Raw genomic sequence first — 72,089 nt, forward strand, 5'->3', positions numbered from 1 at the left:
AGTAGATTGAATGATTTGGATCTTTTGAATATTCATAGACATTTAACGCCAAGCAAGGATTGATGATTGAAAAATTAGCTCAAAACATACAAAATACAATTATTCCTAAGAAACTTTTTGTGTATTAATTTATATTTACAACATTTAAATTTTTTATACTTTATATATTTTAAAAGCTCAAAAAATTCAAATTTCAATTTTGGGTCATTTAGGTGATTCATATCGTGGGTTATATTCACTTATTTTATGATTCACATATAAATGCCGGTTTATATATATAATTTTTTTAATTCACATTAGTTTAAAATTGTGTATTAGAAAAGTTATTAATCCTAATAAATTTATGCTTAGTATTTTTAATTAAAAATATTATTTCTTAAAAAAATTTATTATCCCCCCCCCAGACCAAATTCCTGCGTACGCGCCTGGCCTATAGCCATTTGCTAAACAACGATCAAATTTTTATTAAAATTTTTTCCGATATTCTTTGTATCATCCCTCAAAGAAGAACTACTTAGTTGGCCTTAGAAAAAACATGTCCCATGCTGGATTCGAACCAAAAATTATCATATTGTGATACGCGCACTATACCGACTATGCAACAGACTTTATTCGAAAACATCATCTTTTTTGTATGTAAGGATCAACGTTATCTAATATTTTAATAAAACATCAATAACGTTCAACTTTATACATTATTACTCCATTTGTCATTCGTAAACAATAAGATAATATTCTAAATTCTAATATCATATTGCTAAACAATAATGGTAATTAAGAAGATGATTAATTATATTATATAAATAAACGACACATTACATTTCAAGATAATACATATTTTATCATAATTTTATTATCATCATAACTTACGTTATATTCTACAAATTTAAAAAATTCTTTTCAGCAAGTTTTGGTGTTTTTTAATTAACTATAAAAATTAGATAAAATTTTTGGCCTAAGAAAGGCTTAAACCATCTAACCTCAGAATAATTTTGTAATTTAATATAAATTTTGCAAAACTCTTTGGAATTTAACATTAAAATTACATTTAATTATATTAAATATTTAAAAGTTAATTATTTAAAAATCCTTTTTATCTAAAGATGTGAATACTATCAAAGGTTATATTTGGACATCATTCTATTCATTTTAAAATGAAAATAAATAAGTTTTAAATGCTAAAGTAATTAGTTAGTCCTGGTCTCCATAAGGCGTAGTATCATGAATATTTATATTAAGATACAAGGTAAATACAAAAATACTATAAATTTTGTTATGGCTCGACTAATCCTGGTCTTTCGTTGTTTTTTGATAATCTCTGAATATTGTATAAATTGATCTCACTCAGTATTATTTTTTTCTCTTTTAGCTTTCACCTTTTCTGGTGGTAAGCGTCTTTAATATCTCTCTCCACTTTATATTATTCATACTATCTCGTTTATCTAATTTATACTTCTTCATATTGGCTCTAACTTTATGGCCCCATTGAAGTTTTGGCCTTCCTCTTTTACGTTTACCCATCACTTCCAAACTCTCAACCTTATTTCCTATGTAGTTCGTAGGCCTTCTCATTGTATGCCCATACCACCTAAATCTGTTTACCATTATCTTAGTCTTAATGGGCACTACCTTTAAATTTCCTAGTATTCTTGTACTTCGCACCTTATCCTTTCTTGTTACCCCAGCAATCATCCTCAGCATTCTCATCTCCATAGTTTGTAGACTTCTCTCGTCTGATTCTTTGGTTGGCCATGTTTCCGAACTATATAGTATTGGTTGTACTATGGAACTGTAAATTTTTCCCTTCAATTTGTGTGGGATTCTTTTGTCAAAGAGCTCTCCAGATAAAGATCTCCACTTTAACCATCCTTGATTAATTTTACTCTTTATCTCTTTCTCTATTGTGCCGTTTGTTTGTATAGTGGAGCCCAAATATTTGCAGCTTCCAATTGCCGATATCTACCATTCATTTATATCAATGCTCTCTGTCTCATCTCCTATCACCATATAGGGGAAATGTGCCATAAATGGCCATATGTGAAGACTGGCCACCATCCTTTAACTTTTTGTCTATTGAACCAATTTCTCTCAAAAGTAGTCATGTGTATATTTATGATATGTACCTTACCTAAGTTCACTTATTGAATAGAGCAATTCAATAAAAAAAATTTCAAATAAGTTTTTAGTACCTCTTTCTGGAAAAATCACGTTACACATTTTTTTGTTTGGTTAAAAAATTACTAATTTAGATTACTGATATTTTATATAAATATTATCCTTAGGCATTTAGCATTATTCACACAAAAAATTAGACTTTAAAAGCTTTATTTAATAGACATATAAGGTGCTTAATAATAATAGAAAGGTAAGTATTTACTGGCCATGTTTTGATTGGCCACAATTCGTATATTCACATATTCTTAAAAATTAAAAGCTCTTGCAAAACAACATTTGGTGAAATAAAATGATGAACAAGCTTAAGAATGTTTAGTAAAATGATAATTAAGATATTAATTTATAATATCATTAAATAGATGTGGTAATAAATTGAGATTTTAATACTAATTAAATTAATGTATAATTAATTTTTTATATAACTAAAAAATGTAGAAATATCAATATAAGTCTTTTACAAGTATATTGTATTATTTCATATTTATAATAAAATTCTTAAATAGTATATTATGGTCAGTTAACACATAGTATATGGCCAGTCAATACATACTATGTATTGACTGGCCAGAAAAACAACTTTCACATAATCTCATTTAGCTCATAAAGTATTATACATAGAGCTTTGATTCAAATTTTATTTTAAAGATTAATATTTAGGCTACACATTGATATAAAATTTGTTTGGTTAAATATAAATTTTAATACCTTTTTTTCAAAAAAGCAAAACATGGCCATTCATGGCACATTTCCTTTACTCCGTCTTTTCTCTATTTACTTTTAGTCCGTGCTTTTCTAAGATATTTATCCAGCTCACTAATCTTTCTTTCATTTCATCCTTTGATTCGGCAAGTATCACAATATCATCTGCAAATATCATATTCCACGGGACTGTTTGTGGTATAAACTGTGCTAATACATCTATTACTGTAATGAAGAGAAATGGGCTGAGAGCCGACCCTTAATAAACTCCCTCGGCTATTGTGAAGCCTGTTGAAGTACCAGTTGTGCTACGGACCATTGTTGTATGGCCTATATACATATCCTGTATCATTCTTATATATTTTTCGGGAACCTTTTTGTGGCGTAGCGCCCACCAGATATGTTTTCTTGGGATTCTATCGAAGGCCTTTTCTAGATTGAGAAAGACCATGTATAGCTTTTTGTTCTTTTCCCTGTATTTTTCACTCATTTGCCTAATTGCGTGAATAGCATCAGTTGTTGATCTTCCAGTTCCAGGCATAATACCAAACCGAGTCTCTCCTATTTCGATTATGTCTCTTAACCTTTTTTCTATTATTTTTTCGTATAGGACAGTGTGACATTCGTTTTATGCCCCCAGTATGAAACAAAGAAATATATAGTTTTTTTAAATTTATTTGAGAGACCGAGGTAAAACGATCCATAATTTGTATTTACCATAAAAATTTTAAACAAAAGCAAAATCGAATAAATTGTGTTATCCATAGCAATCCCTTCACCTACAAAATAAATAATGAATAAAGAGCTATTGTTTTATCCAATAAAATATTAACAATTTTGTAATTTATCACTTTCAATTATTTAATTAATCAATAAATTAGGGGAGGCGGGAGGATTTTTAAAAATCAGCACATTTTGAATTTTAGGCACATGGTTTATTTTATTTTAATTATTCTCAATCTTTGCGACTAATTAATATTTTTATTGCATATAACCCAAACTATTTATTTTAAAAATGAGGTTTATGCTGTACATGCTTTTGGAAAGTTGTAGATTTTTTTTTTATAAAATATTAACAGCTACTCCATATAAACAAAAAGTGGTGGACCCAAATATCTTCCTCCATCATTATAATTTCATGCTATTTACAAGTTTGTTTTTATTTTATCACGTTTTATTAGTATTATTAGTTTTATAGACCTTGAATCTAATATGACTTTAAAAACTTTTAGGTAAATATTATGAGTTGTAATATTGTTAAATTACTCGATTTAGCCTATTTTTAAAAATGTATAACTCAATATATTATCCAAAATCAATTACTCAAGCTTAGAGATTTTATTCACAAAAAGTAGAAAGGTCGGGCATTTATTGACAAAATTTGGAGACTTCTATAATAATAATTTTTTGGCTAAAATTTTTCCTCTGCTAAGACCAGGATCTCACATCTCTAATCAAGCTTAGAAAGATAAACACTTCCCATATTTTGGAAAATCGAAGAAGATGTCACAATGCAGCACCTTTAAACATCAACTCCATTCTGAATAAAAATGTTCAGCATTTGATATACCCTTTGCCTAAGATTCAAATTATTTTTTAACTTTCCACAGTAATTCATATGGTACATCTTTTATACCACCTTTTTTTACAATGATCTAATTAATATTAAAAATTATACAAATTATATATGTATATTTTATTAAAAATTTTATGTTTTTGGAAGAAAATAAAAATTTTAAAAAAGAATTTGCCTACTAAAAGGTCATTTATATAATTTATAGGTAAAAACCGTTTTTTGAAAATATATCTAACTAGAAACATTTTTTGAAATATAAGTAATTCGTATTAACATTGTACCTCGTCAACCGTTTTCCCTAATTACTAGACAGTAGTTGAGCTCTTTAGTCTCAAATACTATATATAAAATTGTTATTTAGTTTAGAGATCTGCAAAAGTAGATCCGGCCTGTACCCGGCCCGAGTCCAGCCCGAACGGGCTTGGGTAGATCTCGGGCCTAATTTTTAAATAAAATTGGGTTCTGGCCGGGTCGGGCCTAATATTTTTTTTAAAAATTTGGGCCGAGTCTGGTTGGACTTTGGAAATTTTAATATATTTAGATTTATCAATTTTATAATGAATTTTGTATGTAAAATAAAAATATTTGATTTTAGTTATAGAACTCGACGCCATTTAACATATGTCTTTTATTTTGAGTAATTATTAAAATTAATTTCTATATATGATAAAATCGGGTCGGGCTGGTAAATTTTTTTTAAAAAAATTTCGGGTTCGGGTCGGGCCGGCAAAAAAATTTTTTTTTAAAAATTGGGTTCGGTCCTGGCTGGCAAAACTTTTTTAAAAAAAAGTTGGGGCTGGGCCAGGCTTGAAAAATTAGGCCCGATGCAGATCACTAATTTAACATACTATTACACATAAGAATGGTATTAATTCATATATGAATTATTGAAATTATTAGTTATCCAGCAAATAAAACGTAGTCAATTTAATCTCTATGATTATTCGAATTTGGTTCCTAATATAAAGTTAAGCATGTGCGTATCCGGAAATTTCTTTTATTTGAGAATTTTAGGGCCTGCAGCCCTATGACTGTATATTACATTTTTAAATAATTTTGGTTTTAGATCTTCTTATATTTAATTTTTTTAAATTATTGTTTATTTATAATGACACATTGTATTCATTTTTGGGGGGAAAGGGGATAAGGAGAGTGTAGGGGAATAATTTTTAAAAACTATAATAATATTTACAAAAACTTACAAATTTATTAGAGTGGGAATTAACTCCTGCCCACCTTGGTTACGCCGAAGTTTCGCTAATAAATTATTAATATCTGATTTCAAAAAGATGTAATTATTTTTTATTAAAGTAAACTACATTAGGAAATAGACTCTTTGTTTTCTTCAAGTTTTTTTCTATTAATTATTTAAAAACTTAATTTTTCTTTATTTATCTTAGAATTTTAGAGAATTCCGGTTAATAAATAATTTATATTTTGCTTTGTTTTTTTTATTTTTTAATTTTTTAAAAAGGGAGCTTTTTGAAATTAAAATAACGTCATAAATTAACAAACAAAAAAATTTTATAAGCGTTATTTAAAAAAAATCTTAATTTTACTAGTACAATGACTTGAAAATATTTCATGAAGAGAGTATTCTGAAAATCATTGCTATTGCAAGATTTTCTTATTTTTAATCTAATCTTACTAAATTGGTGTTAAATTTCGATTGTCGAAATTCGTTCTGAGAAAATAATATATACATTAGGGATGAAATTTTGATGTCTCGTTTTATTTTGGAGTTACTCGGCAAATTAATTTTATTTATATTTTCCAAACTTGGGGTGCTAGGCATAATCCATCATGGTTAACTAGGAGAATATTTTATTTTAGAAGGATTCATATAATTTATTTTAAAATTATGGCCAATATTCATTGAAATAAAATTATCTTTCTATTTGTAAATAAAACCTAAAATTAAGATCTATATAAATGTATTACCATAGATGGCATCATCGAATATTTGAGTTCTAGAGAGTGTCTTTTATTTTATCAAAAACAACCAAAAAATTTAAGAAATAAAAGAGAGCTCTAAGAGTTAATGTTTTATAATACCTAACTTTTCTCCCCTCTTATTGTTTGATTTACTTCCAATTATTGGTCTTTATTTCTATAAGATGGGAATCCTATCGTTAAAATGAACATAAGTTTTAAACATGGTAAATTTAATGTTATCTGAAAATTTTTATTAATATATTATCATGAATGCTCCTTTTACGGGCTATTAATTAACTAGTTAAGGTAGGGAAGACAAGGTTAAATTAAAAAATATTAGTATATGATAACATGTCATAATTTACAGGCCCTAAAAGACTCGAGTCTGGTGTGGTACTGCCTCTGCTTCCGTGGTTGTAGTTGTTATGCCATTGAATATTGAAAGGTTTTATTGTTAGTTTTTAATAGTAAAACGTTATTATTTTTCTTACAAATTAAAATTTTAGCTAAAGCATATTTTTTTGCCTTTTCAAAATATTTTGATAAGACACCACAATAAAAAAAAATTTGAATAAATTAAATTAATATTTAGGAAGCTATGATTATATTTCGTTTTCGTCCAATTTTCCAATTTATTTTTTAATAACAATTCAAAAACATCGTATAACATAAAAATATTAACAATTTGTCAATATATTCAAATATAAAAAAAGTTTCCAAATTACTATTTAATTTAATCAAACCTAATAAAACGAAGAGTAATTTTTTTCAATAAATAAATATATCGAGGAAAAAAACTGTCATAATAAATCACGATTCACGAATATTAAGAATAGTAATATTTTATATCAAAAGTAAATTTATATCTTAGGGATGGATTAAAATATTCCAAACTGTCCGAGCCCAAGTTTCTTTATATTAGAATATTAGAATAATTTTTTTCTGTTTAAAATTAGATGCGCAATAAAATAAATTTAAAAATTTGTCAATATATTTTCGTATAAATTATTTCATAATATTTTTAAACGAATTATAATAATTTGAATTAAATACAAATACTAAATTTTACGCATACGAATGGTAAATTTGAGTCATTTAAACTAGTCAAATGCCAGTAATGCACTATTAGATTCGCATTTATAAATAAGTTTAGTATACATCGGACTCGAATCTTGCCCAAATAAAAATCTTGTTTAGATATATATAATAACAATATTTTCATTAAAACATAGAAGATTATAATTAGAATTTAAGGGAAATTTATCTATCTTATAACTATAATAATTATATTTTACTTTTAGGAGGATAATGACAATGAGAATAAATCGTGATTTTGATTGAATATTTATCTAATTGACCTTAAATAAAATTTGATTAAAAACTTTTTTGCATCTCCCATAGTTATATTCTTAGAAAAGAAAATTTTTATGTCGATGAAAAAATATATTATTAGAATAATTAATAGCCAATCCTTTGATTCATTTTTCCAAATCCCATCTCGCCATTTCTTATAATTCTGGTTGGGTGATGACTCTTGTATATCTTAGACCTCTTTTAAAAGCATATACTTTCTTTAACATTAACTAATCAAACACAGAGCAGTGATATTGTTGAGAAAAGAGGTGCTACCTTATCTGCCCGCCAATATTTGGGCAGTCACATTTGGCATCAATAAAATATTTTAGATACTTTTTACAAATTATCAAATCCTTCACTACAGCCCTTTACACTATATAACAGCATTATTATCAAACTTTTAATATAAAAGTAGAAAATTTAATATTGTTAAGAAAAATATATACTTAAATTCAATTTAAACAATTTATAATAACATTCTAATGGAAAAACACCAATCTAATATTTCTAATAGGCATTTTTAGATTGTGCAGAGATTCTATCCAAAAAGCGATGAAGATAAATTTTTAACTACACAAATTTATGATATTTGTTAATAATTCCTAATTTTTGATGTAATTTTATATGCATGTGAATTACGGTATTTAAAACTATAGTGTATTTTAATTAACTAATTGGGAGAGAACGGGGAGCAGGGAGCTTAATTTCTTTTGAAATACTCTATTAAAATTTCTAATCAAAAAGATTTGCCAGCTATCTCAAGCGGGATCTAATTACATAAGAAATTTTTAGTAAATTAAATTTTTAATTCCTTTCGATTAATTAAATAAAATCAGAGCACATTGGACAAGTAAGGATGTATATAAGATCACATATAGAATCATATAAAAAATTATATTTTAACAATCTTATTAATAAATATTACGGGAAACCCTAAAAAATCTAAAATTTTATTAAGCTTCATTTGATATATTCATATATGATATACTTTCGTATTCCTAATAAAATTAGTCGAATATAAATTCTTCACATTTTTGCAATAAAAACACATTTTTAAGTTTTAAATTTCAATAAATTGATGTTAGTCGCATATCTTCTTCCTTGAGATATATGACAAAGTGAGCTATTTATAGGAATAAATTTCAAAACTTCGAATAATTAATTTTAAAATGATTAGGAATGTACTCATGTTTGGGACATACCGCCACCCCTAACAGTTTATATTTATAAAACAACCAACGTTTTAATTTTTAATAATCTTCTTTAGCTAATAATATATTTTAAAAATATTTTTTCATTTATTGATTCGTAATTTTAACGTTTAAATATTGATTCATAAAAACAGGCGATAAATCTTTTTAACAAAATGTCAATGTGTGCGTAAGTAAGGTAAAAATGAACAGCGATAAAATATTGAAAAATAGTTTAAAACTTTTATATAATTATCATTTTTATTGCTCTTTAACAATCAATTATTTTAATTATCGATTTATTCGAATAATTGTTTATTCTGATCCAACTAATTTAATAATAGACTATTCGTTGGTATTATATAATTCGATTTTTTTGTGTAGGCCGTAGGCTTTTGTATTTTATTTTTGAAATAAAATATCAGAAATTTTTTAAAATAATTATGGGCACTTGGTCGCCAAAAGCATAAACATGGCCATAAGCAAGCAAACGTACATATTCCTAATTTTCTGATATGATTCATAATATGATTTTAAAGGAAATAATAAATCTTACCGTATCTTTATATTATAAAAGTCAAAGAATTTTATCATGTAAAATAATATATACATATTACATTAAAATGAAATTTTGGTTACGAGTGTTATTGTCATAAGGTGAAATAAATAATTCAATTAAAATATGTAAATTAGATTAACTTCGACTCCTCTATGCTATTGTTTATGCGTCTTATATTATCAGCAAATTTATTTTCTTAGAATCTTTGATCAATAAGAATTTTACATAATCTAATTATAGTGCTAAAATTTTGAATAACGACAGAACCACAACTAAAATTTTCTGCAGGGGGTGCGTGGGAGAGGGGTTGGTATTGGAATACGTACTTTTGTAAAAAATTTTCGAACATAAAAAATAGTTCAATTCGGAATCCCTAATTCTTGTCATATTTAAATATTAGCTATGACCTGAAACGTGGTCAAATCCAAAAATATACCACCATAAATATTTGTGCACTTGGTCGTCAAAAGCGTAATCACTACCAAGTAAACACGCACACATATTTTTAATTTTCTGATATGATTCATTTCATAATATGATTTTTATAATATTTATTAATTAAAAATTATATTATACATTACAATTTTCATGTTATTTTATAATAACTCCTATTTTTAATATTGTTTACTAAAATTTTAAATATAAATTCAAAAATAAATGTAATAGGAAAATATTATGATAAGAATAAAAGAAATAACATAACCTACCGTTTCTTTATATAAAAGTCAAATATAAATATCATGTAAAATAATCAATACATATTACATTAAGATGAAATTATGGTACAGAGTGTTATTGTGTATAAGGCGAAATGAATAATTAAATTAAAATATGCAAATTAGAATAATTTAAATATTTTTCTCCTACACAAATAACCGTAACAAATAATAATGCATAACATTTCATTAATAATTTATAAATTATAACAAACTAAAAAAATTATTATAATTTTTAAACTTTATATCGTGACTGTCAAATAAGTTAAATTATAATGTAATTAAACTTTAATTAAATGTTTAAAACTCTGTTGCAATTTCAAAATACTAAAAAGGTAAATGCTCTCACCACACTATACTTAGAGTAGTATTTCCCAATAGCTTTCAGGCTTGGGAGCCCCGGCATGGCTTCTCAAAACATAGCTAAGATAAAAGGTATCATTAATTTTATTTAAATAGATTATTAAGAAAATTTTAAGTGAATATTTGTAGAAAAATTAACAAATTTTTGGCCCTCTTAATTAGTTTAGTTTAATTAAAGGGGATCCAAAAATCGTTTCCGATTTTAAGCTAATGATATATGTAAATATTAAAGTTGAATAAAATTAATTTTAAATTACCTGAAAAGATTTAAAATTTTTAAAAATCGTACTCTCAATAAAACTTGCTGCCGAATAACGTAGAGACAGCATTTTATTTATCTTTTCATAGCTTAGGAATTTTCTCGGGCTCTTAAGAATTCAATATTATGAAAGTTATTTAGGAACACAACAATTTAACGTTAAAATATTTTTTTTATCCCTTTGTTATTATAAAAATATAAAAATAAATAAGCTTTCTTTAAAATATATTTTGAATATAAAAATTGGATCACCTTTAAAGCAATATCATTCTTCTGAAGAATACTATAATAATAAAATGGTATTGTAAAATAATAATTATAACCTTGCCAGGCGCGTACGCAGGAATTTGGTTTGGGGGGGGGATAATAAAATTTTTTAAGAAATATTATTGTTTTTTAAAAATATCAAGCATAAATTTATTAGAACTAATAATTATTTCTAATACACAATTTTAAATTAATGTGAATTATAAAAAAATTATATGTAAAGAATCACTTAAATGACCCAAAATAGAAATTTGAATTTTTTGAGCCTTTACACAAAAAGTTTCTTAGGAATAATTGCATTTTGTATGTTATATATTTACAATGTAAAATCCAATCTTCGTTGTGATTGAGCTAATTTTTCAATTATCTCATCCTTGCTTGTCATCAAAAGCCTATGAATATTCAAAAGATCCAAACCTTTCAATCTACTTTCAGATGTTGTACTTCTTGGTATGTTTTTCAGAGACCTGCAGGCCCGTTCCCCGGGCCGGACAGTATTTTAATTTTTTTAAATATACCCGGGCCGGGCCCGAAATTTTTTTAAAAAAACACCCAAGCCGGGCCTGAATTATTTTAAAAAAACACCCAATCCGGGCTGTATTTTTTAAAACAGCCTATATTTGAAATCGTTATTATTAGCTATAAAAATCAAAAATAATTATAATTTATTTTTTAAAAATCCTGGTCGGTCTGAAATTTTTTTAAAAAAAGCTGAGTCGGGCCTAAAAAAGCCGGGCCGGACCTGAAAATTTTTTTAAAAAAACCCAGGCTGGGCGGTAAAAAATCTTTAAAAAAAATCCGGGCCGTGCCCTGCAAATGGTACTTCTGCAGGCCTCTGTTATTTTTCTTAAAAAGAGAATGTTCTCTCATTAGTTTACTAAGGGAAGAGTTTATAAACCCTTTTAATACATTGGGAATTTAATCTAAAATGTGTTTGAAATAATGCAGAGCATCCATAGCATTTTTTGGGACTATATCAACCATAGTTAATCTTATAAACATAGTTATTCAGCTAGTAAGGCATCATAAGATACTTTAACATCTTCATAATAAAAATTTAACAAATTTTTTTTTTCTATCACCATCTGAAAAAGGTTGGGAAGGCTTTTGTGGAAGTAATATTTGCAGATTAGTAAGTGCTGCATGATGAATTAAAAATTCATTTATTTGGGTTATAAGTATCTGTATTTAAGATATACTCTTCCTGATCCTATATTAATGTTTTAACGATGCCTTGCTACAAGTCGAGGGAGACAAATATTAAACACGTATAGCTTTGCTTTTGACTCAACAATAAAATATGAAATTCTTCATCAACATTAGCCCTAATTTCCTTGAGTTCTGATAAAATGCTCTCCGCTATTCTCATCTTCTTAATCAAGTCAATATCATGTTTTTGAAAAGTAATACTTAAAATAGTTGTATAATTAAGTAATACATTCTAATGAGAAATAAAATTTGGAATAAGCATTGAATCCAATAATTTTCTTGCTTCTGAGGAAATATTTCTTTCAGGCCATTGTGATATTTCAGTAATAGCAAATAATTGGCTCTTCTAACTCCTTAAAAGCTGTTACTGCTTGATGGCAGAGACTCTAACTTGTTGGACAAGGTTGCAATTTCTTTGTTGGACAAGAAGTTTCAGAAATAATTATTATTTGACTAGAAATTTGAAAATGGTAGATAAATATTACGCCACTAAAAATTTGAAAATAATAAGTAAATATTACGCCGGAAAACTTAAAATCGAAATTGATTGATAAAATAACTTACTAGATAAATGTGATAATAAATGTAATTAAATATATATTTAATATGAGATACGAATAAGCTTTAACAAATATAAATTATAAACAATAATATTTTTGAAAAATATATCCTGCATCTGCATTTTTTGGCTTTAGGGGGGGGGGGGGGGGGGGGGGGATTTGTCCCCTTGCCCCCCCCCCGCTGAGTACGCCAATGAACCTTGCTATAGAGTCAACTAAAAATTAAACAGTATTAAGTTCGGCCATAATATATTTATATTTCTTTAATAAATTATTGTAACTTCATGGCTGCAGCATATTTTATAATTTCTCACTTAAACTTTATGATATTTCGAAATTCGTAATTGTGGGATAAATTAATAAATAATTGAATTGAACAATTGTTAGTGTGTCAAAAGTTTGCAACTAGCAAGTATTTTGGCCCGCAATCTCGTTTGCCTATTATTTAATTTAACCTGCCCTCCCATTGTTTTCAATTTTATTAATTTAATTATATGAGTCCTCCTGCTCATGATTCAAATATTATAAATTGTACAATATTATGAAATAATAAATTGGCTTTTAATATATGCCCGTTCTGTCCATCCTAAAATATTTTAACTCACCAGCTCGCCTTTTGCTTAAATTTTTAGCTCCCCTTCTCCAGCCTACACCTGGCTATTGTATACGGAGCTTGAATAGATGACAATGACCTGCCCATTGCAGACATTAGTATGTTCTATATTTTAGAATATAATTTTTGTTATTATTTCTTATAATTCAGTTTTATTTCTTTACAAGAACATAAGTCTAATATTTTAAAGAAAAAATAAAAATATCACATTTAAGAGTTAATCAACAAAATTAACAAAAGACAAAATTTTTATAATACTCACTTTTCTATTTTTTTTATTTTCTAAAAATTTTAAATGCTTTTTGATTAAATAGTAATAAGAAATTTTATTTTCATATAAAAAGTTTATAGAAGAATAAAAATGCTAAAGACAAAATAAAATGAATATAAATTTTAAACGTATATGCTAAACTAACTAAACAAGCGCCGCATTTCAAAAAAAATTAAATCTCAGGACGTTTATGGGAGAGGGGTTATATAATTATTAGCTGAATAATATATTAGACACCAAGCTCGTTATGGTTAAAATCAAACTAAGATCTTAGTAATCCATGCCATGTGAAGCCCTGAATATCTACTTGATTTTACCTAAACAAAGTATAGATAGAGCTTTGATGTTAGTCCTAAGATTAGGTTACTATAAAAAATGAATTAATTTTGTTGGGATAGTAAGTTTCTATATATGATGCCCAGAAACAGGTTTCTATTAATATTTATTAAGAATTTATTTTCTGAATTGAATTTGGCATTAAATTCTGAGCTCCCCATAGGGCGAAACAAATTTATAACTTGAAATTGGGTATACAGCCCTTAGTATATGCTTGATTTTATTATTTATTTATTAAAAAAGGCAAATAACGATTATAAAGATATAGCACATATATATTTTTAAAAGAAAATAAAATTAAAATAATATCATTTAAATTACGTAATAAAAAAAATCAAAGGTGAACCTAGCTATCTTGCAATGCTATATGGAACCTGAATAGGAATCGAATTACTTTGATAAATAACTACAGTAAAGCTTGTTTGAAATAGAAGGCTTTCTTATTCACTTATATGGCTAAATTTTCTCCCTAATAAATTAAGAAATTCTTCACCAAAAATAACAAGAGTACTGAACAAGCGGGATAAAAATTACGTTAGCGATGTCTGAATATTTATTTATTTTCAAGATTTATGCCGAACTAATTTCTGTTGGATAGTGCTGAAAAATCCATGCATGTGTAATCCCAAGCAACTGGAAGAGCAGAAGACCAGGATATTAGGCTGATACTATCAGGTATTCTATTATTGCTTGAGAATAAATTATTAAGGTCCAGAGTATTTGGGATACGACCCCTTTAAGCTTTGGAAATTAAGTTATTTATGTTTGTATGCCGTGAGAGGCGGCCTTTGAAATATCAGTAACGTAAAGGATGGTGTCCTTTGGAATCAGATGGTATAGAACAATAATATATTTGAAAGAAAGCAATATATCACACCAGAGACGAAGCAAAATAGCTATTCGAAGTTCTTCATTAGTGGGAAGAATGGTAAAATTGTAGCTTAGAATAGCTGACAGCCATTCGTAGCCAAATTTATAATTTAGAATATCTTGGACATTATTCTAATGAATTATATAAGAGAAAATCAATGGATGGAGAAACTATGGAAAAGAGTGAATGTGTGTCTGTCCTGGTTAATAATTGCTCACCCAAATGTGTATAGCGCTTCCTAGGTCAAGATCACGATCTCTAGATATTAAACTTGAGCTGTTTAATCTTGAGGAGACAAACGCAGCAAGAGGAAGAGAGATGGGAAAAGGAAACCAATTCCGCCATTTTTACATAGAAGAGATGTCTGGAGCCATAAATTATCTAAAGATTTTATATTGACAATAGTCTCAAGCATTGTGCGGATATGCAGCTCATGCTTGAACAAATCTTTGTAATGAAAGATCAGGGCTGATCTCATAGCATATGGGAACTTGGGTATTTTAAAATAATTATTAAGTAGAAAGACCGCCTGTTGGGCTGATAATTCATCATAGTTATATATTATATGCCCTTATAGAATTTATTAAAATAGTAAAAAGTTGTATTTTTATTAAATTAGGATAAATTTTGTCTAAAAAGTCATTAATTGCAGTGCCAGCATCAATTTGAGGACCACTGTGAGCAAGTTTCTGGGTAGAAGTGTATTTGAAAGGAAGGTTTGGGATATTATTGGTGAGTGAAAATTCCTACTTCGACATGTTAAGAGAAAAATCTGTAATGGCCATAAGACTATTAAGTCAGGAATAGTGTTTATTAAAGAGGTTCACCGGCTATGAAGCCATTCTTTAAATAGGTATTAATAAAGGCTTTACTTGTAGTGTATCTTCACTATAAAGAATAATTTTATGATAGAATTTTAAATAGGTGGGCTTGGAATAGCTATGCAAAGTGAAATTGTTATCTTCTGAATATGTTAAATATTTATTATATTTTATATCATTAATTTTTTTTATATGATGATTTCCCAAATTTTAAATTACTGTTTATTTAATTTAAAATAACATAATTGTTTATTAAACATTATCTGCACCAATTTGACACCCCTGTAGAAGACTCATTTTTAGCGGTTCGGATCCAGGTACAGGTAAAAATTATTAAACGGTTTTTGGTTCAGGTTTGATAAAATACAGGTTAAAACCGATTTAAATTTAGGTTCAGTTTGGATCCCTGGTTATAATCATCGATCTGGTTTCATTTATTAAGTGTAAGACTTATGCATAGATATATCCAAGGGAAAACTCCCCCTCCTAGTAAATTTGAAAGCTTTCATAAATATAATTTTGAAATCAAAATTACCCCCTACACGCCACTCATCGCCCTTCTTTTCCATACAATATTTCATTTTAAACAAATAATTTTATGTAATCTATAATTTTTTTAACCAATGACTATAATTGAAAATTTCCTGATTTAAGGCATCTTAATATTTAAAGTTTAAAATCAAATAGTTTAAAAAAATATAGGCCAAAGACCTCTAATAAACATGCCTAAGCTCCTCAAATATAATTTAAAGGGGAAAACCACCCAACAATGCAATGCCCCCCTATTAAAATTTTGGTTATATATCTATGGACTTATTGATGATAAAGGGCTTTATCGGTAATGTTGTAATTGTTAAACCAAATTACAAAGCCGAAGGATATTCAAATCTACTCAAGAAAAAAGAATTAAATTTCGAATGCAAATGATTTAAAGAAAGATGAATAAAAAAGAATGATTATTCAAATTAAAGAAAGTTCAAGATTTTTTTCAGTTTGTTTGTAAAAAATTATGTAAATGAATATTATAGAAAAGTATATATATTCGAGGATATTTGTATAGTAAAAGATTATGATGTTACGAACTTAATTTTTTTATTTTAATTTTTTATTATTTTAATTTTTTTTTAATTAATTTAGTTTGATTATAATTTTAACTTATTATTTAATAAAGAGTTAGTATCATTTTAGTTCTACCTTTCCTTATTTCCGCAAAATGTTACAATGATGTTGGAGAGTGGAGGCGACAGGGTAATTTCAACAATTCAGTCTAATTAACTCTCCCACTAGCCTCAGCAATATAAATAGCAATACCATATTGGTTCAGTGGTGTCTTGCAGCGATTGATCCAGGCTTTAGAAGATCAAAAGTCAGTCTAATTAACTCTGAAAAGAGATTCTAAATAAAGGGGGAAGGGGATGTATGAGATGACTATCGACACTAAGACAAAGAATGAGAGCAATAAAACAATGGTATCAATATTAATGGTCGTATTTCGGAGAATTAGTCGTTTAGCTAAAAAGAATGCGTCACAAGAGATCGTTATACGTACAAGTGATCGATGTAGCTAAAAGAATTTCGTTATAAATTTTTATTAAAGATATACGGTTGACTGTTATTTAAGTTGATAATATTTAGCAAAATATCAGGTTGTTGATTAACCAAAAAATCTTCATAAAGAGAAACGGCATTTCGTCATTAGAAAATTTATGCCGCAATCGAGCTCAATTAGAGATCGGATTTTTATTTTGGATCAAAAGATACAAGAAATCATTATCGTATAAGAGATCTTAAGGCAAAGTGGATATATTGACAAGAAGACCAGGATGCTATCGACAAATTATAGCCAATTGCTTATCAAAAATTTAGTATAGGATAAAAAATCGAACAAGAAGTCGTGGAAACCATCGTTACTCGCAGACAAATTATCGTCAGAGATTTACCGTCATTAGTTACTAGAAACCGTTAGAAACAAGCAAAGACTAGGATAATGTGGGAGTAAAACGAGATATAATTAAAAGAGCTAGAAGAATGTATCGGGAACCATGCCTATACTCGCAGAATGGTGGGACTAATCTAAGTGGAAGGGTGTTGTAATTGTTAAACCAAATTACAAAGCCGAAGGATATTCAAATCTACTCAAGAAAAAAGAATTAAATTTCGAATGCAAATGATTTAAAGAAAGATGAATAAAAAAGAATGATTATTCAAATTAAAGAAAGTTCAAGATTTTTTTCAGTTTGTTTGTAAAAAATTATGTAATATTATAGAAAAGTATATATATTCGAGGATATTTGTATAGTAAAAGATTATGATGTTACGAACTTAATTTTTTTATTTTAATTTTTTATTATTTTAATTTTTTTTTAATTAATTTAGTTTGATTATAATTTTAACTTATTATTTAATAAAGAGTATCATTTTAGTTCTACCTTTCTTTATTTGACAACGGTTCTAATCTCTCAATCCTTTCAAAAACTCGCAAAATGTTACAGGTAATAGAATATAGAAACGTTGATTGTATATAAAAAGAAATAAGGGAAGATACCAATGAAAGTGTTGTAGTAGGGAAAATGATATAATAGCAGAGACAGATATGATATATAATAAACAAAATAGTGAATTCATTTCTGTAATATAAAGATAATTTTGGATTATTAGTAAATGAAAATTACAGCATAAAGTAGATAAAGAAGAACATAACACTCGATCATTTCCTCGATCAATAAAATAAAATAATTTAGGTATAGTTCATTAAATCATATTTTTACTATCAATACCAACAGTGTTAAGTTATATATTTTTATAAATTGAATATAAAAAAAGCAAATATATATTATACTATATCATAAAATTCTATCAATCAAAATTTATTATACAATATTATTATACATTTTATAAAGTATTGTATTTTGTATATAATATAATAATATCATGTTTCATTCACATTATACTATAATATTATATAATATAATTTAATCTATTAAATACAAAAAAATACAAACTAAACTATCTAATTTAATAAAATAAAATGTAATTCTTATTCGTAAATATAATGTTTAATATTCAATACGCACATTGGATAAATAAATCTATCTCTATCTATCATCCTCTCATCTTTTAATGAATAAAATATTGAATTTGAAATATATATTCTTGCCTTAGCTATTAACCAATCTATTCTAATAATAGAGATCACTATTTTGCAGAGATTGTCAAATTGCGAATTTGATTCAGTAAATTAAATTATATTTGTTTATTATTTTATATATACTTATTCATTAGTATAAATAAATTTATAAAGTATTGAAAATAAAATTTTTGTTTATAAACTAGATATAGATTTAATTATATTTAATATCAACTCTCTTAAGTTTTTGAATATTGTATATTCAAAAAAAATTTAGAATTTCCAAAAAAAATATTAACAAGGATAAAGTTATTCTCTAAATTAAAATGAACAGTCCCCTTCCAATATCAAAATTTTCGAATCATACATTATGGAGAAATAATTTTACCAAGAATATTTATAACTATATACTATATTTTTTAAGATATGCTTTTAAGTTTAAATAATACCCATCTGTAAAAAAAATATTTACTCAGCGACCCCTATAGGGAAATTTAAAGAGGCTGCTTTGTCAATTTTTAGAATATTTTTTTCACAATGACAAATTTTCAAAATGCGTTTTATGCAATTAAAATGCAAATAAAAAATAAGTGAATATATTACAAATTACTAATTCATTTATTACAACCATTTGCTAATCTTTATTAGCTAAATTTTTTTCATTTTATTTATTTCCACATTTATATTTTAATATTAAATAAGATAATTTGATTATAAGTATTTAAAATATACAATATTTATGTTTTAAAAAAAACAATTGTTTATATACAAAAAAACAAACCCAAAATTATAGCGTAAAATGAAAAGAATAAGGAAAAAAGAGTGAGTTAAGAGAAAATCTGTTGAAAGACTGCCATTAAATAATTCGCCTTAAAAATAGCTGTGACCAGACTCTATCTGAGGAAGAAACCTTCATGAGAACTTGCAGATGAGATTCTAAATTCTTGAAGAAGGATCATACAAGCTTACCAAAGGGAGTTATGGTTGTTAATATTATTAAAATAATGATGTGATCTTCTGAAATTTCCGAATATTTGGAAATTTGAAGCTGTTCTTTTTGCTCAAGTACGTTTGGAGTTTGGTAGGATAAATCTATGGATGCATATAAAAATAGTCTCAAACGAGAAATTGGCTTCGTTTGCATAGGATCAGGGTGATTCAGTCAGGCCGCTTTTTATCGAATCCAAAAAGTCCTAATGGGTCAAATATTGCAAGTATTTGGGCGTTTTAAAGCTCGTTGGATTAAAAAATTATTGGTTAGGCCTGAATTCGGCCTTTATAAGATCTGCAATTTAAACTGTATCTTCCTTTGCTGTTTACAGGAGTTATGCAGCTAGAGCAGATGTGAATGTTATAACTTTCAAAAAATTATGCCCGGATCCATTAATTAAAGAATTGAAGAGATAAATTTTATTGTTAAAACATCATCTTATTCGATAAATATATTGCTGCTTTAAAATTTATATTTTCGATATTGTTAAATTAGTAGTAATCAAGCTCAATTATACCAAAAACGACTTATACGTAACTCGATGTTCGATTTTAATCTATTCTTACGAATACAGATAATAAAATTATTCAATTCGAAAATTCAAATCGAATACGAATAAGGTGAATATATTATCCAACGAATAATTTTTTTATAATATAAGATATAATTTGTAAATATTCGAAATTATTAATAAATATTAGAAATTATTTTTAACTATTTAACATGTCCCTTACGGAACTTTTTACTTTTTTCTTATATCTTTAAATCCCTTTAAATTTTAATAATTTATTTTTTCATTTTTGAAAATATTCTTAAAAAATTTAAATTTTGAATCGAATATTGGACGAATCTAATCGAATAATGTTTTTATTATTTGTGCGAATAGGAATAAGGAATGAATGAGTACGAATACGAATAAGACAAATATATTTGATTCGTATTTTTGTAGGTATAGATTCAATCTTGGTAGAAAGAATTATTTTATATTCATATACCATATTTTAAATTTTATTTTATTATTAGGAAGGGAAAACTTCAACAAGTAGCCATAACATTTAAGTCAGTATTCCACCCATATGCGTAGCCTAGGAGGGTGGTGTATTTTGCTTTAAAAATTTGCCCCTTTTCGTAAATAATATATAAACTTATAAAAGTTATCTCCATAGACTACTAACCCCCCCCCTCGCCTACTGAAAATGCATACAATATATCACTATTAACAATAATTTAAAAGAAAAATAGGTATATGTTAATAATTTTTAATTCAAAATTTTCAGGAATAAAATATTTTATGCAATAAGTTGGTATAACGCCCTCTAATAAAATTTATGAGCAGGAAGATCAGGAAAAAGTGCCTTATAGGAAAGTCTTGGATAGACCTATGATTCTATCTTATAAATTACCTAAATTATGTTACAGCAAATTCTTTAGGTAAATTGAATGGGGGTGGATTCTTAATAAATTATAATTATTACAAATATAGAAAAGTATCATTTTATGTTCTTTTATTATAATAATCCTATCTAATATCATTCATATGAATAATTAACTTTCTTTAGGCACTTTTATTCCAGCCCTTCACATTTTTCTCTCATTTACCATGTCCTCCGTTATGTTTAAAATCCATAAGTCTTCTAAATTCTCAGCCTTCTATTTTTTATTTAGGCTCTCGCTTCTATGTATATCTCTAACTTCTAGTCTGAGTATTTTTTTTCACCAGCATATCCTATCTCTCTAATTCTACATGAAAAATTACCGATACAACCTAACCCACGTTAATTTATCTTAACCTTATCGTCAATGCTTCTCTAAAGACTTTCACATGGTCCATTTAGATTTATCCAGCATTCATCTGAGTGTTTATTTCTGCCCGTATGAAATTTCTACAATAAACCTATTCTAATCACTGACTAATATATTTTGCTTGATTGAGTTTAATGCCTTTATCTAAAATGATTATACCCATAATTTACTTTCTTTATCATCATAACATAATGTTTACAAAAATTGTACAAGTTGAACCACATTATTATAATAAAGCATCTATAAAAAAAAATAACTAAATAATAATTAGAATACCTAGCATTGTTAAACGGCTAGCTTTAGGCCGATTTTTAAAAACGGCCAACTCAATATTTTATCCAGAAATGTATTACATAAGCCTGAAGATTTTTCTCATAGATGGCACAAAGGTTTGAATGTTTATTAGTAAAATTTCAAGATTTAGGCAATATTTTTGTTGCTAAAATATTGAGTTAGCCGTTTTTAAATATCGACTCAAATCGAGGCGTTTAACAACATTAAGAATACCCATTGTAGGAGTTCACATTGCAATTTTTATAATAATTTAAAAGAAAACGTATTAAAATTATAAATTAAAAAAAACAAAAAAATATAAAGTTTAAAAATTAATATTAATCATAAAAATTATCTTTCTGCTGAAAACATAATTATTTGTATTTTAAAGCAACTTGATGAATTAAATATTAATTCATCGAATGTAATAAGCCAGGTGAAAGAAATTATTATTCTAATTTTTTTAATTTATCTATGATTGTATAATTTATTAGGGGTTTTAAAGTATCCTGTAAATATTCAGGTCATAGTCTTAAAAGATTATTAGACCAGAGGTGAACTGGTTTTATAGAATTTTGTATTATTTATGAGATTTTGGAGCGATTTATGAAGTGTTATTTTATTTTTTTAATAGAACTCTTAAATCAGATGTTTTCACTCATGAATAAGCCGAAGCAACTAGTCTTTTATCCCAATGCGTAAATATAAATTAGATTATATTGACCATTATAATTTAAGAAATAATAATAACTATAGACCCACTAAATAAGTATCTATAGTCAATAGGTACTAGTATAGTGGATGCTAAAAATTGTATTGATTTTACAATTGATATATTAAAAAATAAATAAAGTGATTATTACTTTGATTTGATTGGCTGAAAAACTTATATAAAAATTTAATCTCACCCCTCAAAAATGATCAAGGATACGTTAGACGCCTTTAAAACTTCACGATTTTTTAAAAGATAACAAATTGCAATCTGATTGTGAAAATGACTCTAATTGGAGTTCTTTAAAAACAATTATTATTAAATTATTGTAGATCGTTTTTTAGATAGATATACCTAAGATGATATAGTCTTCTATCGTGTCTAATACTTGTCCCTCCTTAATCCTGATTATTTTATATCAGATAAGAGGGCCCCATTAGAATGATTATTTGACTTAAATAAAAATGAAATGGCAAAGGGGTGCAAAAGTTAAAAAAATGCATAATTTTAAAAATATCGTAAATATTATGTATAAAAAAAATAACATCTTGCACTTAAAGAATTCTAATGCTGCTCAACAGCCATCATCATTGGTTTTGTGAGACTTCCTTCTCTAAAATAAGTTCTGAGCACTAGAGAATAGTTGAAAGATCGACATAAACAAAATTTAGTGCTTATGAAAAAAATAACACAAAATTTATCATTATTCATTTATGTTAAAATTTAAAATTAAAATCGTCATATTATATTATAGTATATTTTATACATATTCATATTATAGTATTATTTTGTATTGATATTTACATTACAAATTTTTAATAAAAATAGCAAAAAATTTCTCTAAATGCCTAACTATTTGCATTATTTTAAAAAAATATGACTTCCCCCCTCCCTTCACTTAACCCTTCAATACTCCGGTGAAAAAAATGACGTTAGTACTCGGGTGGGGTTTAATAGACCCCAATTTCAAATGTATATATCTCCAGTTATATTCATTATTTTCATTTGATATTTGGATATAGATCTAACCTTAAGCTTGATAAAATATTTTAATATTTTTATTTCTTAAGTCTAGATTAAAGATAATGAAGATAATTATAATTTATGCCAAAATGTTTTAAAAAAAAATTACTTTTTTTAAATTTCAAAAATAAATTAAAAAAATAACTTATCCATCATATAATCTTGATAATTAATACTATGGATCTTTATTCTTCAATATAAAAAAATAAATTACACTAATATTCAAATATAAAAAAAATATAGAACATTGAAATATGCTCAATTTGACATGCAAAACATTTATTACATAAAATATTAATGTGTTCTAAACATAAATTATTTTACATATTTGACAAACATATTTTGTTCTTTTATAAGGAGTATAGTTTTATGCCATATTTTGATGGTTTATTTGGCATGTATTGCCTGAATAGGCATTTACCACGAAATGCTGGAAGCATTCCATCTAGGGTTGTATATGATATTGTATAAGATCTGTAGCAGTTATCAACAAATTCTTGAAAAATATTTCTAATGTAAGTTGCTTTGTCTACCATTTTTCTCTCTTCTCTTGTTAATATGTCATCAAATCTTATTGTATGAAATTTTTTTTAAATTTTAAAATTTTATTTTCATAATATTGATATTGGTATAATTTTTTAAAAAAATGATAAAATACTAAAATATTAAAACAACTATATAAAAATATGTAAAAATATATAAATTAATAAATAAAAATATATATTAATAGTATCGAAGGCTCTACAGAGAGCTTAATTTAATAATAAAAAATGTGTACCTAAAAAACAAGTATAATTGTGTTTAAAAATTTCCAATTGAAGTTTTTGTTTAAGAAATAAGGATTCGCGATTTCGTTTGTTATGCTGAAAAATTTTCGTGATAATGTTTTTAAAAAAATATATGTAGACTGTGAAAAATTGCTGTAGTTGAAATGACTATTGGCTGAAATATAAAGTTATTCAATTTTGAATATTTATTAATTTTTTTTATTTTCCCCACAAGTAAGAGGGTTTGTATTAATGGATGAAGGAAAGGATGATACGCAGGTTGCATCCCAAATAAGGGATTTCCCATTGAACCAGGGGGTGCAGGTTAAGCTGTCGGTTCTGAGGCCGTCCTGTAATGAGAGGTTGGTAGGTTCAAGGATGTTAGATATTTTAGCCTTATTAAAAGCGTTATGTATGATTTTATTAATTGCTTTATGCCGGAGATGGCGACCTTGGCTGTGGGTGCAGTTTAGACCGTGTCTGGCGTTATGTTGAACGGGGCATTGGTGGCAAGAGTGTGAATGTGTCGAGCATATAAATATTAAAAATTAAATAACTTTATATTTCAGCTAATAGTCATTTCAACTAACTGCAATTTTTCACAGTATACATATATTTTTTTAAAAACTTTATCACGAAAATTTTTTAGCATAACAAATGAAAATCGCGAATCCTTATTTCTTAAACAAAAACTTCAATTGGAAATTTTTAAACACAATTATACTTGTTTTTTAGGTACATTTTCATTATTAAATTAAGCTCTTTTTAGAGCCTTCGATACTATTAATATATATTTTTATTTAGTAATTTTACATATTTTTAAATAGTTGTTTTGTATGAATTAGAAATCTGAATTTTTTTGTCATTGTTGCTCTAAATATCTCAATTTCAATCCCAACAGATTTCCATAAATCTGACATATTTTGATGATTTGATTTGAAAATTCCAGCTAAATAAAGAATTCCCAATAATGCCTTGAATTCTATAACATCAACCTCTTTAGTAGAACTTTCATATTGATCAGTGTAGTTTTTACTTATAATTTTAATTTTTTGTATGATAAATAATTTCTTCAATCATTTTTGGTGATATGAACAAATCAAAACATTTTTCTGGAGTCAGCTTCTTTCCCATATTCTTTTACTCCTGGCATATGAAAAATTAAATTTTGCTGACGTGTTCTTACTCTTTGATTTACAATCCTTTTTCCATTAAGTCACCTTATTTTTAGCTAATTTTACAGAGAAATAGATATGATAAATAATTTCATATTTACCCAAATAATATTAAGTTTATTGTCTGTTTCAACTAGCATATCTTCTTCTTCATCTAATTCAGACTGTGTGTTATGATCACTATCATAAATAAAATCTTCTTCCTCACTATCAATTACATATAATCACCTCAAATAAAATGATATTACATCTTAAAAAATTTTTTATTTACTATCAGAATCTGCAAAAATCATATTATATGATAAAAATAATTTGAGAAATGAGCCAGATGGTGAAAATAAGAAAAAAATTCCACTAAAAAAATTGTTTAAGTTTTCTTTTTCATATATATCAGTAGTATATATTTATAATTTTAAAAATTTTTTTAAATAAATTTCTTAAAAAATTTCAAATTCACTTTGGTGGGGTCTCACAAACCTCAATCAGTCACAAAATACTTATATCTTAAAAACTACTCAACCGAATTATATGAAATTTGGAATATAGATTCTAAGATATATTTGATGAAGCTACTGAAGAATCCGGATCATAATATTTAACCATTTTTATGTAATATCATTTCTATGCCTGGGGTTTCATATACCCCACCAAAGTATTGAAGGGTTAAGCAGTTGCTCCTCCCTCCAGCGAAAATTCCAAGGCCCTGCATCTATGAACAAAATCTTCAGAGTTACATAATATTTTTTGGCAAAAATCTTAATCGGGCCTTTTTAAAAATCGACCCAAATCGGGCTTTTTATTAACTATTATATTGTATAAATTTATCTATACATATAATTTCACTCATGATATTGATTTAAATAATTTGAGAATGGTTGAACGTAATTTCTAACATATAATGGATGCTCAGCGTTAGGATTTTCACTGGGTGCAATACCCCTTCAAAAGCCTATGCTTACCCCCCTAAAAAATTCAGCCGTCTTCACCGGCGATATTCCCACATTATTAATTACACCTTTTTAATTATAATGGTATTCTCTTCACAAATTTTAAAAAGAATAACTTAAATTATTTTAGCTCTACTACCAACTATCAAAATATTGTGAATATAAGAATTATTTTTTAAAACATGAATTCAATTAAAAAACCCCTAATTTACAATGAATGCACTATTATAGTATAATGTTTTGAATATGAGTTTGCTGAATGTCTAATTTAAAAACTACATTTAAAAGTATATCAGAAAATTTTATTTGGTAATGTCTATTATTGTATGCAATATTGATTTGGTCTTTGATCAGCAATATTATTGGATAATAAGGTCTCTAATAAAAGTATTAATATTTATAGCATTTTTCCTATTTCATCTAAAAATTTAGTAGATAATTCCCCATACACCCCCTTAAAGGCGCCTACTCTCTCACAGAAAAAAATGCAAACTGTTCCTACCCCCCCCCCTCCTCCACGCTCATATACACACTGTAGTTTATTTGATAAATTGGGTAACTGTCTAAGTTGGAAAAAAATCTTGAGTCCCAACGGTGCCCTCAAGTATGACTGTGAATATGAAAGAAAAATTTTAATATAGTAAAGTATTACAGGAATATCATTTATAAAAAAGTAACATAATTTTGAAATAATTTACTATAAATTCACCTCATATTACACACATACTTTCTATAATATTTTTCAAAGGCTAATTCAATTTACAGTTAGATAGAATTACAAAAATTTGTTTTATACTCTTTAATATTTGAAAATTAATTATGAAAATATTACACTTATTCTCTTCATCTATAAAATTATTTATAAATTTTTTAACTTTTTTAAATATGAATTAACATTTTATTCTATTCTATGTATATAAATTTTATTATATGTTATATTTCATATAATATTAATTATCTCAACTATTTATAAATCGGTTTGATATTGAAATGGCCTAATCATGACGACCTTATTTTGGGGAGATATCAATTTTCCTTCTTCAAGGGCTGTTGACGATTATGAAGATGAAAGTGAAGAGGAAAAGGAGTAAATTATGAGTTTAAATTCCTTATATGATTTATTTAGGATTCAATTTACTGTGGATATGAATTCACATCATCAAAATATCTTTAAGTCAATCCATGCAAAAAGATTTATTTTCGCAATTGGATCAAACGCAATCGGTATTATTTTATGACAATCATATTAGTAATTATTATATATTATTAGCTTTTACTAAAGCATATATCTTACAAAAGTTTAAACATGAAAAAATAGGTTCATTGTCAATGCATGTTAAACATTTCAAGGAAGATAAAAATAATACAGTTTATTATATTATTTGACTAACCTACTAATAATTTTAGAACAATACATTTGTGGGACGAGACTGTTTTTTGTATCATATAAATGAAGGATATTCCACAATAATTTGTCATTTTGACTCAAATTTAAATACTGAATTTCAACAAGATTTTGTTAAATATGTAAAAAAATAATTACCATATATAATATAGGTTGCGTTTTTCAGATGTTTGGATTACTTGGTCAAAATACACCACCTTTGTTTATAATATTAACAAATGTTCATATATCAAACCTAAAAATTGATAAAATACCTATACCAAATCCACCTTGTCTGAGGTTTCTTAAAACAGATGTCAATGAGAAGGATGAAAAGAAATTTAATTGTATTCCTTATTTGGAACAACCTAATATAATATCTGGTATGCCTGCTTCGAGTATTAGCATAATATTATATATGTATTTTATTTAATGATTGAGTTATGACATATTGTCAAATTCACAAACTAACTGGATATCTATACTTGGTTTATTCTGAAACATTTATTACTGACATTGTCACAGTTAATGCATTTCTATCTGTTTTGAATACTCAAGAATTAAAAGATTTCATTGTAAATAAAATGTCAAATTCATTCATATATTACATATTATTTTTAAATAGACTATAAATGGAGAAAATATTAAAACCCAAAAGTATCTAGAAAATATTATACAATCAAAAACAAATACATCTTTGTTTATTTGAATATTATAATTTTATATGTAATATTTGTATGTCAGAATTAATATAATATGTATATTATCAATTTTCTTTCAAGTTAAATGCTAAAAAAATAAAAGCAATACTCATAACTATACCAGAAAAACTTATCAAGTTGATTTATGGTTGTCATGATTAAATCAATTTCAATATTTTAAACATAGACATGGAACAGAACTTGTAAAAATATGGAATACCAAAGAAACTAGAACTTATTTCAGGAATATTTTAGGGGACAGTTCTGGATTCCAATAAATAATGATTTTAATATAGTCTTTTTTATATTAAATATTGGATTGACACTGATATTTTTAGCATTTTGGAAATTAGTGAGGTCATGGTCTTTGTTCTGGACTGGGCTATGGTCTTTTAAAAATCACTCCAGACTATAGCCCTATATACAAATACCAGCCCAAGCTTGACCTTTTTTTTGGTATATTAAAAATATTTCTATTTAATTCTTGTTTTATATAATTTTTTTATTTTATAAACAATTTTATAATAATAAAAGGAACTAAAATACAATTATTTGCTGTAATGTTTAAAAAAATAGAAATGTTAAAAAAAACCTTTCGCACTCTAGTTGTGGGTACTATCTACAATGGGCAGGTTTTAGTCAAAAAGCCTCATTGTTTTGAATTTTTATAGCCAACCTGCTATAATTATTTTTTGATTTTATATCCCATTGATTTATCTATAAATTTTGTTTAACCCACCTGCCTGCCTAATTTAAATATTTTAATAGCTGGTTTTTGGTCCTTTATTTATTTAAATGCATTTTAAATTAAACTTATAATAAGCAAGATTATGAAAAACAACTATTATTTTTAATAAATTAAAGTTGTTCTGCTTATTTTTCCTGAAAAATATTAAAAATTTATCTGCCCACACCCACCCACCTTTTTATTTTAAAAATATTATTATACAGCCCATATTGTAAATATTTAAATAAAAACATCCATGCTGCCAAAGTATAGGGGGGCTATAACCCCATCCATTACAGACCTCTAGTAGGTGTAACAGAGCAACACTATGTTTTCCTCATTCTCATCAAACTGTTTGTGGGAAATTTATATGAAAAACTCTTTACACATTTGTGGGCAAGCTGCACATACTTGAATGTTAGTGTTGTTAATTGGTTCAATTTAGGTCAATTTTTTAAAATAGCCAGATAAAAATCTTAGCCAAAATAAATATTATGTAAGCCTCGAAATTTGGCAAATGAGGGCCAAACCCATCTACCACCTATGAACAAAATTTCCAGGCTCCCATAATATTATTTTGGCTAAAATTTTAATCCGGATTTTTAACAACACTTTTGTACACATAACTGTTCAATACGATTTGGGCCAATTCATACAAGATGGGATTTTATATTTTATTGGATTCCAAGTGTTCTAGCAAATTTTTTGAATATAAATGATCCGCTCGAAAAATTTTTATAGTTGATAGAATTGATTATTATTATAAAAGAAAATAAAAAGAACTTTAGATGAATTAAAAAAATAATTATAGAAATAAATAGGAAATTTATATATATGTTTAGGAAAGTTCCAGAATACACGTCTCGTTCCATAAATTTTGCTCAAAGTTCAGTTTCATGTCCATGATATGAACACATTATTTTGCATTGCTATATTTTAAGATTACAAAAAAAATATATATACTTAGGTTGTTGTACAATATTTTTAATGTAAAAATTAAGTGGCCTAAATCATGTTTTTAAATTTTCTGCAATATTAATTTATATTTTTATAATTATAATAAGAAATAGGTAGTTATATTCAAAATGGGTAGTATGCAAATAATTTGGTAGGAATTATAAACATAAAAAAATTAGGATCAATTAACGGGCCACACAATGGTATAAGTTTCGAAATTGATCCTCAAGCCGTTCCGCCAGCCTAAATAATTCTGCCAACTTCACGTTTTTAAAACGGTTATAACTCGGTTATGGTTAATGATACGGATATGCGGTTTGGAGATTATTAACGTACATAATGAATAATACATAATTTCCAAGTTTCAGAACATTATCCTTTTTATTTTCGGTTTTAGCAAAGTGTCAACACTTTCTTATTTTGCACATAACTCAGTAACGTTTTATTCCGCTGATTTCCGGAAAGAGGATCAATTAACGGGCTACACAATGGTATAAGTTTCGGGTTCCTCAAAAGCATAGAGAATTCAATTAAAGTTTATTAAATTATAAATGCTATGTTTGAAAAAAGTTAGTAATTACGTCAAAATTGAACAACAAAAGATGGGAGGATGTATTTCAGAGGAGCACCTTACCAAATGACATAACAAAATATTTAAATCTTAAAGTAACGAGTTTGATTTGCATAATTTAGCAAGCTTTTAGGGTAATTAGTTTAGTTTATAATTTATTGTATTACTTTTTTTTATTATTAATAGTTTCACTTTTTATTTAAATATCTCAATTGAGGGAGAGAATATACTTAAAACAGATATTCTACTTTGGTAAAAAGGACAAGAAAAAGATTTATCAAAGCTATATAGATTAGCTAATATTGGTAATTCCAGCAACTAGTGTTTCTTCTGAACGGAATATGCAATGCATTGCTGGATGGTTTTTAGATAAAAGATGAACTTGTTTAAACCCAGTAAATGTGGATTTGTTATTATATTTGCATTTATAAATATTAATTTATATTTTTTTTCATAAACATTTTATTAAATCAAAAAAATTTTCATTCGTTTTTTTAAATTGAATACTATTTTATGCTTAATATAGAAATTTCCTAAATTATAAAAATACTTTGTAGGGATTTAGCGCTGAAACTGAATAATATTTTTTTAAATTAAAAGAATTAGCATATTTAGCTAGCGTGAGTAATTTTTTTTATAAATAATGGATATGGGGGAGGGGGTAAAAAATTTTTGTAGGTGGGCTATTTTTTTAAATATTGGGTGGGTTTGTGGTCTAAAAGCTCGCTCATTGCAAACCTCTAGTCGCGACAATACCTATCGTTCTCGCAACTGATCAGCAGAATCAAACATATATGAATGAAAAGAACTTCTTGACTATCATACCTTTCTGCTAGTCTGTAATGGTTTCGTTCTGTATAAAACTGGTTATGAATCTCTGAAATCTCATATCCTACCTTTTAAATTGTTATTCATATCTTGTAACTTTTCTGTCTCATTGCGAGGATTCGGTCTTGGCCAGTCGAATCTCTTGCCTAATCAACTTTGCAGGACTTCAACTAGTAACATTGTTCGCCCATACGATATGTCTCCGGGACATCTCTTAATCCTGTATAGCTCCGTTCATCAACTTGGTCATACCTAGACCTGTGCGCCGATGTCTCAATTGACGGCGGCGGTTTTTTTTAAATTTTTTATCGGCGTTCGGCGGCGCGCCGATTTCGCCGCCGCCTACTAAATTGGCGGCGGTGGCGCCATATTTATTTAAAAAATTTTTTTAAATAAATTTAATTTATAAATCAATGTATTACATTTTTTTTATAATTTGGAGCTCTTTTCTAACACATTGTTAACATAATTTATTTTTTAAATTATTTCCTGTCTCACTTCAATTTAAATTCATGTATTTTCTCATTCTCAGAAATAGACTAAGGAATTGCATTTTCACTCAGATCAGAGTCACATAAACAACACATATTAGTAATATTCTATTGATTTTTATTATAACAAATATATATTTGGAATGCAAACAAAATATTAAGTAAGAAATATAATAAATCAGAATTCAGATTTAGCTAAATTATAATTATCATGAATTAATAGAATTTTATCAAGATTGGTGGGACATAAAGAAGTCCTTTTTGCATTGAGTATTAATCCAGCAATGGAAAAAATTATTTCGCTGGGTGTACTGGTTGCAGGTATACAAAGAACCTTCCTAGCTAAGTTAGCCAGCATAGGAAGTTCCAGTTGCTTTTTCTTCCAAAAGGTAAATGCATCCTCTTCTGGGATATTATTTTGGCTTAGCAAAATATGGCATTCTTGTTCTAAATTACTTATATTGTTATAATCACTGCCTGGAATGCAATGTTTACGAGCTATTTTGGCGATATAAGAACTGGAAGTCTCTCCATTATCTTCAACTTGGATTTCACTTTATGCATTTTTATCATTTTCTAAAAGTTTTAAATGTCTTGTTAAAAATTGCAATGATGTAGTAGAATTTGAATTTAAATATTCTGACACAATTTTCAGATTTTGAAATCTGGGATCAAGGAGAGTCGCTAATATCTAATGTTAAAAATATAATTTTATTAATAAAAATATAAAATAACTTGAAGTTCAGTAATAGGAAACTTATGGTCAAGCTTTTTTTGCATATTTTCTTTTAAACAAATAATATCTGAGGAATCAGATATATTGATCTGTATGTGGGTTTCTATTACACTGAGAAATAATAACCCTAGATTTATAGTCGATCCCTTTTGGGAGGAAAGAAATTCCACCGACTCTCGGAATGGAATTAATACGGCATAAAGCTCGTCAATCATATCCCATTCATTATTAAAAAGTTTTAAACATTGTTTTCCTATTTTATTCAAAACATTATTAATAGGATTTTTGTTCACGCTACGAACACTTTCTAGCATTATTAATATGCTGTGCCAGCGGGTAGGGCAATTTAATTTTAACGTTTTTGTATTATATAGATTGGTTGGTGTAATGACATTTCTATTATCCGCTTCGTTATCAAAATGGTCATCAAGGTATGGATCAGAATCATCAATATCCAAGATATGACCTGTCTCATAAATTGACTGGAGACATTTACGATGCTCATCTTCAATTTCACATTCCAAATCAGCTACTCGATATCTGAGGGCTGAAATAATTTCTCTAATTTTTTTAAGGAGATTATCAATTCTGGCAACTTTTTTTATGCCATCAACTGTAACCAAATTATGTAGTCCATGGCCTAAGCATAAATGATGCTCATAATCCCCCAATCTGACGCTTCTTTTGACATTTGCCCCTGCATCAGTTACCATTTGTATTATTTTGGCTTTTAAATGAAACTCCTCTTCGATACCATCAATCTCCGATAATATGGTTTCCCCAGTATGCTTTTGAGTCACATTTCGGGTTGCCAGGGTAAAATATTTTAAATCAAAATTTTCATCTAAATGATGAAGACTAAATGTAATATAATATCGCCGCTTGAAATGATCGGTCCATAAATCAAAAGTAATGGAACAGAATTTTGGACCAGCATCAATCAGGTTTAAAACATGTGCCTTTATAGAACAATAAACATCATCAAGTGCTCCCCGACTAATAGTTGTCCTATTAGGCAATTCTGATGAGGAATCAATTATCTTATATTTCCATTTTTTTACGCAATTTATTTTTTAATAATCATTTTATTTAAATTTTAAACCTTTAGAAAGTCTGTCATCCCATTATTGCTTATAAAATCAAATGGCAATAAATCTAAGCAGCACATCAAAACATAATTTCGCCCTATTAGAAAAAAGATATTTAAAAAAGAGAAACAAATAAAAAATTTGATTTAGTTTTGAACTTTCAAAATAAAGTTATACATAATTTAATAAAATACATTTTTAGTTTATTCATTAAAAAGATCTCAAAATAGAGCTGACAATAAACAAACTAAAAATTTAGTTGTTTTAAAGTTTTACATAATTATTTTAATAAATTTAAATTATACATTAATTTTATGCATTAAAAGTATCTCAAAATAGAGCTGACAATTAACAAACTAAAAAATTAGTTGTTTTAAAGTTTTACATAATTATTTTAATAAATTATATATTAAGTTTGTATATTAAAAAGTTCTCAAAATAAAGCTGACAATAAACAAACTAAAAATTTAATTGTTTTAAAGTTTTACATAATTATTTTAATAAATTTAAATTATATATTAAGTTCATACATTAAAAGGATCTCAAAGTAGAGCTGACAATAAACAAACTAAAAATTTAGTTGTTTTAAAGTTTTACATAATTATTTTAATAAATTTAAATTATGCATTAAAAGGATCTCAAAATAGAGCTGACAATAAACAAACTAAAAATTTAGTTGTTTTAAAGTTTTACATAATTATTTTAATAAATTGTATATTAAGTTTATACATTAAAAAGATCCCAAAATAGAGCTGAAGTTTTACATAATTATTTTATTAATTTAAATTATACATAAGTTTATGCATTGGATCTCAAAATAGAGGTGACAATAAACAAACTAAAAATTTAGTTGTTAAAAGTTTTACATAATTATTTTAATAAATTATATATTAAGTTTGTACATTAAAAAGTTCTCAAAATAAGAGCTGACAAAACAAACTAAAAAATTTAGTTGTTTTGAACAAATAGAGCTTAATAAAATTAATTTAACAAACCAGTTAAAAATTTAAAATGAATATTAATAAACATTAATACTAACCTAAGAGCCATTTTTTATCTTTTATATTCTTGCTACATGTTGGCGTTGGCATTATAAACATTTTTAGAGTTTGAATGGATTTATTATTATTAGTTTTTTCTGATATTTTATGCACATTAATTAGGTGACGAGAAAGGTTACTCGTACTTATATTTTTGCTATAACATTTGATATCATAACTAAAATATAAATTATATATAAATATAAGCCTAAAATTAAAATAAATTACTGTGAAAATGGATTATTTTTATCAGAATCTTCCTCATCTTTTTTCTCCAATTTTAAACAAGGTTCACAATAAATAAAATCAGGCATTATCGTGCTTTTCTTATACTTCCACACATAACTTGATTTTTGATTAGTAGAGAGAGTTGTTATTTCATAATTGTATATAGGGTGGTTTAAAACGCGCAAATCCATAAAAATAATTAATATAGCCGAAATGAATATGGTGTATGAATGAATGTAAATGATATACACTATTCTATTATATAAAGCAATAGAATACAATTCATGTTTTATTATATTAATGTTAATATTCAAATTTAAATAATAATAATTTAATATATAAATATAATTATCAACATTCTAAATATTATACACGCCGCGCCGCCGCCATAAGAAAAATCGACGGCTAGCCGGCTCACGCCGCTGATCTCAATCGGCGGCTGTTCCGGCGTGAATAAAATTGCCGGCGGCGCACAGGTCTAGTCATACCTAATATGAGTAATTTTTGATTAGCAAGACAACTGGTCTCATGTTATGAATTGTAGAATTTCATGTTAATTTAGCTAAACATTTATCGTGAATGTTTATTACCGCGAAACCCAATAGAGAAAAACAATACTGCGATTATTGCTAATGATTATTTTATTTCCAAATATTTATTTTTAAAACCATATAAATTGAATAATATTTTAAAAAAATGCGTTGAAACATCAATTCAATGACAGAGATTTTAATATTAACAATTTTTATAATGAGTAATGAACTGGGAGAGATTTCTGAGTTTAGCCGATATTTATTGTCTGATTTTATTTATTTATTAATTCAACAATCAGTTATGCCTCACTAAGAAAATTACAAGCTAAATAAAAACTATAACATCTTACCTTAGACTGTATATTTAGGTCATTCGATTTAAAATCAATTACATCTATAGTATTTGTTTTCATATTATTTTGTGTTAAATCAGTAGTGTTTGTAAGGGGGAAAGTGGGCGCAGGGGCTCGAGCCCCCTTACAAATTAGAATAGCCCCCTGAAGCAAATAAAATATTTTTTAATGGAATCTTAACCCCTTGAACTAAAAATAAATTTTTTTGATTGCCCCCTGAACTCTTTTATAATTCTATTAAGTAATATATAGATTTATTTTATTATTTAAAAATTAATTAGACTGTCTAATTATTTATTAAATGAATACTATTTTATATATTAGATTAGATTAATACATATAAATTATATTTTCACTATGTCAGCTTGCAATCAAATTTGTGTTAAAAATAGAATATCAATATCACTCACATATTAATTTAGCATTAACAGTTGACGCTTAATTGACTATTATTATTTAAATTATCATATAACCCTAATTAAATAAATACAATCATTTATTAATTGAAAACTAAAAAAATTAATTTTATAATTAGCCGAGTTCAAAATGACAAATCTACTGTATATTTATTTTTAAATTTTATCATCATACCTTCTCCTAAAAATATTTTCTAGGTCCATATAAGTATAAGAGATTTCTTTATAAAAATAAGTAATTAGACATATAGTTTATAATCCTCTATTATATACAGTTGTTTATAAAATATTAGATAAAATGCCACTTTTATAGACGTATTTGACGGTTATCTATTATAATAATCCTCAAAAAACGTCAATCAAATTTAGCCAATAGTTTTCTTTTAAAACATATTTGTACAATAAAAATGATTATAGCGTAATCGGTCCAATAGTAATCCTTACCAAGCTCAGCATTCATACACTTACCATTCATTCACCACATATCAAAGCAATGGTATCCAGCAACCAAGTATAATTTTTTCAGTTCTTATATATAATAATATTATTTTTATTAGATTCTTCAACAAAACCCAACTACCAATATAAGAAAAAACAAACCAAGTTAAAAAGCAGAATAAGCAAAATGCATTGTTACCATCATTCCAGAGGTATGTGATGCTATATGGAAAACTTTAAAATATATTCATATGCCAGTTCTAACTAGAGAACATTGGGAGGATATATTAATATATTTTTAGATTGCACAAAAATATTTTGACCTGGCTAATTAGATGGTAAGCACTTTATATCAAAGTAAATTTTTAAAATTAATGAATAATTTTTAATTATTTTAGAGTTAGAAAAACCAATATCAAACACCTTAAAAAACTATGAAACCTTATCCTATGAAAAATACCAGTCCAGAAGCAAAACATTATAAGTTAAGTAGTGATTGAATGCACATTTGGCATAACTACTGATAAGTTTGCCATTAATTCTAAACTAAATCTATAAAGTGCTCAGTTGAAAATGCCTGTTAAATATATTATTGATTATGAAAAAATTGAATAAACACCTATAATATTATACCTATTCCTGAAAATTTAGGGATCAGTAGAACTTTAAATGCATCAAGTACCAATTCAAGAGGAATAAGATATTTATTTAAAGACTATTTTAATTCTTGAATTTATGTATAAATTTAACATTTGATATCATTATATATTAAACTAGCTGATAGCCCATCAAGATTAATGGGGAATAATTTTCTCCTTTATTCAATGATTAATAATTAGAAATTTTCCTATTTAATGGGATCTTATTCAGAAATTTATATTTATTAAGATGAGGGGTTATTTTAAAATTTTTCTAAAATTGCAAATAAATGAATAAAAATTTAGTTCAAATGATTTTTTATTGTGCACATAAATTAAAATTACTAATGATGGGCTAAATATAATTAGCACTGCCTAACCTACTATTGACTCTTAACCAAGTTCAAGAATCTATGAGTCATAAGTATGGATTCTTCCTTGTATCTGACTATTTAAATTTTTAATTTTTATAGGTAAATTTTAACTATATAGATGAATAACAATAAAAAATACAAATTCTCTTTCACCTAATAATCTTATCCTTTCAATAAAAAAGGTAACCTTATTTTTCATATTCTTTTTAATTTTATATTCATTTTTAATACAAAAATTTTCATGACTCAGTTATATATTTTTCATTTTATCAGACTTTAGATTTTTATAAGTAAATTTATACCCTATTTTTTTGTGACATAATAATTTACTATGTTATTTATATATTAAGTTATCTATATTATTTTATATAGATAAGAATAACAATAAATTCTCATATACCTAGGAATCCTATCTTTAAAAAAAATATGATATTATTTTTTATATGTTTATTTTAAGATAAGTCAATTTAAATTATATCTCACAACAGAGAAAGGATCAAATTCAATAATATAAAATTTACATCTATTATTCTATTCATACAAAATAATTTAATTACTCATTTGCTTTCAACTATTCTTTTGTAAGAAGTTAAATTTAAAAAAATTAATATTTTAAATAGCAATAAATAATAATTAAACAAAAAAGTTAAATTTAAAAAAATTAATATTTTAAATAGCAATAAATAATAATTAAACAAAATATAAAACCTTTTTAGAAATGAGAATAGTTGGAGGCAAATGAATAATATAATCATTTTGTTTGTATAGATGTAAATTTTATATTTTTAAATTTGATCCTTTCTCTGTCTCTGTTAGATTTAATTGAAATGGACTTATCCTAAAATAAATAGAAAATAAGATTGGATTCCTAGGTATATTGCTTATCTATATAAAATAATATAGATAATTTAAAAAATATATAAATAACATAGTAAATTAATATGTTACGCAAAATTAGGGTATAAATTTACTCATAAAAATCTAGTCTGAAAAATATATACTTGAGACTCAAATTTTTATATTTATTAAGGGTCAATGATAGGTTTGATGGTGCTTAATAGGAAAAATTAATTATTACAGATCCTTTATTGGTGGGGATAATTGAAATAGACTTATAAAATAAATGAAAAAATAATTTAGTAAATAAAGTTACCTCTTTTATTGAAAGGATAGGATTATTAGGTAAAAGAGAATTTGTATTTTTAATTGTTATTCACCTATATAGTTAAAATTTTATAAAAATTTAAAATCTAAATAGTAAGATATAAAGAAAAATCCATTCTCATGACTTATAAATTCTTGGACACTAATGACCAGTATAATACTTACCCCTTTTAGACCCCCAGCTTTATAAATATACAGTTATATGTTTTTAAGATTGGTTATTTAAATTAAAAGGCATTTAATAGCTATTCTATAACACTTTATTATTATAGGATAAATCTGATATGATTCGCGCTTGCTCTAGAAGATTTAGGAAAAAAATTCAAAAGATCTTATTATATAAAGGTAGAAAAACTGGCCAAGATCCAAAATATTCCTCCCCTAAAAGCTATCTCCTGCCTTCACACGGTGGGGAGTAAACAGCAATTCTGACTAACAGGAGCTCTGGTAAATATTGTTAGTATTTAGGGTGCTAATAAGAGATATTGTTTCATTTTTGTAATTTTAAATATAAATTTCTAAATCACATCTCAAATTATAAATCCCCGTCATTCTTGACGGGTGATCAGTGTGATGCTAATATGATATATTTTTTCATTTTTATTCATTTTTGTAATTTAAAATATAAATTTCGAAATCACATCTCATAAAATAGGAAAATTTCTGATTCATCCATCATCAAATAAAGGTAAAATATATTATTCATCAATCATTGAATAAAAAAGACAATTCATCACTCTTAGTCTTAATGGGTTAGAATTGGCCTGAAGGAGGAGGGGTAAAAAGAATTATCGAAAAGAACGAATAAAATTCTCATCCCCGTCATTTTTGACGGGTTATCAACTAGTATAATATATTACAGTTAATATTATAATAAATTTTACTAATAAATGCTTTTGATAATAAATATAATAACAATTTGCATTTAAGTATTTAACGCTATCTATTTAGTTGTAAATAATTTTAAAAATTAAACATTTTATTATTCATCCTACAATAGATGTAATAAATTTGATATCTTTTCTTCTATTTTTTTACATGTTTTTAGGAAATCTATTTATTTTTCTTTTTCGAAAAACAGTTTTGAGTTAAATTTTTATATATTTTTGATATTATTACAAACTACTATTATTTTAAGATATGATATACCAACTAGAGGTGGTGCGACAATATATAAAATCTTAATTGTTTCATCATATGATTCTGGTCCTTATTTTATAGTTAGAAAATATTTCATTTCTAATATGGCATCCTAGCTGAAGAAAGAAAGAAGGAAGACGTCCTCGGAACACTAAAATAAAGAAATATTAAAATGTTCATTTATTTACTTTTTCAATCTACTATTTATATATTTTTTACAAACTTAAATTAGAATATAATATTAAAAAGGTTAAGTTATAAAAATAAAAGGTAAAACTAAAATAAAAATAAATTTGAATAAGTTATTAATTAAATGAATGCGCGATTTGAATAAACAGAATTGAATGAATGTGGGTTACATTATAAACATATACTACTTATTAACCAAAATATATAATTTATTAATTTCTATAATATAACACTTGCCGAGTAAATAACTCTTGGTTTCAATATATTCGCATAATTATATCTTCCAAAGATTTTTAATGTTTTTATATTATCAATTTATTCAACATATAAAATTCTGATATTAGTTTACTTCGAGTGTCATGGCTATTACTGCAAATTAACCAGCATCTATTATTTGTGTTGCTATGTAATTTAAGATTATTACTATAGCTGCTGAGAGCATATTTTAGATAAACAATAATGGTCAACTGTGTAGTCGTTTGTATATCATTTAAAATGGAAGATAATCTTTTAGAAATTCAATATCTCACAATAATTTTCTCGATTACTTATCTAGCTTTCATCATGTCATCTAAAAGGAAGCTCTAACCACCATATAGTTTTATGATTGGTCGTTTATACTCTCTTCTTCAAGAGTTGGTGATTTGGTTTAGGCCTATAAATTTTTCCTTATTAGTCCATTCTATAAAACATTGTCTAAAATGGTAACAGATAGTTTCATGACCTTTTGTCAATGTAAGTTCCTAAGAATTATCTTGCCTTATATCGTTATAAAAACCATTATCAATTGAGGCATTTGTATGAATTAATTAACCTTTTTTATCACTTGTAATTCTTTAGACGCAAAGTTTTTTTAAATCAGCAATCGAAAATATTTTTTTACTGTAATAAATAGATTTTGTATTAAAAAATATTTTTAGAAATACCTTATATTGTTTAAGTAGTTCCAGTGAAAAAAGCTATTGGAAAGTTGAGACTATGTGCTGATTTTCGAGTAACTCTAAACAGGTGGGTTGTTGAAGTTAAATATCCATTGCCCCGAATTGAAGAAATTTTGGCTAGTCTAAAAGGTGCAAAATATTTATCTAAAGTTGATTTTTCGTCAGCTTATTTACAATTATCTTTGAAGGAGGAAATTCAAAAATTATTATAGATAACTACACCTAAAGGATTATTTGCATTTTGTAGGTTACCATTTGGATTAAGTGTGTCAGCACCTATTTTCCAACGTACCATGGCATCTGTTTTTCAGGGGCTAGAAGGTGTATTTTATTATATGGATAATGTGCTGATAACTGGGTTGACGCCAGAACAGCATAATAAACGCCTTGAAGAAGTTTTTAAAAGAATTCGTGATAATGGCTTGAGGGCTAGCAAAGAAAAAATTGTTCGGGGTGTAACTGAAGTAATATATTTAGGTCATCAGATTAATGGGGTTGAAGTGAAATCTCTTTGATAAAATTTTTAAAAATATATTTAATATGAATCAGCCAAGTAACAAAGCTGAAGTACAATCATTTTTGGGCATGGTGAATTATTATCATCGTTTTGTGGAGAATTTTGCAAAAGTGGCATCTCCATTGTACGATTTATTAAAAAAAGGGGTTCATATTGAGTGGAAATTTGAACAACAAAATGCTTAGAAATTTTGAAAATGAATATTGGTGAAGAACCTATTTTATTATGTTTTAATAATGATTTAGAAATAATTTTAGCAGTGGATGCATCCAATAAGAGTGTTGAAGGTGCATTGTTACATATAATTGATGGTTTAGAAAGACCAATTATTTTTTTTCAAGAATTTTTTATGAAGTTGAAACTAGGTATTCTGTTATTAAACAAGAAGCCTTAGCGGTTATTTTTGGGTTAACCAAGTGTCGTGAATATTTGATTGGTAAAAAATTTGTGATTTATACTGATCATAAACCATTGATTCATTTGTTTAAAAAAGATAACAAAGAATTAATGATGTCCCCAAGATTACAACGGTGGTTGTTACTTGTGGGAAGATTTAATGAGGAAATTAAATATCGGCGAGGAAAAGAAAATAATTTGCCTGATGTGCTGTCTAGATTAGGATCGGATTGTGCAGATCCGGAAATAATTGACAATATAATTTTGGATAGGGACGATGCATTAGTGCGTAATTTTTCATATATTTTAAAGGGAGGTTCTACAACTTGAGAATACCTTAAATTAAATATTTTGAAAGACAAAGATTTAAGCTAAGTATTGTGTTTAATGGGAAAAAAAATTTGGAAAAATAAACAAGATTCGTATAAGAAAATACAAAAAGAATTATCAATTGTGGGTGATTATATAATGAGGGGAAATCGTGCTATGATCCCATATAAATTGAGGGATAAGATTTTATGTTTATTACATGCCGGTCATCAAGGCCAAAATAAAATGAAATCATGGGCTTGTGAATATGTTTGGTGGCCTGGTATGAATTTGGAAATTGAAAAAATTACAAATAAATGTGTTCCATGTAATACTTGTGCTGCAATGCCCCGTAAAGAAATGGGAGGTATGGCCAAAGTCAAACCAACCATGGGAGAGGGTTCATATTGATTTTTTTTGACTTGGATAAAAAAAATATTTTTTTTAATTGTGGATTCATATTCTAAGTGGATTGAATATGAAGAAGTTAATGGGTTAACAAACAAAGTTGTTATTAAAATATTAAAAAAATTGTGGTCTAAATTTGGTTTTCCTAAAACCATTGTGTCAGATGGAGGTTTAGCGTTTATAAGTGAGAATTTTAGACATTTTTGTATCTCATTACAAATAAAACAAGTGTTGGCTCCACCATATCATCCTAGCTCTAATGGTCAGGCTAAAAGAATGGTAGCCATAGTGAAAATATGGATTAAAAAAGCCAAAATAGGAAAAAATGAAATTTGGATGGATCAGTTATATTATAATTCTAAAAATAAGGAGGGTTTTACTCCTGTAGAATTATTTTTGGGTCGAAGGACCAGATTACCTTTAGATTTTCTAAATCAAAGGGAAATGTTATTATATTACCCTATGAGAAAAACAATATAAAATTTCCTGTGGGACAAATTTCTAGAATAAGAAGAAGAAATGGGAAAAGGGTTGTATATTAGAAAATGTAGGAAATAAATTGAATTATGTGGAGTTTATAGACGGAATTAAGGGAATCCGGCATAACGATCAATTGAGAATACGTAGATAAAGATCTACTAATTATTCTCACATGGATGTTATTCTAAAATTAATGTTACACTAAAATTGATGTATCATTAGAATTCTTAACAATATTATCGTAATGATTATTACTCAATCTCTCATGATAATTATGGGACATTAAAATGATTGTCTGGTGGACTCCTAGTTATTCTGCTGCTTACTCAACTTATTATGATAATTAGGGAAAACTTAACGTAAATATCTTAATGTGATTAGGAAATGTAATATGATTATAGGAATGTGATTATGTTATTGACTGCTAGTTATTTTGTTAATGATTAATTTTGAAGTTTGATTTACAGTATTCTATGACCAGTTGTTAATATTAGTTTGTGGTTAAAATTTAAAAAAAGTCAAGATAATTAAATTTATAAATGAAAATTGTGGGGTGATAATTAATTATATAAATGAAAAATGTGTGGTAAATATATAAATTTATTGGTTTAAGATAAATTTATTGTTTGAAGTGTGTTGATTAGTAATGAATCTGTTTTTATTAATAAAATTGTTTTTATTATAAAATAAAAATAAAACGTGTTGTGTAAATATATAAATTTATTTGTTGAAGTATGTGGTTTATCAATAAAGCGAATAAAAATGTTTTTATTATAAAAAATAAAACGGTCGATTAAGAAAAGATAAAAGTTTGAAATAAATTTTTATTATGAGATAAAAATGAAACGGTCGATTAAAAAAAGATAAAAGTTTGAAATATGTTTTGAAAATGTATTAAAAAAAAGAAGGGGTATATTTAAAAAAAACAAATTATTATATATTTTTAATATTAGAAGAAAACAAAATTTTTATATTTGTGATCTTTATTTTTTCTTAAAGTTAAAAAAAATTTTTTGTTTGTTAATTAATTATAATAATGATGAACCCAACCGAATTACCCATCATAGATTGCGGGTCATGCTATTTGAAAATCGTAGTTATTCCGAAAATACCGAAACCAGTGAAGGGTTTCGATATGAAGAATAAAATATTTAATATTGGAAGGAAGTGTTTCCGTTGTCAATCTACTGACCACTGGTTGGCCGAATGCAAAGTACCAGCGTATTTATTGAAAAAAACGTGTATATCCAAATTCTACAGTGAAGAATTGGATGATAATAATGAACCCAGCTTTTTGAATAATTACAATTCAAAAATAAAATAAAAAATCAAGTTGGGACTTGTTAATTACAATAAGGTGAATGAAATAGATTCCAAAAGAAAATTTTACGGAAATCGAGTGTGGCCACCACGAACATATCAAGGAACTATTCAGCCGACGTTAAATGGATCAAGCAATAGATTTGTGAATACCATGAAAAGGTCTAACAAAAAGGATGATCCCGATCAAGCAATTGGACCCAATACAGGCTATTCCATGAGACTGGTATGGAAGATCAATGCGTAATTAAAGGTAATATCAAAGAAGGTGTAGAATACACAGATACAGAAATGGAAGAGATAAAATTATTACAGAGTGAGAATGAATAATAGTATATGTGATAATTTAAATATGTTATACATTTATTTCGTTTTACATGTCCTTGCCTTTTAGGGGTGGACAAACATAAAAATAATTAATGAACTTTATAAAAAATCACACTTACATATATATATCACAAAATCAATCAATATATAATTGACATAATTTTACAATAATATTTATCTAATATATATAATCTTCTAATATATATATTCTCCATAATCATAACACGATCGTTTTCGTATCTCCCTAATGTATTTTAAATTTAAGGAGACTATATAGTTTAATGTTAATTTCTCTCTACGAGAATAGAACTCGAGCCTCCCGTTTCAAAGGCATATGCTTTACCGCAAGCACCAACTTGAGTATAAATAAATTTAATATTAATTATATATATTAAAGTTTCACGCGCACCAACTTGAATATAATTAAATTTAAAATATTAATTATATAGATGTTGAAGGGTAATTATTTAGTTTGTGTGTATGGTAAATATACCTTATTAATAAGTTTTATATAAATATTAAAATTTAAGAGTAAAAGAGGTAAAATTGGTGCTATGTATACTGTGAGCATGTATTAGAAATATCAAAATTTAAAAATGTGATGGAAATCGTATTGAATAAAATTTAATATAGAGCTTTAAGATTTTTGAATTTTAAATATGGGTTATAGATTGGTCTGAAATTTTTTTTGCAGACATAGCCAAGCCTGATCAAAAAACTATGTCCCATGCAACTTTCATAAATCAATTAATAGTTGACATTTTTAAAATTTTGCCTGTGTATTGAATGCACTGAATACACACCTAATATTATACATATTTCTGAATATTTAGGGGTAAATAGAACTTTAAATGCATCAAGTACCAATTCAATAGGAATAAGGTAGAACTTTAAATGGCAAGTACCCATTCAATAGTAATAAGAGATTTATTTAAATACCATTTTAATTCTTGAATTTATATATAATTTAGGATTTTATACCATTATATTGGGGTTTCAGAAAAGATAAGAGAGATATGGAAGGGACAAAGCACACTTTGGTAACACAAAACTCTTATCTAGTAAGAATAAATTTTTAGATTATAAATTACAAATACAAATAAATAACATAAATAAAATTACTAAATATATCATTAACATATTTTATAAAAATAATGGAAAATTTTAGAATAACCCCAAGATAAATATAAATTTTTAAATAAACCTCATAAGATAGGAAAATTTTGTATATTTACTCATAACTTCATAATTGTAGAATGTATGTTATTCATAACTTATTATAACATTTTTGTTAAATGTATAACATTTTTGTTTTACTTATAATTAATTTGACTATGATTGAAGTTTACCTCCTATTAATTGTTAACTTAGACATATCTTTTTATTTTTTCTATTGTAATTTAATAACAATTTCTTAAATTTAGTTTTATATTTTGTAAATAAGTAATAAATCATTTGGTTTGTTTAAAATTTAAATTAGGATGAACATATTTTCAAGGTACTAATATGTATTTATGAATTTCATATAAATACCAGGAGCTCACCATTTATATCATATATAATCAGATATTTACCCTTCATTTGATGATAATTTTGAAATTAGATAGATTATCAGACCTATTTTTCTGGATCAAAATAAATTATTTGGGTTTTCCTGGGCTTGGGAAATATTTTTCACCATTAATATGGACTTGGACATAGCTTGAGAAACATTTTTCATAATTATTATAGTCTAAGATTTCTGTAAATTTTTAATTTTAAATATTGGCTAGAAATTGGCCTGAAAATTTCTTTTGAAGACATGGCAGGCAAAGCCTGATCAACCAAGGCCCATGCAACTTCATATTCTGATTGTATTTTTAAATGCATTGTGACTTTTTATATATTTTATTTCAGTCCTCAACTATCAAAATTATTATGGTCTTTTGCGGGTTTGAGAAAACCAAGTGCGAACCTGGCTTGGGAATTTTTTTAATAAGGCATAGGTGTAATATTTAACATAGAATATTTATATGGCCCTCAGGTAAAATCTAATTTAAATATATTTTTATAATAGTATTCACTCTTAGTCTTAATGGGTTGGCCTTGGTTGGGGTGAGCTGGGTTAAAATACACTAGGTTTTTAGAGATTTACCTATCTCCAGGCTTGAAAAAAAAATTTAAATTACTATCGGTTGGCCAGGTTTGAGAAAATTTTTTATATAATTATTATGGGTTGGGCTGGGGAAAAATTTTTCAAAATTATTATGAGCTTGGACGCTTGAGAATTTTTTTTATTATTAATTATAGGTCAGACATTGGCCCAAAACAAATTTTTTTGCATACCTGGGCTTGACCTGATCAAAAAACCAAGGCCCATGAAAATCTGAATTTTGATTGTTTTTTAAAATTCATTATGATTATTTAAATATTTTATTTCAGTTAATACCTACCAAAATTATTATGATCTTTCATTGGGCTTGGAAGAATTTTTCATAACTAATATGGCTTTGGACTTTGCCTGGAAATTTTTTTTAATATTAAATATTAGGTATAAATAATCAGTAATATTTAACAAATAATATTTGTATTATCAAGTAAATGCTTTAAATTTATTATTACTCAAACCATAGCACTTAGTTTTAATGGATTAAACCAGGCCTGAAGGGATGAGGGGGTAAGAAGAATAAAAATTGGATATTATTTTCAAATAACAAGGTAACATGCATAAAAGTAAGAAGAAAATTTTCATTCCCCGTCATTTTTGACGGGCTATCTACTAGTATATATATATATCATTCTACAACAATTTAGTCATTCATGTACCGATATTGTAATACAGGGAACTCAAGATCAAATCAATTATGTTATAAATTTTTTGCAATTGTTTCTAATTAATTATTTATAAATCATGAATCTTTTAATTATTTATACACATTAATTTTGCCACTATTGAAAAATAAAGATTAATAACTATGATCAATTGAGCTATCTAATGATGAGAATAAAAGCAAGGGAAAATTAAAGATGAAAATGAAGGTTGTATAATAGATAATCTTAGTGGTAAATAGGATAATCTCAGGCAATTGTAGTCTGAATCATGGAAAAAGTTTATATTGTTGAAATCACCCAAAACAATTATAAACTGAAATACAAATTATTTATTTATAGAATATCCCTAAATCTATTTTCATAAACAACTATAAATTTATATTATCAAGTGGAATATTTTGAATTTTTTTAAATATAACTTTACAGTATTTTTATTTATTGAAATTCGGCAAGGACACCAGAAAGAGGGCGTACAAAATTTTCTATAGTACTATATATCGGCGAGCCTTACATTATGTAAAAAAATGAATATTTGGCAGGTTTCCATTATAAAAGAAATTGCTATAAAGGCGTGATAAATTTTTTGCTAAAATTTATTCTCTTCAAAGTGTTTGCGGTTTATATTTTTATATAGATTTCATTGTACGTTTTTCGTGATATTACATTCGCGATCAAAGTTTCTCCAAAAGGTGTTTTGCGATAAAAGTTTGCCTGAGTGACCTAATACAAATTGTGGACCGTTGTAGAAATAATTTACCTTAGTACTCCAAATCTGGCTAACCATCTATTCAACCTTCTTATTAATATATCCGCAGTGGTAATCCTCAAACGAGATAACTACACCCATTTTAAATATGATTTAACTAAAATAACCTATAATAAGAATCTAACAATAGCAATAAAGCCTTTTCTCAAGGTACATGGCATACAGTTCACGAGAACTAAAGCACTTAAGCTATTTTAGGCATGAACCTGACAACCAACCGTTACCATTGACATTAGAAATCTACAAGAGCTGTCCGTAGACCCAAGCTCGGGTTCGGACATAAAATCTTTTTATTTTAGGGTCGGGTTGTAAGAAGTGTCCGACCCGATAAATAATAATAAGCCTACATTTTTCATAATGTCAATTAGAATAACATGTCGTTTTTAATTTAATTTTACATAACATCCGTTTACCAAACTATTTTGTTATTATATTTTTGTGTTAATTATTACATACTTTATATGCATCATACTCAATCAGGTTTATTAAAATATATTTGTCTAATATCCATTTTATTAAATAGCTTCAAATTTTCAATCTTAAAAATTGCTTACCAAGTCTTAAATTGGGGAAAAACTTATCAGAACGACTTACCCAATTTAAGTGTTTTGGCTCTTAAGTTCCTGGCTATCCCTGTTTCTTTGGCTAGCGGTAAAAGAGTGCTTTTAGCGACTGGCAGGGCCTTTGAAGATAGGAGGACTTGTTTAAAGTCTGACAAACTTGCTTTTTATATATAATAATTATTCACTATGTGATACTATTTATAATAATATATCTTTATAATATGTTCATTATATCTATAATACACATTATTTTTATATAATCGCAGTAATTCTTAAATTCGGTTGTCAACTTTTTAATTATTTAAACTAAATAAAAGGTAATGTTTCCAATTTAAATAAAATGCAACTTAATATAAATAATTTTTGATAGTTTTTTTGGATATTATATACTATTCACACTCAAATTTTAGATAGTTTTTTGGATATTATAATATTCACACTCAAATTTTAAAAAATTTAGTCGGGTTCTGGTCGGGTTGAAAAAAAATTAAATCGCTTGGCTAAGGCTCGGACAAAATTTTTTTATAATTCGGGCTCGGTCCTCGAAAAAATCACTTTGCACACCTCTAATTGAAATACTATTTTATTGTCACACACCAACAGTATAATCTTAAAACAATTTTATAGCTATCATTCCCGAATGGCCTCGATGAATATTATCTAAGATATTTCATCTAAGCGTTTTCAGAATATCCATTCTGCCATTCCACTCAATGATATCTCCGGTGATCGAAATTGTTTATTGGGCTCACGAATGTTATCAAACTTCCTTCAAATTTTTTGTATTTAAGCTACGTTTGAGTTCCCGATCTTATTTTAAATCTTGTCTTAATTCATTCTCCGACAACATCATACCATCTAAATCAATGAAATGGATATGGTTAGCATATTTAACATCTTTATTTATTTCATCTTCCAGGTAATCGAGATAAAGCATCACATCAGCTATGACATTTTCTTTACGAACCAGTAATATCAAAATCGCATTGAGCCAACCAAGTCCACCTTGTTATATTGGATATTTTAGTGAGATCTTTTTCTCCAAAAAAGTGTTTTAATGGCTCATGATCCGTGATCAAGCGTAATTTTCTCCCATAAATAAAATTGTAATACTTCTCTATTCCAAGCAACAAAGCGCGAGCTTCTTTATCTATTGGACTATGCTTTACCTCCATCAACGTACTGGAATCATAGGTTATTAGTTTGTTTATATCACTAGTTGTAGCCAAAGATTTATATTGTTTATCTTTTAAATTTTTATTTTACAGTTGTACAAAATTTATAGAGGTCATTTGATTGTTTTTATAAATTAAATTTCGCCGTAGTAAATTGTTTTTTATATTTTTACTTTCTCCGTGTTAGAAAATATATCGAGAGAACTTTTAAAGAATAAATATATTATCTTTCAACAATTGATTGAAATGATATGGCACAATACAAATTGGAAATTATAACAAGATCTATAGTTGATACATATTTATCACAATATGATAAATACTTCTAGATAAATAAAATTATAAACGTATAAGTAAAAAGATCAACACCGCTAACTATGATAGGTACGGAGACATATAACACAATCTAATCTACGATCTTCAAATTTCAGGCAATTATAATATTTAATAATTGATCTTTTAAAGAAATATTATCAAGTTTATTAGAAAGGCATAATGGGCGGGCTTTAAAATAATCTTTTTATAAAATACTTATTTATATGTTAAATCATAACTTCATTGTAATCACTATTCCAACTATAATTTTCTATGAAAAAGTATTTATATATTTCAAAAAATAATTTAATTGCTAATTAAATGTGAAAAATAAAATTAATATGATACATATGAGATTAAATAAGATTTGAAGTTTAAATATCAAAATTGAATATATTTATATTATGTCAAAAGAAAAATGATATAAACATGTTTAATAAATTTAAATAAAAATATTTTTTAGACCTATGTGCCGACCAGCGTCAACATAAACGGGGAGGGGTGAAGGGGGAGGGGGGTAGGAACAGTTTGCATCCAATTTTTATTGAAAGGGTAGGAGGTAGGCACCTTTAAGTGGTAGGATAAATTTATTGGAGGGTTATCTATTAAATTTTTAGATGAAATAGACCTTATTGCTGATTATCTACCAATTATATATTTTGCAAACAATCATGGACATCATTTTCCAAATAAAACATTATACAATTCTTTTAATGAAACAGCTCATTTTAAGCCGATTTTGAAAAACGGCTAACTCAATAATTTATTAGGAAAAATATTATACACGCCTTAAGATTTTGCTCATAAATGGCACAAAGGTTTGAATAGAAATCTCGAGGCTTAGACAATATTTTTCTGGCTAAAATATTGAGTTAGCCGTTTTTAAAAATCGACCCAAATCGAGCCGTTTAAACAATATTTAAATGTAATTTAAAAGGGGTAGACAATCTCAGCAAACTCATATTTATACCAAACAATACGCTAGTAATGCACTCATTGTAAATGAGGGGGTTTTCAATTGAATTTATGATCAAAAAATAACTCTTTTATATTCACAATATTTTGATAGTTGGTAGTAGAGCTAAGATAATTTAAATTATTCTTTTTTAAATTTATGAAAGGAGTAACAATATAATTAAAAAGGTGTAATTAATAATAGAAAAACATCGCCGCTGAAGGCCGCGAAAAGGGGAAGAGTAGGCATAGATGAGGGTTTGCATTCAGTGAAAATTTAGTCATGTATACGCTGGTGCCGACAATACTATTGGCAACGGTGCGAGCTTCAAAAATGTAATACGGGGGCGGTGGCGTGCTAATTATTAGCCTCCGTCAACATAAGTGGCCTAAATTGGGCACCATTATAAGTTTAATATTTTTTCTATTACTAATAAATTTTTTAAGAAAAGCAAATAAAATATTCACTAAATATATGGGTATATTTTTAAATTAATTGCATAGAAAACTTATAAATTCAAAATCAATTTTAATTTTATCTTTATCATGTATAAAAATTTTATTTAAATTTTCCGGACATAATGATGATCTATTTTAATACAAGTAAACTCTACAGTTGAAGAATCTCTTCCACTAGGTGTGTTAGTTACCGGTACACAAATAATTTTTTCCAGCTAGCGTGGGTAAATTAGGAAGCTTGATTCTCTTTTCTCTCCAGAAATTTTGAATATTCATATATTATTTTCCGGACATAATGATGATCTATTTGAATACAAAGTAAACTCTACGGTTGAGGAATCTCTTTCACTAGGTTTGTTAGTTACCTGAACACAAATAATCTTTTTCAGCTAGCGTGGGAAGATTAGGAAGCTCGATTCTCTTTTCTCTCCAGAAATTTTGAATATCCATATCTTGTGAATTGCATTTCCCGAGAAGAACATGGCATTCTTGTTCTAAGTCACTTAAAATAGAATCCTAATTTATACTTATTGACTGTTTAGCTGCTAACTTTGTTAAATAACTTGAATTTAATATTTCCCCTTGATTCTCAATCGTTGTATTTACTGCCCTAATATTATCATATTCTATAAGTTTGAGATGTTTAATAACAAATTCCAAAGCTGAGCGATTTTGCTCTATTATAAACTTTGACAACATCTTTAACTTTTGAAAACTAGTATATAGAAGAGTAGCCAACACAGTTAATTTTTGAAATAAAAAATTAATGAACTTACCCATATATTAGCACTTGTAGACCAAAACCGGAAATCGTAACGCAAGTTGTTTTTAGCATATTTTCCTTTAGTGGAATGATTTATCATTTACTAGTGATGAAAGCAGTCTTGTTAAGGAGCGCCGCTCCTTTTTAAAAATGAGGAGCGGGAGCGGGAGTACTCCGCTCCTTTAAATTTAATATATAAATTATATTATTTTTTAAATATTAATAATATTTGTTAATTAAAATTTAATGAAAATAAAATTTTATTTTATTTAAATTTATTCATTATTAAATGTTGAGCCGAGTTTTATATTGATTTTTCATCTAATCATTTGAAACATTAAACATCAGTTTTTCCTTTTTATATTGAAAATTTTTTGAAAAATCTTGTAAGTCATATTAATATTCATTTTATAGATATATAAATTGGGAATATCCAAAAAATATGGAACTAAAAGCCAGATTAATTAATTTTTTAAAGAAACAAATACCCGACGGAAAAATAGCTACAACTAGTTCACGGGAACCTTGTAATGATTTGAAAGATTTCTTTGGATTCCATGAAATCGATTACCATGAAAATAATATATTAGATAGATATTTTTTAAATAATGATAGCAAAATTACTATTTTTGAACATTTCCATGAATTAAAAAATATTTATATTAAATACAATACCCCGCTTCCCTCTAGTGCTCCTGTGGAGCGCCTATTTAGTATCGCAAAACAGGTCTTAGGGGAGAAGCGTGGGTGTTTGTTAGATTCTAATTTAGAAAATTTATTACTTTTAAAAGCTAATAAAAGATTATAAATATTTTGATATATCATATAATATAAATAAAACGTTTTGATAAAAAAATATGATTTTGTTTCGTGTACCTTCTAAAAAAATGAAAATCAAAGGAGCGGTTATGGAGCGGCACTCCATTAGTTGGAGCGGGAGCGCTCCTTTTAATATGTAGTAGCGGGAGCGGGAGTTCGCTCCTTTTGAGAAGGTAGGAGCGGAAGCGGGAGTCGCTACTTTTAAAAAGGAGCGTTAACAAGACTGGATGAAAGCATAAGGTAAATACCCGGGAAAATGATCCATTTTCCGTGAGAACGATTCCTTTTTTCCCGTTTGTTTTTTATCTTCTTATCTTTTTATCTTTAGCGAAATTTTAAATAACTTTTTTCTATTGGAATAATATCAAGTTTAATATTATCTTTCATTCTCATTACATCAGCTTATTACTTTTCAACTTACTGTTAATATACTTTATTTTCTCTGTTATGTAACTTGAATATTCGATATATTGTAAAATATAATATTTTTTATCAGTTTTTGCCATCAGCAAATTGTTTGGACCAACGTTATCTTGACAAAATTTGTCTACCCATGGACTTCCAACTGTCTATCAGGGGCGTCGCTAGCCTTTAAAATCTCAGGGGGCTCAACTAAAAAGAATTTTATGGGGGCTTCGCCTCCCATACCCCATAATATGCTGGCCTTCGGCCTGAATTTGCACGGCCTTCGGCTGGGTTTTATATTAATATATTAAAATTTGCTAACTCTGAACAAATATTATAAATTTCTTATTTTGTCACAAGTGATAAAAAATGTTAATTAATTCATACCTATGCCTCAATTGGTAATGGTTTTTAAAAACCACATATTATAATTCTTAGCAACTTACATTGGCAAAAGGTTATGAAACTAATATAATTTTTTGTTACCATTTTAGACAATGTTTTATAGAATGGACTTATAAAGAAAAATTTATAGGCCTAACCAAATCAACAATTCTTGAAGAAGAGAATATAAACGACCAATCCAAATCATAATATGGTGGTTAGAGCTTCTTCTTAGATGACATGATGGAAGTTAGATAAGTAATCTAGAAAATTATTGTGAGATATTAAATTTCTAAAAGATTATCTTCTATTTTTAATGATATATAAACGACTAGATAGTTGACCATTATTGCTTATCTAAAATAGCAATCATATGCTCTCAGCAGCTGTAGTGATAATCTTAACTTACATAGCCACACAAATAATAGATGCTAGTTAATTTGTCATAGCAAAGACACTCACGATGTTAACTCATATCAGAATTTATTATCATAGATAAATTGATAAAACTAAAACACTAAAAATCTTTAAAAGAAATTATGAAAATATATTGAAGCTTTGATATGGCAAGGATGCCATATTAGAAATGAAACATTTTATAACTATAAAATAAGAACCAGAGTGATATGATGAAAGCAATTAAGGCTTTATATATTATTGTAGCACCACCTCTAGTTGGTATATTATATCATAAAATTAGTGTTTGCAACGGTCCGGTCCCGTCTGGTCTCTTTTTTCAAAAATGAGACCGGGCCGATGGACCGTTAAATCAAACCGGACCGTGGGACCACCGGTCGGGACGGTCCCATCTAAAAAAATTTTTATTAAGCTACAAAAGTTTTATTTTGCATTAAATTTATTTAAAAAGAAAAGTGTTAAATTACCAATATTTTAATTATATCATCAAATCATTTTTGTTATATTATACAATACAAATGCCTAATATTTCAAAAGAATATTAAAATACAAAATTAGTTTTTTTTAAATATATATAATGCGATAGATATTTGGTTATAAAATATAAATAAATATTTTAATTATCTTCTAAAAAATCAAAAATTATTCTATTTTTTATCCATGATTGAACGGATTCATTCTATTTCGTTTTTTTTGTTATTTTATCATTAGCTTTAGAAAAGATCCGTTAACATGCTACAGATGTAGCCTGATGTAGTCCATTCTACTTCGGCTATAATTGGAAATCTATATTGATTCCCTTCCCACCAATCTAGTATGTTGGTCGGATATAGAATATCCGATAAATATATATCATCTTTCTCTGCTGATGTCCCAGTTCCCACGATCCCTGGTTATTCTCTTATTTCTATTCTTTTTTTGACTCTAAACCAATTTTAATACAAATAATAGAAAATATTATTTAAATCAATAGCAATAATTTAAACCTAATATAAATAATATTTCATTAATCTTAGGTTTTTAATATTGGTTCCCAGTCCTAATCCTATAAGTATGTTTATTGTTTTAAGTTTTTATTCATATATTTACTGAGCTTCATATATATGATTGATTTACTTGTGCTTGAAGAATTGGAAAATATTTGATTTGTAGATATATTTTACATGTTTTCCCAGCATTATCTTTTTTAAAAATATTTGTATAATTCTTTAACATTATGTAAAGAATTTGATGGATTTTTTTCATTTACATCAATAGTCATTCTTTTACCCCCTAAAGAGTGCGGTGGTTCAATAGTATTATCAACTTCTATGATTTAAAATTTCTAAAAATAAAAATATAATACCACCTACCCTACTAAATTAAATTACTTGACGACGAATGAATTGAATGAAACGGAAGAATATAAAAAGTAAAAGATGAATGAGATATTATAAAGTGTTAGGCATTAAATAAATATGTTTTATAAGTGCACATTAACTTAAAAGCAATTCATTAACTTAAAAGCTATTTATTAACTAAAGAGTAATTCGTAGTATAGTAAACTTTTATCTTCTTTAATCGGTCTTAGGTCGGGCCGGACCGAACTATCGGACCGTGTTGTCGAACCGGATTGTCCCGTGGGACCCAAGAGTCTGATGAGACCGCCTTGGACCGGACCATTGCGAACACTACTTAAAAGAATAGTAGTTTTTAATAATATCAAAAACAGCTTCTAAATGGCCGGGGAGGGTAGGAGACAATTGCCTCCAAAATATATAGGCATTTTTGGGGGTAGGTATTGATTTTTGGGGGTTGATATTGATTTTTTGGGGGTAGGCATTAATTTTTTGGGGGTAATTTTTGATTTAAATCATAGTCTTTTTAAATTCATTAATTGATACGATTATGATGGTTATCGTTGATTTTCTGACAAATGTCAATTAAAGTAAAGATATTTTTCAATTAATAAATAATATAAACTTTCTTTGTGAACCATTTTCAATTACCATTTTATCAAGTTAATATTTACACATTTCCTATTTGGTACTTTTCTTAGAGGTTAATATATTTATATTATGTTTAAATTTATAGATTTTTTTAGCAGGATAAATTTTGGAGGTAATTTTTTTAGTCATGCTTAAAAACATATACCAACAAGCAAAGAATAATAAAAAACATAATATGTAAAAAATAATTAATTGTTTCATTCTAGATGCCAAGTAACAGAACCTTATTTAAAGTGAAATGTGATTAAATTAATTGTAAAACTTCTAAAATAAGAAGTGACAAGATACATGAACATTATGAACATAAACATCCTCATGTAAAGCCAGCTGATATGAAATTTACAAAGGTAGCCATCAAAAGAGATAATAATAATTGGGTATACTTAAATTGTGATATTCCATATAATGTAACAAATGGAGTTGAAACCCAGTTGCAAAAAAAGACAATAACATCTTACTTCCGAAAAGTAATATTTTTAATTTATTATTGTAACTAAAGACAATAAATATTATTGAAAATATACCTTAAATTTGTGAATTAATAGAAACTAATTTTTTATTTAAAATTTTACCAATATATTAAAATAAAATTAAAGTAGGCAGGGTATAGAGAATATAAATTATATATTTTATTATTAAATATTTTTTTTTCACTGTTTATCACACTATTTTTATATCTATATATACTTTATAAAATTCAATTTAACAATATGTTTAATAGATTAATTAATAATAATAATTTAAAACCAAAGTATTAAAAGAACTTATTAAGTTAATATAATGTAGTAAAATAATAAAAGTAAGGTAATGTTAATTTCTAAGAATTTTTAAATTTAAATCTTTTCATCTTTAATTGAATTAAGATTTCAAAGTTCTTTTACTTTTTTTTTATATAAATTTTATCCTCAAAATATGAATTGGATTCAACTATTTTCAAAATGTTATCTGTATGAATTTCATCCCCTTTATTTGTATTATGTGTTATATTAGGTATGTTTATATTATTATCATTGTTTATTTAGCTATTAGAATTTCTTTAGATAATATACTTTCATCATGAATTTCACAATTTTATTTATACTAATTTTTATTTATAAGATTACTATTGTTTTACAGTCATTATAATATCTTTTATGATTTCTTCATGTGATCGCAGTTTTATATTAATCTGCATCTTTTATGCCTATGAATCTTTCAATTATATTTTCAAAATGTTTTAACATTATCTTCCTAACAAAGACATTTTATTAATGTTTATGATTAACGCGTTCAAAATTTGTGAATTCCCTTTGTATTCTATATTCACCTGTGCTGTACCTATCACTTTTATCGTCTTGCCTTTGTAACCTGATAACTTTTTGTTGGACTTCATAATATTTTTAATGCCTGTTTTCTCAATCATGTATTCTTGTAGAATTAAAACATTTATTAAAAACTTAATTATAATGTAGTTAAGAAAAAAATTACCATTTGGCTTAAATTTTATTTAAAATATAGTTTTTCATAATGAAGCAAATTATAACTCCTTTTATTTATAGAAAATCTCAGTTATTGAAGATTCACAAATTGTATTATCTCCTCATCCAATCCGCTGGTCCCAGTGAGGCGCTTACTTTGCATGAGGTATTTAATTAAATAAAATTTATATAATAACTTTTGAAGGGAATAAATTATGAGGATATTCAAAGTCCAAGTCTTATTCAGCTATACAAAAAGAAGGAACAAAGTGACCCATTTCACTTCATATTATTTAAGATGACAAATATTTTGATTAATTTCATAATTGCTCTAGGCCCATGACAGCCATGTACAAATAAATTTCAATATCCTGTTACTCACAAGAGGTTTTAAATAATATATAATTTTTATCCATCCATTAATTCCAGTATTTTTTTTTTATTTTTTAAACAGAAGCATGATTATAACCTATAATAGAAAGGTTAATATAGATGGTTCCCTCAACCCCAGAAATTGGCTATCTTATAGCACTACTTTAGACAAAGTCTTTTGTCTATATTGTATTATGTTTGGTGGCCCTAAGTCCAATACATTTTGGACTCAACTTGGAGTAAATATTTGGAAAAACATTAAGGGTGACTTAGAGAGACACGAAGCATCTTCTTTTCATAAAGATTGTAAATATGAAAACATGACTTGGCTTGCAAATAAGCGCATTCAAGATCATTTGCTATCAAATAAGCTTGATATAATCATGGAAAATCGTAATATAGTTCATAATATTATTGATGCCATTACGTACCTTATAAAATTTAATATAGCCTTTTGGGGTTCTTCGAATGAAGGTAATTTTATGTGCCTCATAAAATTAATGGCAAAAACGGTTCCAACTTTACGTGCATACATGGATAACAACGAAAAATTGCGGAGAAAAATATCAGATAAAATTTTGAGCCCTTATATAAATTGCTGTCATATGGCCACGTGAAAAAAATAACTGAAATTATTAAAATAAAAATAACAAAAAGCATTATTCAAAAAATTAAAGGGAATCGTGCCTATAGCATCATATTAGATGGAACATATGATATGTCAAAAAGAATGCAAGCTTTGCTTGTACGGTATATAGAAGATGATCTGCACCCACATCCTGTAGAAAGCATCATACATGTTTTTACAACATCAGAAACCAGTGGGGAAAAAAGAAACATGTTTTTTGTAAGTTTAATGATCTTGGTCTTTCTCTTGATTATTTGGTTGGACAAAGTATGGATGGTGCAGGGAATGTGAGAGGAGTATACAAAGGAATGCAGGCTTTAATATTGGAGGAGTATACAAAGGAATGCAGGCTTTAATATTGAACAAAAGCCATCTATATTTGGTGCCTTGCACATAGGCTAAATTTGTTGCTCATGTTTGTGGATGCAAAATTGAAATGAAAAAGACTATGGGAATATTAGATGAGTTATATAATTTTATGAATGGAGTTAGACGTCAAGGTGTGTTTGTTAAATATCAAATGAGAAAGTCCAAGAAATCTCTTAAAAGAATTAAAAACACAACAAGGTAAATAAAATATTTAATGAAACTTATATATTTTCAGAAATTGGTCATCATCCTACAAATCTGTAGAAATCTATGTTTTTGAACATATTTTAGCATCATTAGTTGAATTAAAAGATTCTAATGACCTAAGCACCTCTTCCATTGCCGATGGATTATTATCCAGAGTTAAGGATGAAAATTTTATATTAAGTCTATTTATTTTGAAAGAAATATTGAAATGTACACATGAGGCTTGTATTGAAATGCAGGCAGTTGGTAATGATTTGGCTATGGTATCCAAATTAATACAACATACAAAAAATAAATTACAAAGACTAAAAGGTTAATATTAGTTGCTATTTCTATAAATAGTTTTAAAATATAGCTAATGGAGACAATATTTTTTAAAAATTGCATTCCTTATCTACTAGTTTTTTGAAGAAGAATAATGTAAACTGATTTGTATAATATGAAATCAATATTCAAATTGGATCTAACAGAATTCAATAATTATGTTGAACAAAAAAAAACAAGTTGAATAAATTAAAAAATTTAAATTATTATTTATTGCTATAGATATAAAACGTAAATATTTTTCCCTGTGCTAAATGCAATAATTAACCACCTAAATGATCGATTTAATTATGATTGTTTAAATTTTTTATCACAAATATCCATTTTTACTCCCGCTAGAATTATGGATAATGAAAAAATAGAAGGATGGTAAATTTCCAAAATTTGTCATACTTATCAATTGGATGTCCAAAACATTTTTGATGAATATAATGATTTTCGCTCTTTATATTTGGAGTTTCAATCAATCATTTTTTGCGAAGATCTTTTGAAAGTTAAAAAGAATGACGCGTTATATATCGATGAAAATAATTTATTGATATTTTATTTGTAATTGTTTATAATTAAAGGTATTGCAAACGATCAAACTACCGAAGAAAATATCAACAGCGAAATCATGACCAAAATAAAAAAATGGATAAAATATTACCATATCGACTTTTAAATCAATTAAATTCTTATTATAATTTAAATTTATTATATAAATATTTATTAACTCTTCCTACAACTTCCTGTTCAGCCGAAAGAGCCATGAGTAAAGTAAAAATAAACAAAACTCGAATGCGGAATAAAATTTCGTACCCATTTTTAGAAAATTTACTGTTTTAATATCCAGCGAAATTGATGTTTTTGAAAAATTTACAATTGATTGATGATATTATAACCAGGGATCCAAACCGAACCTGAACCGAACCCTTAAACCGCTAAAAACCGGTATTTTTTATCGAACCCGAACCGAACCTAAACCGCTAAAAAATTCTAGCCGAACCTGAACCGAACCGATAAAATGCCTCTGAACAGGTTCGAGACTCGTGATTTTATGCTTATAAAATAATATGTAATTTATTATTAGTATAAATGAAAAAATTTCAATTATATTCTAATTATTTTAAAGATTATCATAAATCACGTTTGATTGATAAGTGTCGGTAATAATTTTTGTAAACTTTAGTAAATTGTCATTTAACAACATTTTCCTCTAAGCTTATAAATTATAAGGCTTAGAGAAAAATTAAATCCAAAATATTATTATAAATCACATATCAAATCTGAAATCATATTGGCAGTGCATGCTACCAGAGTTAGTGTGGACTATGGAAATATGTTTTTCAACAATTAAATTTATAAGCTATCTCCTTATAGATTTAATTTGAGTATGACGAATTTTGAAAATATATTAATTATGTGGCTTAAAAAAAATTTAAGTAAAAAAACTAAAATATTGTTCATATTAAAATTAATCATTGATATTAATTTTTATATTTATAAATTAAATTATATTTTATAATGTGCAATTAAAATAAAAGGTAGGTTTTATACATGTATTTTTTTAAATTAATGATAAAATAAAAAAATATTTTCCCTATACATAATTCGAATGTAGGTTCGAATACAAAAGTGTTCAAACCAATTTTTAGAGGTTCGAACCGAACCGATATTTTGATATTTTACGAACCGAACCTGAACCTTGAACCGTTATTTTTATCCGAACCTGAACCGATATTCGTTTCGGTTTGGATCCCTGATTATAACAAAATTTGCATTATCAGCTATAAGGTTATCCAAATTATTAATAAAATAAGTAATGTATATTTTTCACAGCGAATATATACGCTTTTAAAAAATGTAAATTTAATTTAACATTTTATAATTTCAATGCAAAATATACTATAATTCATTTTATTCTAATATTTTATATAATAACTCTATTTACAATACATGTTTTTAATTAATTAAAAGGTAATATAGGTGTAGAATCAAGCTAAATATACCTCTTTAAAATTACTCGTCTTATATTTTTTACAATATTTTAGATCTTTTTTATAGAAATATTAATATGTTATCTCCAATCACATTAATACTATAGACTGCCGATTAATATATTTGAAGTTGCAAAAATTGAAGTGACTGCATTTTGTGTATGTATCTTACGAAAGAACCATATGATAATTTCATAAATTTCAGGTATATTTTTATTATGTTTATATTTATAATATACAGAGTTGTTAAAAGATCGACGATCCTGGATTCGATCGCAAATTTGTCAATTTTACGAGATTTATGATTCTGACTTAAATTGAGGATCGAGATCGAGATCATTTTGTTTAAAATTCGATCACGATCTTTTCAAAAATTAATTTTTTACTTAAAAAGCAATAAATAAATTAAAAATTTTGAAAATTATAAAATATTATTTTTTTAAAAAAATATCTATCTTCATATTTTATCAACTTCCATTCCACCATTTATTTTATAGATATATTTATTCATTTCCTAAATTTTACGAGATTTCGAGCTCTTACAAGTTATTTAATATAAATTTATAATAATATATTAATATTTATTTTGTTAGGTAAATGTAAATGTCCATTATAGATTAAGAAGATTCTATTGATTCTACTATTGATGTAATAGCAGATATAAGTGAGAATGAGAATCTTTTACCATTTTTGAAATTACGTAAGTATTTTACTTTATGTGAAATGGATGAAAGCAACTCTTATAATATGATCAGCACCACCTGAGTTGAGCAGGTCCTACAGAAATAGAATCTAGATACAGATTCTTTATAAAAAAAAATTTTTTTATGCAATTATTTTATATTATCAGATATCTGCAAATTATATTAAAAAATTGCAAAGATCTGGCAAATTTAGTAAAATATTTTTAACAGGCCAGTTCTACTAAACCTCTGATATCTAGTAAAATATTAATGGGCCTTTAAAGACATTAAAAATTTATTAGATAATTTGAATTTTAAGCTAATATTTTGATTTATTCTTTGTAAATAAATTACAATGTTAATTTCTTTGTATATTAAGTATTAAGTTTACATTTAATCAATATTTATGATATGACCCAAATATGAAAAATTCCATACAGATGATGTGCCAGATATGACTGTAAAATTTAAAAGGGTAAAGTTTTGCAGATACTTGATTTGATTTATATGAATAAAATGAACCTTTATTTAATAATAAATTAATTATCATTTCATAATATAGATTTCCTTCACTGTATGATGACAGTAACATTTTGGCAGCCATGATTCACCCTAAATTTAAACTTAATTGGCCTTATATTAATCTGCCATAAAATATGATGGTAAAAGAAAGATTAGTTGCCCATTTGGAAAATATGCAGGAACAACCATATGCGGATACCTCAAATGAATGTATGGATGACATTGATGCTTTTTTTGGGAAAAATACTGTACAAAATGCTTGTTCCGTTAAAAAAATTTTTTATTCAAATGATGATTCCATGAATATTTTTAATACTTATATTAATTTAAAAAAAATATATTTATTGAATATAATACACCTTTGCCATCAAGCGCTCCTGTGGAGCGCTTGTTTAGTAAAGCTAAACATGTTCTAAATGAAAGACGCGGATGTTTAAATGATGATAATTTTAAAAAAATTTTATTATTAAAAGCTAATTTTAATTATAAATAAATATATTATAATTGTTATATTTATTATTCAATTACAATAAATTTCTACCATATTTAATTTATTTTTATATTAGTAATTTTGCATCGGTTATATTATATTATTATTCAATTACAATAAATTTATAACATATATTAGTTAATTTTGCATCGGTCAGAAATTTCCTTCAGAAATTTAAATAGAAAAAAAAATCGTAATCGCGATCTTTTTTTTAAAAAAGGTGGATCCTGGATTTCGATTCTCTTTTTTTGAAAAGATCGTGATCGGGATTCGATCGTTTTAAAAAGATCGGTTAACAAGCCTGATAATATGATTTGCCTAACTTTGATCGTAAAGTCATTTGATCGTAAATTTTGTCCATTTTTTTCTGATTGGTCTATTTAATCGCGGTAAATTAAAATCATTTATAACCCTAACCCCAACCCTAACCTTAACCCTAACCCTAACCCTTACCCTAACCCTAAACCTAACCTATAAATTAAAAAATCGTCCATTTTGACCTGAAATGGACAATGGTACCATTTTACGATCAAAATAATACGATCAAAGGAGGCCCTCCCGATAATATATATATAAACACCTATTTATTATTTACCTTATATATTATAGTATATATGAATCAAATAAAGATCACTACTGAATATTTTACTTGAAATATTTCTGCTCTTTATTAACATTTGCAATTTATTATTTAATAATGAATATCTTTTATAAGAATTCAATTTAATATTTTTTAATTACTAAAAGATTTAAAATGGTAGTATATTGCTGAGGAAGCAAAATTTCCTTTCATAAGTATGATATCTCAAATTAATTATTCTATTGTAAAAATTATTTATGGGATTTCCTATGAAAGATAAAATATTATTACAAAAGTGAACCCATGCTGTGAAGAGAGAGAACTTTAATGTAACAAAATATAGTAAATTATGTTCAAAGCATTTTACACCAGATTCATTTATTCCATCTGTTACAAATCATGTTCAATTAAGAGAGGGAGCAATACCATCAATTTTTAATTTTCCAAAGTATCTTCTAAAAGTAACAAAATAATGTATAATAAATTATAACATGCAGGTTTCCTGGAAGCCAGATTAATTCAAAAATATATGAATAATTTTTTTATAGAAATCAATCAAGCCAAGAGGGGATCAAAAAAATTAGCCATGCCTATTGTAAGCCTTGGAACATCAAGCATTTTAAGCCCTGTATATGAATATCCTATAATTAGCAAGACTATTGAGACTGAACATAATTATTTTGAAAGTTTTGACACAATAAAAAAGAGGTCTATTATTAAAAATAGATTTACAAGAAAGATACAAAAAAAATTAAATTTGGCAAAAAAAAAATTAATGAGAAAAAATAGAGAAATATTATGTTTAAAGTCTGTAATTAAATCATTGAAAGATAAAGACTTGATACATGGTGAAGGGCATGATGTTGTCGAAGGATTATTTACAGGTCTCCCTCTTACATTTGTTAAAACTCAACTTGCCAGTGGTGGAGTCAAAAATCCAAAGAAAATTAAATATGAAACAAATTTCAAACAATTTGCTTCAACTTTATATTTTTACTCTCCAAAGGCTTATCGTTTTTTAAAGAGCCATTTTTGTATGCCATCTGAATCAACTTTAAGAAACTGGAGTTGCAATACAAAGATAGATGAAATAACCAAAAGACATGCTGTTAAAAAAATAGAATGCCATATTGTCAAAAATATTAGGCACAAATATCCTTAGTGACATGCAAGATCATATGTTTGATCAAGAGGCAGGGTTAAATCTTTATCAAATTATAATAAGACTTATAATAAAAAGGTATATATAATATTTACTGGATTTTAATTAAAATTTATTTTCAGATACCTGCACATAATAATGCATCATTTTGGTAATAAAGTAAATCAAAAATTACAATTAAATATCAGGCAAAAACTAAACAAGGCTGTACTTTTTCAAGGGCAATAAACCAAGTAATATAAAAATATGTTATTTAACTTAAATATTTATAGGTGAAGAACAAATTATCTGAAAATTTCTAATGACTTTATTGGTTATAATAAATTATTATTAGACATAAATATAACATATATATTATTTGTATTTATTATTGATTTATAAGATTAATATTTTTTCGCGATACATATTAATTATATTATTATTTTATTTGATATAAATATAACATAATATATATTATTTGTATTTTTCATGATATATATTTACATTATTGATTTTTATACTTTAGTGAATAAAATTTAAATAAAGAAATATATTTAGAAATTGATAGTTTATATTTATTAAGGAATAACATAATTATAAGCAAAAATAAAATGAAATAAGTTATTTAAAAAGGTCAAATTAATTATTCTAAATTATATGTTGTATATTTTCATTTCATTTAACAGCGTATATATATAAAAAAAATATAAATTGAATATAAAAAAGTTAATCGAATATATTAAACAAAAAATAAACACGATTAATTTAACAAAAATAAAAGATAAGGCATTCAAATATTTAAATTAAAATTAAAGTTAATCATCTTTAACATTCTCTTCTACAAAGTACTAAGTTTCTTCTCGGTTAGCGCATAAGTCTCAAATGTTCTCGTTGGCTTGATTCTATCACGAGGTTTGATAAAATCGTTTATTAGAGTTGCGTGAGTTCACACGTTTTCGTTGGCTTGATTCTATCGTAGGCTTGATAAAATCGTTTAACATTATCGTTGGCTTGTCCCAATCGTTGGTTTGTTCAAATCGTTTTTGCACGTTGGTTTGTATGAACGTAAGCTTGATATCCTTATTGTAAGTTGTCCTGTCCTTATGAATCGTGAATCAGTTAGTACTCAGTAGTATTTATTATCAATTGTTATTAGAATCCGTAAGTTCAGAATAATGAGAAATAATTGTTCATCAAATTGGATATAAGAATAAATGAAGAATGATAAATCAATAAGATTGTTAAATAATATTTTCAATGTTTTAATTTTTGCGTTTTATTATAAGCGTTTTAATATTTTTTGCGTTTTATATAAGCGTTTTAGTATAAACTATTATTTTTAATTTATATTTATTAATTTAAATCCATGAGGTTAAAATATGCAAATAAGATATTATGCACACTTCCCTCTTAAAGAACTTTTAAATTTAAAACCCTTATAGTGCGTACAAATTGTGCGTTGCAACGCAGCGTTTTAAAACGCATATAAAAAAACGTAAACGCAGCCATGTATAAATTGATGCGTTAACTTTTATTTTTTCAATATGAAACATTTAAATTTAAAACAAAAAAAATTACTTGCTTTGTATTTACTACAAAGAAATAAAGGAAGGAAGAAGAGCAAGACATTCAAAATATTTGTTAAAAGAAATCTTTTTTCAGAATATATTAATATTAAAGGCGATTTAACACATTCGCAATTTTATAACTATACAAGAATGAGAAGATCAACATTTTCTTATATACTGGAGCTCATATACGAGGACAGGTAAAATAGTCAAAAAATTTGACATTCTAAGTAAGCCAATAGAAATAGGACTACCTAGCATAGAGATAGTGATAAAGGCTATTTGCATCTTACATAACATCATACAAAGAAGGATCAGCTTCCATTGATGATATAGGTAATACTAATATTTAAATTTAAATAAATATATAAAAATCATATTTATATATATTTAATTATATTATCATCAATACAGATCCTACATTGGCTAACCTTACAACAAGACCATTTTTGGCAAGCAGGGAAAACAACTAAAGCTCACAGGAATCTAAAATCATTAGGGATAAATTTAAAAATTTTATAAATTCTTAAATTTTTATATTATAATAAATTTATTTATATTACTATTATAATAAATTTATTTATATTACTATTATAATAAATTTATTTATATTACTATTATAATAAATTTATTTATATTACTATTATAATAATTTTATTTATATTACTATTATAATAAATTTATTTATATTACTATTATAATAAATTTATTAATATTAAATAAAATTTGAATAAAGTATTGATCATGAAATAATTTTAAGTTTAGTTATATATGTAAGCTTAGTGTTAATTGTAATAGATTAAATGAAGTGGGATCCAAAGTTGAGGATTAATAATGGGGATGAAGGTTGTAGACTAGATTTATATATATATTAAACTTAACAATGCAAATATTTTAAATTGCCCTCAATCATAAGAGTGAAAAACTTTAGCCAGTATAAATAATTACAAATATTAATCATGTTTTGCTATATATTTATGCAATCTTATTTATATTTTTAAAATTACATTTTAGGAAGAAGTTAACACATGATTATCCACTAATTATATAAAAATTTTATTAATAACAATATATCAAAAATTAACACATAAACTACTAATTATATAAAAATTTTATTAATAACAATATATCAAAAATTAACAATAAAACAAATATAAAAATTATATAATAGTATTAAAAGTTTCTGTTGGTTGTGTTCTATTGATCTTGATTATTTGCATTAGTTTTAAAACCTGTTTTAAAAAAAAATCTTCATCGGAATTGTAGCCTTCCATTGTATCAACTAGGCTATCCAAAAAGAGTCTATATAAAAGATAAATAAATTATAGATAAGAATTACTGGATGCTAGATGACTTTTTTTCCAATACATTCATCAGAATTTGCAAATCATTTTTTGGCAGGTTTCCTTGTTGGAGGAGGGGATTCCTGAAAGTTACTGACAGTAAGTCTGTCAGCAACAGTGGATTGCATGAAATTAATATATTTCTTATACTTGTATTCATGCACCCCTCCTCTAGATCCGGATAGACTGTCTAATTTTTCTTTGCTCAGTTGATTCTTGATCTTAAACGCTTTTTTAAGTAGTTAACACTACAGTCATAATCAGGATATTCTTCTGATAATCTAAAAATAAAATTATTAATAATATAATATATTATTTAACTTAATTCCTATGATGGAAAGATGTTCCATCACAACGAATGTCTTCTTGTGATCAGGATGCGCCTGATTCCATATAATCTCTTCTGGTTCCAACATTTCTGCAAACCTCATTGTGATTTGGTCATTCCATGATCTAACATAATTAATATATGATGATTTAAAGATAATTATACTTACATTTTTGCTGGTGAATTCATTTCTCCACTTCAAAAAAATTTGAAAACGCAAGCAGGTTTACGTTTTGAAAAAAATAATTTAAATGAAAAACGGAAATGTGTTCAATTTGAACGAATACATTTAAAATGCATTGCTTGCGTACTATTATTCTTCACATAATAATTTTTATCATAATTTTTCTTCAAATAACTTTTAATAAATAAATTAAGTCTTAAATTTTTAGAAATCAATGTCCTCTTCACTTTTATGAAGAGTTTTTTTAAATTCAATTGTTTAGTTTTGCTATAGCCGTCTGTTCTCATAATACTTTTAGGTTTTATAGTCTTTTCAACTTTATGTTATCTAGATCCTTTATCATTTTTTTATTAATTATAAGAGTTTTTTTAATTTTATAATTTAATATTTGTATGATCAACTTCTTTAATCACTAATATTTCTTTATTAATTATGTAATTAATATCTTTTAATTTAAATATTTTAATCACATTTTGACATAGACTCGAAATTATAGTTTTGTCTTTCTTTTTAATATTAGTATGATAAATTTGTTCATCCAGATTTACTACGTCAAATATTTGAAAATTTTTAAAATATCCAATTTTTTAATTTGTATTTTATCAAAAATTCTTTGATTTTTATTAAATTATTTCTCCATTCAAAAGCATCTTGTATATTAGAATCAGGTTCGAATAATTCCAATTCTTCTAGGTCGATTGGTTCTTCATCATTTAAATTATTTATTTTCCTAATTATATTATTACAAGAATTTTTATTATCATAATTATTCCTAGTGTTTTCATCGTTCCCTCTCTCAATTGAATATGACTTTTAACTAATGGAATAAATGAATCTGGTGTAAAATGCCTTGAAAATAATTAAATTTGAGTCATCTCTCTTCAAAGCATGGGTCCACATTACCATTTTCTTAAAATATATTAAATTTTATAAAAGATTTCAGATCAAATTATATTTAAATCAAACATTATTGATTATTATACTTAAGTGAATTAAATTTAAATAAAGAAATATATTTAGAAATGGATAGTTTATATTTATTAAGGAATAACATAATTATAAGCAAAAATAAAACATAAAAGACATAAGACATAAATTATAAAAATACAAAAGAAATCTAGAATTGATTTCTATAAAAAAAAATATTCATGTATTTTTGAATTAATCTGGCTTCTAGGAAACCTGCATGTTATAATTTATTATTCATTATTTTGTTACTTTTAGAAGATGCTTTGGAAAATTAAAAATTGATGGTATTGCTACCTCTCTTAATTGAACATGATTTGTAACAGATGGAATAAATGAATCTGGTGTAAAATGCTTTGAACACTATTTACTATATTTTGTTACATTGAAGTTCTCTCTCTTCACAGCATGGGTCCACTTTTGTAATAATAATTTATCTTTCATAGGAAATCTGCCATAAATAATTTTTACAATAGAATAATATATTTGAGATATCACACTTATGAAAGAAAATTTTGCTTCCTCAGCAATATACTACCATTTTAAATCTTTTAGTAATTAAAAAATATTAAATTGAATTCTTATAAAAGATATTCATTATTAAATAATAAATTACAAATGTTAATAAAGAGCAGAAATATTTCAAGTAAAATATTCAGTAGTGACCTTTATTTGATTCATATATACTATAATATATAAGGTAGATAATAAATTGGTGTATTATAATATATATATATATATTATAAATATAAACATAATAAAAATATACCTGAAATTTATGAAATTATCATATGCTTCTTTCGTAAAAGATACAAACACAAAATGGCCACCAGTCACTTCAATTTTTGCAACTTCAAATTTGATTTTAGCATTACGATTGGCAGTCTATAGTATTAATGTCATTGATTTATTAAAGTATAGAGTAATTATATAACTGTCAAATACGTTTGTAAAAGTGGCATTTTATCTAATATTTTATAACCAATTTTATATAATAGAGGATTATAAACTATATGTCTACTTACTACTTTTTATTAAGATATCTCTTATACTTATTAGGAACTTAGTATTATTTTTAGGAAGAGGGATGGTGATTAAATTTAAAAATGAATTATATAGTTGCTTAGTGATTTTAAACTCGGCTAGTTACAATTTTATATTTGTTAATTTTGAATTAATAAATGATTATATTTATATAATTTGAGTTCTATAATAATTTAAATAATAAAAGTCAATCATTCAACTGAAGTACTAAATTAATATTTAGTGAGTGATATTGATATGATATTCTATTTTTAACATAGAATTTGATTGCAAAGCTGACACAGTGAAGATATAATTTATATGTATTAATCTAATCTTATAATTTAAATAGTATTCATTTAATAAAAATTTAGATAGTCTTATTAATTTTTAAATAATAAAATTAAATCTATATATTTAATAGAATTATAAAAGAAATCATTCAGGGGGCAAACAAAAAGATTTATTTTTAGTTCAAATGATAATAAGGAGTTATTTTTTTAAAGAAAATTTTGCTTTATGGGGTTATTTAAATTTTTCAGGGAGCTCGAGCTTCTGCGCCCCCCCCCCCGGTGACGACACTGCTGCCTATACTACACTACATAGGTCAATTGTTTAAATATAAATTTAGACACAGTAAAGGCAAATCTACTAAATATCTGTATAAATAATAAGGTTTTTGAAAACTTCGTGCTATATGGGCAGCGTCTACATGGCAGAAAATTTGATGGAGACAAACCCCCTCCAAAATCTACCCATACCCACCTAAAAAAATCACGCGGCCTTCGGCCGTAAAATTTACAGACCTACGATGTTAT

The 72,089-nt window shown here is 26.2% G+C and overlaps 2 protein-coding genes and 2 long non-coding RNA genes across 6 annotated transcripts; 2 read left to right on the forward strand and 2 right to left on the reverse strand.

Moving 5' to 3' along the window:
• The first annotated feature begins 27,454 nt into the window (after positions 1-27,454).
• LOC135924797 (proteasome assembly chaperone 1-like) lies at positions 27,455-28,733 on the forward strand. 3 transcript variants are annotated; one of them, XM_065459908.1, is made up of 7 exons: positions 27,455-27,681; positions 27,721-27,818; positions 27,865-27,962; positions 28,002-28,121; positions 28,166-28,376; positions 28,420-28,553; positions 28,604-28,733. In XM_065459908.1, exons 1-7 carry the CDS (start codon positions 27,596-27,598, stop codon positions 28,685-28,687), a joined length of 831 nt encoding a protein of 276 aa, XP_065315980.1. In that variant the 5' UTR covers positions 27,455-27,595; the 3' UTR covers positions 28,688-28,733. The 3 variants fall into 3 exon arrangements, with proteins under 3 accessions (XP_065315980.1, XP_065315981.1, XP_065315982.1); XM_065459909.1 differs by having other exon boundaries at positions 28,166-28,361; XM_065459910.1 differs by lacking the exon at positions 28,420-28,553 and having other exon boundaries at positions 28,166-28,361; positions 28,604-28,722.
• A 3,698-nt stretch (positions 28,734-32,431) lies between these two features.
• Positions 32,432-35,431, reverse strand: LOC135924267 (uncharacterized). Its single transcript, XM_065459320.1, has 5 exons — positions 35,346-35,431; positions 35,117-35,295; positions 34,092-34,174; positions 33,116-34,029; positions 32,432-32,807 (listed from the first exon to the last, which is right to left on the reverse strand). The coding sequence occupies exons 1-5, from the start codon at positions 35,429-35,431 to the stop codon at positions 32,432-32,434; spliced, it is 1,638 nt and encodes a 545-aa protein (XP_065315392.1).
• A 1,589-nt stretch (positions 35,432-37,020) lies between these two features.
• Positions 37,021-37,551, forward strand: LOC135925270 (uncharacterized). Its single transcript, XR_010571598.1, has 3 exons — positions 37,021-37,158; positions 37,205-37,442; positions 37,484-37,551. It is a non-coding gene; the product is annotated as an uncharacterized LOC135925270 (long non-coding RNA).
• Positions 37,552-68,990: 31,439 nt separating this feature from the next.
• On the reverse strand, positions 68,991-69,363 carry LOC135925073 (uncharacterized). Its single transcript, XR_010571517.1, has 3 exons — positions 69,268-69,363; positions 69,092-69,223; positions 68,991-69,051 (listed from the first exon to the last, which is right to left on the reverse strand). It is a non-coding gene; the product is annotated as an uncharacterized LOC135925073 (long non-coding RNA).
• Between the last annotated feature and the right edge of the window lie 2,726 nt (positions 69,364-72,089).

Source organism: Gordionus sp. m RMFG-2023, chromosome 2, assembly GCF_954871325.1.
Source record: "Gordionus sp. m RMFG-2023 chromosome 2, tfGorSpeb1-WG-v2, whole genome shotgun sequence".
NCBI lineage: Eukaryota > Metazoa > Nematomorpha > Gordioida > Chordodea > Parachordodidae > Gordionus > Gordionus sp. m RMFG-2023.

Excerpts from the sequence above, each read along its gene's own strand:
- LOC135924267 (XM_065459320.1), bottom strand. The coding sequence starts at position 35,431 with ATGCCTGATTTTATTTATTGTGAACCTTGTTTAAAATTGGAGAAAAAA. Across the intron at positions 35,296-35,345 it reads AAAAATAATCCATTTTCACA|TTATGATATCAAATGTTATA; the intron begins GTAATTTATTTT and ends TTTATATTTTAG. Across the intron at positions 32,808-33,115 it reads GGATCGACTATAAATCTAGG|TGAAATCCAAGTTGAAGATA; the intron begins GTTATTATTTCT and ends AAATGCATAAAG.
- LOC135924797 (XM_065459908.1), top strand. The coding sequence starts at position 27,596 with ATGACGACCTTATTTTGGGGAGATATCAATTTTCCTTCTTCAAGGGCT. Across the intron at positions 27,682-27,720 it reads GAAAGTGAAGAGGAAAAGGA|GATTCAATTTACTGTGGATA; the intron begins GTAAATTATGAG and ends TGATTTATTTAG. Across the intron at positions 28,377-28,419 it reads ATCTGGTATGCCTGCTTCGA|TTATGACATATTGTCAAATT; the intron begins GTATTAGCATAA and ends TTAATGATTGAG.